The sequence below is a fragment of the Haemorhous mexicanus genome, chromosome Z, assembly GCF_027477595.1.
Source record: "Haemorhous mexicanus isolate bHaeMex1 chromosome Z, bHaeMex1.pri, whole genome shotgun sequence".
In the NCBI taxonomy this organism is placed as follows: domain Eukaryota; kingdom Metazoa; phylum Chordata; class Aves; order Passeriformes; family Fringillidae; genus Haemorhous; species Haemorhous mexicanus.
Window position 1 is genome coordinate 35,834,395 of NC_082381.1, and position 69,640 is coordinate 35,904,034.

The following is a 69,640-nucleotide window of genomic DNA, read 5'->3' on the forward strand; positions in this document are numbered from 1 at the left end:
GGAAAGTCCCCCCAAAGGGCATCCTTGTGTGGCTTGGAATTGGGCACAATCTCCATCCCTTATCAGCTCCAACATATACTGCCTTTGGAATGCTGCTCATTGGCCAGTTTTTGCCCAGTCATGGACTTCTGGATGAGGAAGAAAGTGCAATTGCATTTCCATTGAAAACCCAGTGAAGAGCAGGGCAGCCTGAGGAGACAGTCTGAAAGTTCCCCTCATTTGTCTCACGACCATCTCAAGGACAGGCATCGGGACCCTGAGGAGCCTGATGGGAATTCTGGTCTGCTGGTGGTGGATGAATGCCAAACATCCTGAGGCCCCCGAGCAGAGCTCTGGCCTGCCAAGAGATTGTTCGCAGCTGTGTCTACTGTGACTGCTCCTAGCAGGGCCTGCCAGGGGGAGAGGCGCCCCATATGCTTGAACCTGCTTGGTGACAATAGCCCAGGAATCTTCCCACCTCTTGGCATGGTTGGACTTTTCTGGGGTCACCTTTGGTGGTCCAAAGAAGACCCTCATCTGCTTTTCAGCCACCGTGGCGGACCGACTGAGATGGAAGAAGCCTCTCTCTCAAGGACTGAGACATGAGAGCCCTATACGGAGAAGCTCCCCCCTCCCAAGGACTGAGACTGAAACCCCTAACACGGGGCAGGTGTGTGGGGGAGCCGACCAGACCAAAGGGACATATTTGCCTGCAAGTGTGGCCATTGGAGCAAGAAGACGATGGTCCTTGCCTACTGCTTAGAACATGGACTACCTTTTAAATCTATTCTTAATTGTTTCTTTTTCCCCCTCAACGATTTCAATAGACTTACTTCAAGATCTGTTTGCCTCCCTCAGCAATATATATATCATAGAACCTTGAGTTAACCTTTGAGATCTCCCCTGGGGAAGGGGCTATAAGCAAGCCTGTTAGCTAAAGGTGTGAGAAGAAAGCTGAGCAGCAAGAAGAAACGGGCAAGGAGCTCTCTCCAAGGCTGTAAGCAAGGAGACCAGGAGAAGTGAGGAATGGAAGAAAGATAAGAAGAGAACTCTGCAGCTGGACAAAGTATTTTTAGAAAGTTAGTTGAAGTCATTGTAACTTTTTAAAGAATAGTGTTATGTTGATTTATTGTGGCCAATAGTTAGGGTAAAAGAAGTCTTAAGAGTTAGAAAGTGTATAAAAGGTCAGCCATGTTCGATAATAAAGAGTTGTCATCTGAGACTGCTTGTGGTCTCTTCTTTGCGTGGGGACTGCCTCGACAGAGACACTCCCCAAAGTGACTAGGCAAACTCCTTTGGCTGGACTACGAGGACTTTGTCTTTCTATGTTTGCTAGCTATAACCCCTCTCTGTTTCTCTCTCCCCATTTCTCTTTCCTCTCCCTAAATCCGTCTATCGCATTTGCTGTGCTCATTCAATAAAGGTGCATTTCTTTTGAATAATACTGAAATCCTCAGTGTGTTGTGTTTTGCACTCCAAGATCTTTAAAACGAACCATCATGACTCCCCTCTCATATGAATGGATCTTGCCACAGCCAAAACATCCTGTGCAGATGCAGGCTTTCAGCTGTGCACATCGATGCTTTTGGTTCCTGCTCTATGTAGCTGGAACATCTCCACCGTGACACCTCCTGCCTCCCACGTGGCCATGGCTAATAGGTACGAGGCTCTGCAAGTGCAACGAAGAAGGTGGGCATGTCTGCTGGCAGTACAGGAGAGCAAAGAGGAAAGCACCTGGCAGGATCCCGGCCAGCAAGGCAAAGCACCTGATGTACCTGCTCTTTGTCATCAGATAAGGACTGGTGGGTGATGCAATGCTTGGGGTTGTCTGGGGCCCATCAGTCATGAAAAGTCTCTGTGCTTGAGTGGCTTTGTCCCTCTTCCTGTGTCTTGTGTTGCCCCTGTGCTCCGCCGTATTTGCCCAGGGCTGTGTAGCTGTGTGGCACAGCTAAAGTGCAGGAGAGCTTCATTCGTCTGCCCTTTGAGGTAGCTGCTCACAGCAGCCTTTTCAATCTGCAAGCTCCATCTGGAGAGTAAATTCCCTCCGTGTTTGGTCCCGGAGGCCAGGGCCTGTCATCTGCAGTCCCAGGTGGCACTGAGGGCTGCCCAGTGCCTCAGGCTGGTGTGACCCCAGCACAAACAAGAGGAGACCGTGGCAGGTGCTTGTTTCCAAAGTCACATTCTTCAGGGGCAATGTGCCGTGTGTGTCCTTTGTCCTGGCCAGCCCCAGACCTGGGGATCCGATGCAGGCACTGCTGCTGCCGCTGAAGTCAGCAAGGATTTGGTGGTTGGTTTCCATCCCAGCAGCAGAACTGGTCACTTATGAAGCCGGGTGCTGATGGTGCCCTGAAGATCTCTGGGCTGCACAGCTGTGAGGGAACTGCCCCTTGTTGTAATTCATCATCAGGGAAAGTTGTGCCGGCCAGGTTTGAGTCAACAGAGCAAGCAGGGACTGAGTGAGTCTCTTCTATCTGTGTCTGCTGAGAGCGGTGACCTTTGAGATTAAGTGCACAAAGTCAGTTGCTTGTGGTCCCTCTGTGAATCTCCATGTTTGGTAATGCTGCTTCTTTGGTAAATCTGCCTGTAGCACAGCAGCAGGGGAAAAAAGCCTCTGCACTCTGCAGATGTGATAGGCTGCCATTGATCCACAGAAAATCTGCATTTTGTCTTTATGAGAAACAGAAGAACTGGTTTAGCAGTGAGAGAAGGTGGAATGATTCTTCTGATCTTTCGTACAGTCTCGTATAGCAGATCTCTGTGGGTCAAAGCTGTGCAAACGGGGCAACGCCCGGCACCATAGCCAGGTGGGGCCATGAGATGCAGGGACTGACCGGGAGCCTGGCCCTGGGTGGGCTCACCGGCAAAGTTTGGGCAGGCTGTGTCTTGGAGGTAGGTGCCACAGGCAAATCCATCAGTTTTCCTGTCCAGCGGCCAGGTCATGGAGGATGTTCTCTGGTTTGATGTTCCAGTGCAGGACCCAACAGCTGCTGCAGTGATGCACGGCCTCAGCACCTGGAGGAACAGCCCCTGCACCACCTCCACTGACATGGAGCCCCCATGGCAGATTGAAATCAAAGAGGTCCTGCGACGGCTCAGGGCACTCCATCACTAACAAGAAGTTGTTAGGGAGCTCACACCAATCCGAGAGCTGAACAACACCATGGAACGCAGTGGACACCTTGTCCAGAACCACCATCTCCCTGGATACGTGGGTTCCGTCGGGACACAAGAAAATCACAATGCCATCAGTGTGGCTGATGCTGTGCCATTGGTCTGGAACCCCACACCCAGCCCAGGATGCTCTGAGCCCTCCACTCTGCTCACGCCCGCTCTCCCTCCAGGCGTCCTGGCGGCTTCCACTCTGCCGGGCCTCAGCTTACCCGGCCCATCATGTGCCAGTTTCTGCCGCTAGTCCCTGTCACTCACCAGCTCGCCGTAATGACGGATGCGATCCCGCGGAACACCTTTGATGGCCAGCTGCGAGCCAAGGGGAGCAGAGGGCTGAGCTAAGATACCACCCTGCCGAGCCCCATCCTCTCCCTCCTCCGCCCTCCACTTACACCGTCCTCCGCCAGCCCCTCCGTGGTGTTACATTTTAGTTCAATGTTACACTCTGTCTCACCCCTCGAAAATGTCCGGTATATTCTAAGCCTGCAATCCCTCCCTTGAAGTATCATGCATCTGTAATCCCATTGGCCGAAGTTTTATTCCGCTCCCCCTTTGAATCTCCCTGTTAAGACATGCGAGGCAGGGGAGACACGGCCTTGGCCCTTTTTCTCCTTAGGCTCTCCCTCTCTCGCCCTCGCTTCCCCTTCCCTCCTTCTCTCTCAGAAACCATGCTGCTTCCGGGGGTGGCACCCCCAATAAACGCTCATCTCATAAGCACCCTCAGAAGCCGTGTGGAGTCTCTATGCCTGCCTGCGGCTACCAGCGAACATACAGCTTAGGGGGCACCCCGGGGACTCCGCAGGGATCCTCAAACCAACCGCAACACCCCTCCTCCCACCGGGGCCACGTCCGCCGCCACGTCCCCGAGTAGACACTGCCATTCGAAGGCACAGCGCACCAGCAGCGAACCCGGAGGAATCGCTCTTGCAGGGACTCCTGCGCTTTCCCTGCGGGCAAGACGCGGCTGTCAGCCTTCGGGCCAGGGCCGGGAACAGTCCCCGACCTCCCCACTACAGCCCCCCAAGGGCCCCGGGCAGGGCATCCCCTTTGGAACGGGGCACCTGCGGCTCGGGCGTGCGGCTGCTCTGTGGAGTGGCAGAGCTCGGGCCGGGGAAAGCACTGCCGACTCTGCTATGGACTCACTTCATCATTTGAGCAATACTGCGGCAGCCCGCAGATCATGAAACAAAAAGGGAAAAATCACCCACTTGCAAGAATGCCCAGAGCATGCAGTGAAAAGAGGAAAAAAATGGACCCTTGCACAAATCCCAGACTTAGATGCAACTCAAATGGAAAAATAAGGACGCTTGCATGACTGTGCAGACTATGCAAAAAATGAGAATGAAAAAACACTTGCATGAGTTCTTGGATTGTACAGCAAAACATGGGGAAAAAAAGAGATACTTGCAGCAATCTACACACTGTACAAGAGGATGGAAGTAAAAGGCACACCTGCATGTGTTTGCAGACTCTACAACTGCAGAGAACAAAGAAAGGATGCCTGCACACACCATGCTGTGCGAGAGACATCCCCTTTTTGGCTGAAGCTGGTGGCAGGAGCTTTACCAAACATTTGGCATCTCCATGCCATTTTTGCTTCAATATGCCGCCCCAACAAAAAAACTTCTACATACCCATCGGACCACCAACCACTCTGCAGGATGACAGCAACACATAAGCCCTGCCAACTGCTCAATGGATTCACTCCATCATTTGATCAGTGCTGCTCATGTCTGCAGGCCAGGAAACAAAAATGGAACAAAAACCCACTTGCACAAATCCCCCAGCTATGCAAGGAAAAGGTGAAAAAGGGCACACCCGCAGCAATTGGCCAACTGTAGAAGAAGAAGGCAAAAATAAAAGACACCTGAACATGTCTGCAAACCCTACAATTGCAGAGGCAAAAACCACAGATGCCTGCATTTGGCCACAGACTTTACAACATCAGGTGACAAAAAGGACTCCTTTGACAGGGCACACACTGCCCCAAAGCAGTGCTAAGCCCGCTTACAGTGCATAACCCATAGCTCAGAGGATCCAAGAGTAACACAGAACAGGCACCAAGCCCACACACCCTCTACTTTGGCCACCAAGGCTTCTGACTAAAACTAGTTCCCTACATTGCAATGCCTGTCATTCCTGCCCATTCCCTACATGGCTAACGTCAACCAGCACATCGTAGGATTCACCCAAAGAAGAACTATTTTTTAGTGAGGAAAAAATGACAACTAACAAACCACCCATATGTGTTTGCATGACACTGGAGCGGCGTTTGTGTTGTCAATATGGCAGGGACACGTCCTGTGCACGGGGCAGTGCCCATGTCCTGTGCATGGCAGGGGGTGCCCTTGGAGCAGCCCTCACGGTGTGGGTGCCGCCATGGGCGCGTTTACCCGTTCTCTCCACTTCCACCAGCTCCCAAGTCAGCCCTTCTCCTGAAAAATTCTCTATCCAACATTCAGCTCCTGGTGCCTTTGCAAAATCCCACTCCCAGGTGGGAAACCTGCAATTCAGATTCCTCCTTGGATGTGGGTTCGAAATCTCTGTCATGCCCAGTTTGGGTATGTGCTGCACAGTACTGCATTTTTCAGTCATTTGCTGCACTCCCACTTCTGGCCTGCAGGAGCTGAGAAAATTGATCCTGGTTTTCCTCAGCTAACTCAGGCTTTTCTTTCCTGGGCCACATAGCCCACTGAAACGAAAATCCCACGTCCTCTGCGGACAATTGCAAGCACCAAAAGGGGCAAAGAAGACAAAGGGCAGGTTCCCTGGAATTTCCTCTGTCGTTTTGTTCTAGACCTCCTCAGAACATGCCTCAGGTGCCAGCCTGACGGGCAACAGGAGAAGGCCGCAGGTCAAGAACAGGAGTTCAGCCAATGGCTACAGGAAGCAGAGGAATTTGCAAGGCAGCTGAGTGCGGCAGATGGCGGAGGCTTGCCAAGCTGCCTGCTCTTGTCTTGCTGCTGAAACCCTGAACTGCACTGCTCTTGGGAACAACCCTTGGGTCTAAATCCCACTGGAATCAGCATTTCTTACAGGGATTGGCATTTGCTGAGGAAGGCCTTACACTGCAGCTAACTTGGGCCATGTGTTAGAAAGGAGGAAGCTAAGTGAGTCTCTGGCATTTCCTAGCAGGAACAAAGCCCTAAGACAGGAAGCAGCATTCTCAGGCTGCTCAAATGGGATAATCCCAACAAGATGAAGACACCTGGGTAAAGGGGTGAATACGATGGTGAGCTACGCTGGCCTGCAATAGCAAGGTCCTGGACATGAAGGGAAAGGGCACAGAGTGTCCTCGTGTCCTGTTTCTGCACCTTTCTGGGAACCAGACGAATCCTGCCTCGGCCTGTGAGGAATTCAGCCTGAGAACTAATAGTTCCTTTCGGCTTTAGCTTTTGTCTTTCTTTTCTTTTTGGACAGCAGCGCTTTGTAACATCAGCTGAGCCTGCCCTCAGGCTGCCTGACTGGACCCCGTCAGCAAAGGAAGTGCAGGAAGCCTGGAGAGGAGGCACCTGTGCTTGAGGAGGCTTTGTGCCCTGCCAGCTCAGCACAGGACTGGCAAACAAAACACGGAAATGCTGCACTCCATGGGAAGGTTCCCTTGCCGGTCAGCCCGCGCTTAAGCTGTGCTTTGCCCTGGCGCTGTCCATGGCCCTGGCGCTGTGCCTTGCGGCCGCACAGTCCCGTCTGTGGCTTCGCGCGGCTTCGCAGCTGCCCGAGGCTCTCCCCCCTCACAGAGGGGCCCCGCCCCGCCCCGGGCGCCCCCTGGCGGCTGCCCCGCCCCGCCCTTCCCGCGCAGGGGCGCTCCCTGCCCATGGCGCCGCCCAGCGGCAGCCGCCCCTCACTGCAGGCACGGAGGAGGGCTCGGGCCCTGCTGCTCGGCCTGGCCCTTGGCTCCCTTCTTTTCCAAGAGACAAGAAGGCTTGAAAGGAAGCCTTTTCCAGCTGTGTCCCTCTGCTTTACTTTGTGGGCATCGCCAGTGTCCTCTGAAGCAGGCCGTAGTGCGCCTCCACAGTGCTGGTGCAGGAAAAGGCCCCTTCCTTCTCCCACCAGCTGTCATTACTGCCTCAAAAGCATTTTCCAGCTCTGGAAGGAGAAACAGCCTGCAGCACAGTAGTGCCATCCCTGCCCAGCCGGGGCTCTCTGGCAGAGCAGCAGCAGCAGCAGCAGCAGCAGCAGCAGCAGTAGGGCTTGCCTTGGCATCACCTGGGAAGCCGGAAGCCTCTGTAAATCAGCAGGTTCCCAGGCTGCACCAGCTCCTGATGCTGGGTGAATCCTGCTAGCTCTGACCATTTCCAAAAGGTTATAAAGGCAGCAGTGTAGACGTGCATGCAGATCAACCAGCATCCAATAAATGGGTATTACTATGAGGGTTTATGTGGCATTATTAGGGCTGTCATGCTGATAGTGCCTCCTTGAGAGCTTGTGTGCAATGCCATTGCTGGGCCAGCTTCCTCCCCAAGCTGTCATCCCCAGCCTCATTCTCTGGCTGTGCTTGCATCTGAAAGCACAGTTGCCCAAGTTCCTGAGTTCCAGCTCTCAAGCTGGAGCAGCAACCTGTGCTGTGTCACACGAATGAATGGTCTGTCTCCACTTCACTCTGCTGGCAGAAAGCACTTTCCTAAGACGTAGGCAGTAGAAAGTAGAGGAAAAACTTGGTTGGAAACTCTTGGGGTGGGGGCAGTCTGCTAGAGCTTTCTGTTGCTTTCCTTTGAGGAAACAGCAGTGTTTTGTGAATGGTGGGCAGAAAACGGTATGTGTGGTTCTGGGGACTGATTTGTAAGCAGTGACTGCTTGAATCTCCTCCCTGATGTCTAGTCTAGAGGAAATTGAGGTCACAAATCAACATTTTAAAGCGTTGGGATTATGACACCAGAAAGGCACAAATGTGCTGTCTGTAGATGCAAAGGCGTCTCTCATCCAATCACACATTTCTTGAGAATTGTCCTGACTTTCAGTTTGACACACAGAGGGAATTTGCATCAGGACAATACCCAGACTCCCACATGTCACACGTGGAGTCTGACCAGCTGCTCTCTCCACTACACTTGCTGGGCTCATGCCAGTGGTGGTCCTGGGGCTGGGAAACACCTGGACTTCTGTAGAGCCCTTCCAAAATGCTAATGTGGCTGCAAGAGCAGGCAAACAGCAAAAGCCCAGATCCTTCTGCATTCTTTTTAGTTTTTAACTGAGAAAAAAACCACAGGTGGTTTTCCAGGCACTTGCTATGAATGCTCAAGAAAGTATTTTTGGACGGGAGAAAAAAACCTGGTTTCAAGAGCAGAGGAGAGGAGGGGGAACAAAGCTTTTGAACTTTGAAAGGCTTGTGGTTGCTCTGTTATCCTGCGCCTGCCTTCCTTAGCTCTGCCCACCAGCTGAGCTCTTTTGTCTCTGCCTCATAACTCCCTTTTAGGTGGGACTTGCCCCTTTTGGTGCACTGGTTTCCTCTCCCCACCAGCTTCTATGTTGTCCCACACTGGGGTTTAACGTTCTTTTCCTTCTTTCTGTGGGTCCATTAGAGTCAGATCCCTGTGACTGCCAGATGCAGACTCCAGGGAAGCTTCCAGACGTGAGGCAGAGCCCCCAAAGGCTTCTTGGAGGTGCCGTAATTGAGCAGCAGCAGTGTGCTGTGTGTGCAGCAGGTTGGTTACTTGGCTTTTTCTCCCCACTTAGGTGTCATTCTTCCTCCAGGGAGCCCTACAGTTTGCTGGTTGATGTTAGCCATGCAGCACATGGGTGGGAATGGCAGGCATTCCAGTGGAGGGAACTCTCTGGGATATTAGTAAAGCACGATTTCATCCACAGAATTTAAGCAAGTGTTCTTGGTTTTAGTCAGAGGCGCTGCTGGCCAAAAGGGCGCGTTGCCTTTGCTTTCCTCACATCCTGGCTCTTTGTCAGTGTTCAGCTTGGCGTACAGGGTGTATGGGCTTGGTGCCTGCTTTGTGTTACTCTTGGATCCTTTCAGCTGTGAGCTATGGACTGCAAGGGGCTTTTGTGCTGCTTTGGGTCAGAGGAGAACTTTCTGGGCTTTTCTTTTGTGTTGACTGTGGAGAAGGTTTGGTTGCTATGCATGAATTCACAGACCAACCCAGAGCAGCTGCTATTGTGATGTCAGCAGAGGGCTGCCACGTCACAGCCTTGTCAGCAGGAGGTTTTCCTGGTGCCCACAAGGCCTCAGCATCCAGAGCAGCTCTTGGCGTGCTCGATGCAGGAGGATCACCTCGACTGAGCTGTTCTCAGTTTACAGCGGGTGTCCTTCTGTTTCTGTCTTTTCTTGCACAGTCCGTGGACTCGTGCGAGTGTGCTCTTTTTCCCCTTTTTCCTTGCACGGTCTCTGGACTTGTGCAAGTGGGGTTTTTTTCCATTTTTTTTCCCAGCCTACGGACTCGAGCAGCACTGCTCAAACGATGGAGCGAGTCCGTAGAGCATTCAGCAGCGCCTTTTCATTGGCGGCTTCTCGGAAAGCTTTTCGTCGTTTGACTGGTAAATAGAAGGTTTTTCCTTGGGGCAGCAAGTGGGAACAAAAATGGCATAAAGTTGCCATATGTTTGGTAAAGTTCCTGTCAACAGCTTCAACTTAAATGGGGGGTGTCTCTCGCCCAGCATGGTGTAGGAACTTCCAAAGTGCAGCTGGGAGAGCTTTGCAGGTGTCCTTCAAAAAACTGTGCGCTCCTCTGCAGAACTGAGGAAAAGCATCTTTTTTCTGCATTTCATCCTTAAAGGATGTGCCTGTCTAACAGGACCCCTTCTGTGTGCTACAAGAGCCATTGGCTTTGCGCTGAGGGGCAAACTGCCGAGCAGTTTGTGTGTGCTCCTGAAGCCTGGAGCTGGGCCTGTGCTGTGTCCCAACAAATCTGCAGGTGCCATAAGGAGTTTGCTGGAAGCTTTTGTTGGGAATTGTGTACAGCAACCCTACAGGACATGCTGCGTGCAATTTACAAAAAGCAAAAGCAAGTCCAGAGAGTCAGGAAAGAGAGGAGAAAAAAGCTGCTTTAGCTGTAGGCTGGACAATGCGCTCCCATGTATGCACTGACCTCTAAGAAACAATTGGCATAGCCACAACCTAGTTTCTAGTTCCTTAGTGGCAAAGCCAAGAAAAGGTAGACACAGCCTCTGTTGCTGCCTGCAGTCCTGCTTGTTGTGCTAAAGAAGTGTTGCTCCTGGAGGGATGTTGTGAAAGGAAAATGCTCTCTGCTTGCTTGGGCTTGTTCTGTGAGATTCCTCAGCACCAACAGTTTTCTAATAGTACCTGTTCATTTTCCCTTGCCCCCGGCAGATCGCCTTAGACGTGGAAGGAATCAAGGGCACGGTTCGGTGAGTGGGACGGGCACCCTTGACATTGCTGGTGTCTGAGGATTGTGCAGCAAACTGTGGGCTTGGCCTGTTGCACTAGAGTGCCAGCCTGGCAGGCCGAACCAAGTCCACGGCAACGTCTGCATGAACACCACCAAAAGGATTCCATCAGTTTCCTCCTTTTCTGCTGAAGAGCTTTACACTAATGAAGGTCAAGCTTTGCAGGCAGGAGGCTGCATGCTGATTGTAGCCAGGCTGAAATATCTCCTTCAGAAGCATGTGCAATCCTGTCTAAACATTAGTCTTATTAGCCCACTTGAATTGAGCTTTAATAACTGAGTATCTCAATTTTATCTAAATTCATGACTTCTGCTCAGGACAGCTGGGGATAGAGCTCAGGAGAAATCAGGTTCCAAATGACAGGTTACTCCCTGTCCCTCACACTGCTACCTGCCTGCAGGGCATAACAGCAGCAGCAGAACCTGCTCTGGCTCCCTCTCTTTCTCCAGAGGCTAAAGGGGAGGCAAAGGACAACAAACCTCCAGGTGTTGTCAGTCCAGGGCCTGAGCATCCTGCACCAATCAGTGGCAGCTTTGGTTGGTTCAGTGCAAAGCTCTGGTGCAGTGCAGGGCTGCAAGTTTCAGAGCAGGCAGCACTTGACCTTTGTGGCCGACGATGCTGTGGGCTGGAGTCCTGCCATGACCTAGCTCTTCAGCCCAGGCACTGAACACCCGTGGGGACTGGCATCTGAACTTTCACATGCAGGCATCATTGTCCTGGCATTCTCACAGGGACTGCGAACTTCCCTTGGTGTCAGATAAGCGGTAGCATGGTGTCCTTTAGTGGTACTGGTATGAAAGTCAGCTCCTCTGTGCACAGAGTCTGTGCAGGCTCCCTGCTGTCAGCAGAGAGAGAAGTCCCATGGCGCAGTTCAGAGCCTTGTGGGGTGTGGAGGAGCCACTGTTGCCTGCAGGGACCTGCCCCTCTCCACACCCTACCTAGGTAGCTACAGTCACTGCTTGGACTGCACCCTTCACTTTGACCTGAGCCAAGTTTGTTGAGAAGACTCCTGAGCAGCTCTGCATGGCAGAGACAAGGTCTGTCTGTGAAGGGCTGGAATGCAGTTCCTGTTGGCTGCTCTCTAAGGCCTGAAATCCTGAGGGGAAGCCACTTGACCAGAGCTGAGCAGGGAAATGTTCCCTGCTTCTCCTCAGACACTTGCAGAACAACTGCAGGCTTAGTTAGGACATAAACACCACATACATACCACATGAACAGCCCCGCACAACAGCTTTTGCCTTCAGGTCAGCTGTGGCTCTGCTTGCTGCTTCTGCCTGCTCTCAGGAGGCAACTTCCCAACTCCTTATTGCTTGTTTGTGCTTTTTCCCTGCCCATTCCTTGCAGGTCTCGCAAGGAGAGGTTCTTGCCACTCAGGACTCATTGGCCCAGGCAGGAACGGCTGAGCGGCAGGAGAGCACGGATAGAGTGCACGGCGCCCAGGAGTTCAGGTGTGTGTTAAGCTTTCTCGCTTTCTCTGAGCAGGGGTGGGCCTTGCTGGGCTCTAGGAGGCCCAGTGTCAAAGAACAGATTTGGCTTTCTAATCCTTTGTCTTGCTCAGCACTGACGGGGGAAGGCAGCCCAGGGCAGGTCTGGCTGCCCAGCCACCTAGAGCATAGCTGCCTCCTGGGACTCTCTTCTTCAACCTTGACAAAAAGAATTCCAAACTAGACCAGAGTAAAAGCAAGGGAGGTTCAGGTTGGGCTTAAGGACAGCAAAGCATTGAACTGCAAAGGCAATCAGGCAGAAAGAGATATCCTGCAGTTTCCACCTCTGGAAATTCAGAAGCCCCAGGTGGATAGAGCCTTGAGCAGCCTGTCCAGATGCTGACTCCAAGTGCTTGGAACTGAAGACTGGGCTAGAGGCTTCTTGGAGTCTCTGCCAGCCTAAACCATGCTTTGATAATTGGATTGGAAAGTTTTACTCACTTCCTCCCCAAGCTCTAGCTTGCAGACTCTTTCCTTGTTTCACTAGTGATTGCAAGAGGAAGGGGGAGAGTACTCCTCTGGACCTCCCAAGCTCGTCTTACCCAAAGAAAAACTTTTGCAAGTCCGGTATACTGTGTAATCAGAAAGGAGCAGGCAGGAAGCTCTGATGCTGAGAGTACCTGAGCTTTCTGGAAATGTCCTGTGGCTTCTGGAGGCTTGTTTGACTTCCTCAGTGGTGAATCTTTCACCCGCACGAACGACAAAGAGAGATACTGGTCTAGGGAGGGAATTGCAGCATTCTCTTGAGGTGGAAGTAGAGAGCTGTTGGAAGCCCCTGAGACTGCCTTATGTGGGACATGGTATGTAGTCCTGGTTTAGCAAGAAGACCGTGTTGCCATTAAAGGCTTGTTTGTGTGTCTGCTTGTCGTAGATGGAAGGAGTTGGCTGCATTTGAGAGAAAGCACCACTCCTCCCTAGAGAGGGCGTCTGCAGTGGCGGCACAGACAGAGGAGGTATGGCAGCCTCAGAAGGATCTGCTGAAGGAAGAGCTTCCTCTAGCAGTGCCAAAGGTATGCTCACCTTGTTCCTAGGCAGCACTTGTGGGGAGAGGGATTTGTCCTAGCAAGACCCCTCCCAAATGCTGCTTCTGGCAGCAAGCTAAGACCCAGACTCTGCTGCTGTTGTTGTTGTGATTCCTCTTGGAAAATGGTGCCTCCCCCCTTCCAGGTGTGCCGCCGACAGCGGCCTGCCCGCAGGGGTCTGGAGAAGCTGCTCCAGGAATTCTCTCGCCAAGGGCACACACTGTCCCAGGTGTGCAGAGAGAAGGCGGTGCTGGCGCAACAGAACGCTATCCTGGAAGGCCGACTGGCAGCCACGGAGCGGGACCTACGAGGCCTTTCAGAGCAGCTGGCAGAGGCCAGGTAAAGGCAGGGAGGAGATCCTGGGCGTGACATTATTGAAGGTCTGGAATTACAAAGGTGCTGCGTATCTTGTCAGGATTTACTTCCTGCTCTGTGCTCCCAAGATGTTTCTCAGACTGAGAAGCAAAGAGACATGAGTCAAAAGAAAAGGATCCTCTAGCCTGAATATTATTTTTCTGCCAGCTCAAGCCCGAAAAGCCCTTTTTAGGCACATGCTGGGGACCCTTTGCACATTCCTTTGATAAGCGCAAAGCAAGCCAACTTAGCACTGAATTGAGTACCAGGGAAAGCGTACAGATGTTTGCTGAAACCAGAAGTTTCCCTCTGGTTTTGCTTTCTCCTTGGGTGCATCTGACCATCAATCTTTCCTTGCCAAGTAGCTGGACATGGGATTTTCAAAATTCAAGGCTCTTCCATGTGAACTTTGTGAGTAGCTCGCTGATGCTTCAGATGAAGCTGGAGGGTCATGCTGAAAATCTTGAGACCCTTTAGAGCTCACTCTTGTGAAGTATGGTGCAGGACCTAGATCTGCTTAGAAACAGCAGCAGCAGCAGAAGGGAAAAGTCTTGTGACTTCTTGACAGTGTCTGGGGATTCTTGCTCCGCACTGATTCTTGCCCACTGTCCACCCACCTCTGTAACCAGTCAAGGTCCCTTTGGCTGTTGCTTCTTTCTTTTTCAAGAGTGCCAAGATATTTGGGCACTGCTTGTTTAGTTAGTCAAAAATAAAGGAAGTGAGTGGTCTTGGTTATCAAATTCCAGTCATTGGAATGGCAGGAAATGGTCCATCACCCTGAGACAGTTCTTCAGATAAAAACCTACTTCTGCTCTCCTACTCATGGTGTTGGAAGCTGGAGGTTTCACTGTATCGTTTGGTGAATGCTTTTAGTCCCTTTTACTCAGAGAGTGCCTGGCGAACAAAGAAACGATACGTACACTAGGAATGGCATGAAACATGGACGAGTCAGCCAGGAGAGCCCTGTTCTGTCCCCTGCAGAGTGACTTGGGAGTGCTGATGAGCTCAGGGCAGTGAGCAGAGGCTGGGCTTTTGCTCCTTTGCAGATACTTGGTGGGCGCACGCGTGTGTGATAGGTCGGGCAACAGCAATTTGAGCTCTGGCTGCTGAGATCAAACTCAGCTGGGCTAGGCCATGAGGAAAGGCTGCCCAGTCACCTGGAGGACCTTGCTTTGCTATGTAAAGTGGTAAAATAGTCCTGCTCTATCTGAGTTTCCATGCAAGCCGTTATCCATACTAAGGTTTTGGGATCTTAAAGTACTTCTTACTGGAGAATCTGCCCCTGTGTGCCAGGAACAATTGCTCTTCATGTTCACAACTTGTAGGTCAGAGAAGGAGAGCCTGCAAAGCAGCCTGCTGGAGGCTCAGCAGCACATATCGGAGCTGGAGATCGCCAGGAGCCGTGTGCAAGCCCAAGTGCACGCAGCCACGCAGGCCAAGGAGGCGATACTCGGTGAGAGCCTCGTGCGCTTGGTTTCTGCTGGTGGCCCTGCCCTGTGCAGTTGCTCCCAAGCCAGCTCGGTCCGCAGGGCTTCTGAGGAATGAAGCAGCTGAGGGCCAGTCCCTCCTTCCTTGAAACTGAAAGGGCTTAAAGTCAGCAGATCCCTTGGCTTGGATAGTCTCTGATTCTGGCCGTGTGTCATGTTTGCAGAGGATGTGAGGGGCCTTCGTCGTGAGCTGCTAGCTGTAAGATCTCTCAGCCAGCAGCAATGCGAAGACATGGCTCAACAGCTCCGCTGGGCAGAGGAGCAGTGCAGGAAGGCTCTGAGACTCTGGCAATCTGCTCAGGAAGCAGAAAAAAGGCAGCTTGTGCAAAACCTGGTAAGAAGCAATACACAACTAAAGATTTCAGGCAAGTTTGTAAGGCTGGCTTAGCAGCAGAGCGGCCTGAGTATGTGACATGGCCTCAAGCATCAGCTGTGGGCTACGCTTTGCTGAGCCAGGCAGCAGGGGGCTTCAAGGGCACATACTCGACGGACTGGGAAGACCCAGAAGCCAATGCTGGGACAGTATATGCAGCCACAGGTTCAGGATGGGCATAAGCCGAGTTCCCCAGGAGGCTGGGTGGTCGCCACCCAACGCATGGCAGCAAAGGGGCAGGATCTTCCCCACAGCCTCGTGCCATGCCGCAGACGGCTGCTGACCTTGCTTCCAGCTGCAGTCCCAGCAAGTGGATTCCTTGCTTTCTGTCCTTCCATGGTGGAAAGAGGCCTTCCCTTTGAGCTTGAAGCAGATGCAACAGGCCCCATGGTTCTGGTATTTCAGCTGGTGGCCTGTCTTGTGACTGGGTCATCGAGGTGCTGGCCATGTCCTAGTCCTGCAGTCCATCTGCAGCTCTTCCATGATCAAATGGCAGGGGCACTTGGAGAACAGAGCCTCTGAGAAGAGGCAGAAATCCTGAGCAGAGAGGGGCCAGAGAACAGGGAGCCATCAGAGCAGGGGAGGGAGGTGGCATTTCCTTCCTGCCACCTGCTGACACTCCCGCTAACTTTTGGGTTAGAACAGCTATGCAGGAAGGCAAGAGGATGTAAGGACTACTTGCAGGCACTGGAAGCACAGAGCCTGGCAGGCTCCAGCACTGAGCCCCAGGAAGAACAGCTAGCATGGAAGGGTTAGAGCTGGCTGGAGAAGCAGAAGGAAGTGGTGGAATAGAAGTGCTTTTGAGCCTGGGAAAGAGGGAATCTGAGCGTGATGGCAGGTGCCAGTAAGATTTCGCTTGACCAAATATCAAGGACAAGCTGCAGGCAGAACTGCAGGAAGCTCAGAGGAAGATGAAGGCAATGGAGAAGAGCCACCAAGAAAACATGGAGAGGATGCGCAAGGTCCTGCTGCAGTACAAGCTGGCTGAACTAAAGCAGGTGAGTGAAAGAGCAGGAGCCACTGCAGTCACACAACGAGTGGTCTCTGCCCTTGTTGCCTTTGCCCTGCAGAGCAGCAGGTGGATGGGGGCAATGTGTCTGAGTGCTACGCTCTGAGGTCTCCATGGCAGCTGGTCAGAAGGACACTTACTGGGCCACTGAATCTCAGCTGCTGCCCTGGGCAGCAGGGCTTGTGCTTTGGCCGCTGGGCCAGCAATCCTGTGAATGTATTTCTGCTGGCCTCTTAGAGCTCACTTTGTTTTTTGAGGGGTTTGTTCAGGTCAGCATGGAGACCCACACAGATTCTGAAGCACTTGTCCCTGTCCATGGTGAATGCAGTCCTCAGAAAGGGGTGAAATGTGCAGTTGTTCTTTCCCTTTCCCAGTCTCTACTACGGCTGGCTGTGACAAGCTCTAGTCTCTGACTGCTGTTTGCGTTGGACTTGAGGAGGAAGACTTGACAGCTCAGCTTGCAGCCTAACACCAGTGTTGTTCCTCAGGGCTTGACTTTGAAATGCTGTGTCTGGGGCATCTCTGCCAGGCACCTCTCTGACACAACCAAATTTCTTGTCCCAGATGGAAGCAGGATCTGCTATCAAAGCTGCCGCCGCAGCCGCATCCTCGGAAGCAGCCTCCTCTCCGCAGCCTGAAAACCGGAGCATGAGCAGTTCGCCCTGCTGGAGCCAGGAGAGAGAGAAGCAGTTCCTGAAGCTGCTGAGTACGTCCTGGGGATTTCTTGTGCGATCGAGCAGTGTATTATAGTGTGTGTGCCTCAGCATGAGCTGTAGCACATGTTCCTCTTCTCTTTGGTGTCAAACAGACTTTTTGGACTCCCTACAGAAGCCAGGGTTGTGCTTGGGGGCAGCAAGGGAGCACTTGGGGCGTTTCTGTTGCCTTTGAGGCAAAAGCTGGGAGTGGGTGGGCTTTGCCTGAGCTTCCCTGTGCAGTAAAGACAAAAGCAGGGATTGTGTCCAGAACAGCAGTAGGCTCTGATCTAGCCAATGACTCAGGGAAGGTGTATGTGCTAGTCTGGCCAAAGTGATCGGAAGAAATGGTTTCCTAGATTCCCTTTAGACTCCTGGCTTTAGGCTCTTGACTCATTGGAGTAAAATTAATTCAGAGACATTGATTGGCTCTGTGGCTGGTTTCATAACGGTGTTGTTTTTATGACTGTCAGTATTTCTACTATTCTTTCTACACTGTGGTTTGATAAGAATTCGACATTTTGGTTAGCCTGAACTCCTTGAAGAGAACATCAGGCGATAGAACTAAGAAGAGAGGAAGAGATCTTTTTCAGTAGCCCCTACAAGTTAAAAAGTTACATTCTTAGAACAATCCCAATTTATCAGAGAGAAAGAGTTGTTTTCAAAGTGCCCCAAAAGAGGAAAAGCACATTTGTTACAATCCCTGTTGGATATTTTAATTGGGTGCTTAGGAAGATGCATCAGAGAGACACATCTGTGTGGCATGGTCAGATAAAAGCGCTCTGCAGGCAATTCTCAGAAGGAAGCCTGCAGCCTCTCTGCTGCATGTTCCTCCAGTACCAGGCACTTTGTCACTGCTTGTGCCCAGCTGGTAAATATTCTTGGAATACTGAGCATTGGCCTCAATCCCTGCACAGATTCCTGCACTCAAGGACAGCGTACCAACCAAGGCCTTAATGACTCTGCAGTAGAACTGAGTTGCTTCTTACAACTAGGAAGAGCTGGCAGTGCAGTGCTGTCAGAGAATATGGGGTCAGGTTTTTCAGAACAGGGCCCAGTTGACTCAGGGTCTGCCATCAGCTGTTGGGACAAAAGGTGGATTGATCAACTCCTCCGTGGGTCTGAATTCAAAGACAATCATGTTCTGTCTTGAGTGGGGTCTACTGTAGCAGCTAGGGGGTTTAGATGGTAATTGCTGCTACCTATTTCCCTAAAGGCATTTCCTGTGGAAAAGCCACTTGGGTAAGCATTCAGGAAGGCAGTCAAGTCAACACACACCACACTCACCACGGCAAGCTCAGTGCACCATGGCCGAGAGGCCTTTTAGAAGGTCAGTTCCAGCAAGGTTTATTTGAGCACGCCAAAGGGGAACTAGAGACAAAAGATGAGCCATGTCCTCTGCACAATGTTTAAGTAAGGGCTGGTGCAGTGGCGGTACCAAAGGGCAGGGCAAAGTGAGTTGGCTCTCAGGGAGGAAAGGGGCCACACAACCCATGAGGAAACAGGGAAAGGAGAAAGCTGGGAAAGTTGGGACATTCCCCTCAAGGCAGCCCTTCAAAGGAGTATGGGAGAATCAGACTCTGTGCAGGCCAGAGCTGCCTGTCTTGCTGGGGCTGCTGTTGCTGCTGTTCTCGTTGATGGTATTGTTGGCCAAGCGACCATAAATTGCTCAGAGCCCCAAAGAGTGGAGCTGAGTTTCAGATCTCCTGGAAGTCAGGATGTCTGTTTTGAAGTTTGCTTCTTGCGTTTTGTTTCTTTCAGGGCATGTGGTGAGTGTGGGAGATCCGGAGAAGAAGTACGCCAGGTGGAAACGTATTGGCAGTGGGTGAGTGCAGGCACGCTGACTTCTGCAGAACCACAGGCCAGGAATTTTGGTGATGCAACATCACATGTAAAGTTAGGCAAGCTGCAAGCATCTTCAGAGCCTGGCTCCAGATTGTCCCTGTCTCTGTACTGTGGCAGTACAAGGCATCATCTAAGATAATTGAATGCTGACAATGTCTTGGCTGCCTGAAGAAGATGGATGTGGATGCTCTCCTATCCCTCTAAGATGTGGCACCAGGTTCCCTGAAGACTTGGGTTTGTATGATTCAAAGTAATATGACCAGACTCATGAAGGAAGAAAAACCTGAGAGAGCAGCTTCCCACCTGAGAGCTGTCAGATAACAGCTCTCAGTAGAATTTCTTAGCTGTATTGTGCTGGAAACCATATTCGGTGGCCAGGAAAATAAGAAAGGCTGTGTGGCATTGCCTGAGTTTGGCAGGTAGGATCAAAAGAGAGCGGTGAGAAGGCCCAGCAGGACTGTGTGTCTCATTGCCTGGAAAGGCATGCCACAGGCACAGACACAAGAAGGAAAAGGCAAAGAACAGCCCCGCATGCATCATCTAGTGTGTACATTTGAGATTTCTAGCAGCCCTTTTTCTTCCTGTTGGACCCAGCTTTTCTCTTGGACACTCTGCAGGGCAGAGGGCTGCTGGGCTGCTGGGCCATTGGCTGAAGAGCAGACAAACCCCGGTGTTTTAGAGGCACTGCAGGCAGCAGAGAGCTCCTGCCTGGGCTGCCTTTTGCTTCTCAGCACTGAACAACTTCTCTGTTCTTGCCACTGCTCTGTTTCTAGGGGTTTTGGCACTGTTTATAAGGCCGTCAACGCTGCCACAGGACAAGCGGTAAGTGCCCATGCAGATTTTGCAGCTCTTGAGTGCTTTCCCTTGGCATGTGATCTGTGGCCAGAGCTTTGGGCCGCCTGTCTTTGCTGCAAAGGCTGTCCCGCAGGAGCAGCCTGTCTAGAGGCTGGCTGCAAAATGCATTTTGGACAGACTTTGTCCTTCTTGCCTACCTGAATGGATGCCAGGATAGCAGTGGTGTCCTTCAGAGAAGGACGCCCTTGAATGGATGCCAGGATAGCAGCGGTGTCCTTCTGAGAAGGACACCCTTGGACTTACTGCATAAATATGCATAGATTAGATGATGGCAAGAGCTGTCATTCCAGCCAATTCCTTTTAAGCCCAGGTTCAGACACAGATAGTATTTCCCATTGTTTTCCATCACGTGGTTCAGTTTGAAAATATAATGCAAGACCTAAAGAAGGAGAGATCTTGTGTGGAACACTGTTTTACCTTTTTCCTCCTAGGGAACCTAGTTCACGTACACAGACACCCAAACAAACACAAACACGCACAGATAAATGAGAAGAAGTGGATGAAGAGCCTGAAGTGATACAACCTTGTGTTGATCCTGTGTTGGTGACATTTCACTATGGAAATGCTGTTTGTACTGAAAGGACATGGAAGTGTTTTAGAGAATCACGCTGTTCTTTGAGGCTAAAAGTTCAGAGTTCAGAATTCTGGATTTTGGCTCTCAGCAAATACATTCCATCTTCCTTACTAGTAAGGCATTAGATAAGGTAGTTCCTTCTCCACCAGTGGTGCTGAGATCAGGTACTTCCCTTGGAGGGAGGTCCACGAGGTGTACAAAAGCCCTAAGCCCTATACTTAAAAGCTGGGGCGCATCCATAGTGTACCATAGAGAGGGTTATTCATTGCTAAACACATGAAATAATTTCAAGTCTAAACCATGGTCACGAGTGTCCTTCACAGTTACAAAACCCAAAAGGCAGAAGTAAGGATGTGCTAAGATTGTACCTTTACTTTGAGTCGCTTTGGAGTTCTGTTTTAGACAGCATTTTCCCCGTCATGTTTGTGCGTGTTTATTTGGCACACAATCGAAAGGGCAGCTGTCGCTGAAACGCTGCTCAAAGCCCCTAGAAATGCTACCATATCTTCAGTGGTTTCAATTTGTCTTCACAGGACCAAAATTACTTTTGGCTTGCAAGACGTGTGCAAATGATAACAGTGGTGCGAAACAAAAACTATTTGAGAAGTCTGGGGGTGCAGAGAGTGCTGTTAGCGCTTTGTGGTTGGTGGTTTAGAGTCCCTTTTCACCAAGGTGACAAGGCATCCAGGCCTGTGAGTGCACAGAGAAAGAGGCTCTGGTGATGTCTGTCCCTAACAGCTTTCAATGTCATTATAGGTGGCCGTGAAGCAACTTAATCTCCAGCACCAGGGCTGTGAGGAAGTGTTAAAGGAAATCCTGGTCATGCGTGAAAATAAGAACCCCAATATTGTCACCTACTTTGAAAGGTAAGTAGTTCTGGCAGAAAACGGATCTTTCAATGAACATCAATCCACACCTGTACGAGGCATAGGAGGAGATTGCATTTTGTTGCCAGGAATGGTTCCTGGCATAAACAGCTTGAAGATTGATCTCAGAAACCTGGCTCTCTTAGTAAGGCAGCAGCCTGTATGTTCACTGGCTGCATGTTGTTTTGCTCTTTTGGGACGTGATTATTTTTCCAAGTGTCGGAGGAGAAGTGCTGAGAAAGCATCCCAGAGATGAATTCCCTTGTGCTGTTCCCACTATTTTCCATTGCCTTGCATGCCAAAAGGCTTGGCTAGGAGGCACATCATTTGCCAGGTTGCCAATTGTTTTTCCTGTCTGTGACTATTCTTTCTGCAAGGTTTTCCAAAGGGTGATGGCACTGCTGCACACCTTCCTGCCCTGAGTAAAAGGTGTGAAATCTGTGTCTCCTTGCTGCTGGAGTTCTTGGTGCAATTTGTGTATGAAGATGATGAAGCAGCTGCTGGGATCTGTCCGCTTCCAGATTTATCTTTGCCCTCACAAAACTGCCTTTTTCCCCTGCCTGCCACCTAAGCCGTCTCCTTTTCCGTGGATGTGCCTTCCTCATTTAGGCGGCAGAGTCGGCAGACACTGGGTAGCCTGGCTGGAGTGTGTCTTCCTTTGATTCTGTCTTCATTTAGCAGTGACCTGGAAACAAAACTCAGCTGTAGTCTTTCTTCCATACGGCAATTTAGCTGTGCCCATTCAGCTCCACGCTGTTGCTTTCATCTTGCAGCTACCTTGTCAATGAGGCTGTCCTGCTGGTGTTGGAATATATGGATGGAGGCTCCTTAGCTGATGTGGTCAGCATGAGAAGGATGGCTGCAGGACACATAGCAACAGTGTGTCGGGAGGTAAGGGGTCCCCTTTGTGCTTGGGATGGCTTGGATGGGCTCGTCCTTGGAAAGCGCGGCTAAAGCAGAGATTCCATGTTCAGAGCTTTCTTTCTGGGTTGCTCTTATGCTTCAGAGAAGACGGAGCATCTGCACAGAACTGCCTACCAGTGTCCCTGCCCTTACTGTAGGCTGTTCTTTACTCTTATCTACCGTTGTTGAACTCCCTGTCTCTTTTTCATTATTATTTTCTGTTCTGCCCTGTGCCTCTCCAAGCCTTTACCCAGAACCTTTCTGTATTGCCTCCTTGGCCTGTAAGCACAAAGGCGCTGGTGTGCGAGTTTAAAACAAGTGGCAAAGCCAAAGAGAGACTCATCTGTCACAGGTCTCCAGTTCAAAGGATGGCATGGCAGCCACCTTGGTGCTTTCTGCTGAACTCTGACAAATGAGCTACTTCCAAGTCTTCTCTTAAGGCAGCCATGTAACCCCTGTCCTTCAGTCTCTCGCCCAACAGTGATCCCCTTGGTACCCAAGGCAGGGACTTTTTCCCTTATGGCAAACCCATGATTGTCCTCCGGAGGGGGAGAGTGCATCCGCTGCAGCAGCGGTCATCTTACTGGCTTTGCAGGGGACTGTCTTGGACAACGACTGACGTTTCCCCCTCAAAAGCTAACATGCCTCCTTTGGAAAGATCCTGCTCTCCTAGTGTTGCAGCTACAAGCTCTTCCCCTTGCCAGCACTCACTGCTCCTTTGAGATCTGGGAATCTTCAGGAGCAGCCTCCTTTTGCGAGTGATGTGATCAGACCAGGGTAACTTTTGGCCTCCCATTTCTTTTTTCTCTCGTAGTGCCTGCAAGGCCTGGCTTTCCTTCATGCCAACCAGGTGATCCACAGAGACATCAAAAGTGACAACATCCTTCTGGGCCGGGATGGCTCCATCAAGTTGGGTGGGTATTCCCAGTCAGGCACAGCGCTCCGGGGAGGCGGTGTGGGGCTGCTTGGGAGTGGCTGCCGGGTGCCAGCAGTTGGCGCTGGTGAGAGGGCAGGGAGCACTCTGCAAGGCCAGGGTGCAGCTGTAAGGTGCTGAGTGGTCTAGAGAGAAACAAGGTGTCAAGAGTAACTTTGGTTTGTGTGTGTTCCTTCCAAAGGGAGGGAGTTACAGTGTAAAAATTCAGTGCAATGAGGATAAGCCACTGTGGAAATCATGGACGGGTTCTTAAGTGGACAATTGCCCATGTCCTTGGCCGCAGCCCTGAGGAAGGAGAGCCCAGCTGCTTTTCCAGCTTCATTCAGCACTGCATTCTGAGACTGAGAGTGAGGAACTCTTTTCCCTGATTTCCTACTTGAAGCAGTATTTGTTTTTCTCCTCAGCTGATTTTGGCCTCTGTGCTCTGCTCAGCCCTGAGCAGAGGAAACGGAGGTCGATGGTCGGGACCCCCTGCTGGATGGCACCCGAGGTGGTGAGAGGAGAGCCATACGGCCCCAAAGTGGACACCTGGTCCCTTGGCATCGTGGGAATAGAAATGGCCAAAGGAGAGGCTCCTTATATTCGGGAAACCAGTGACAGGGTAAGGTGCAAAGAGGCTCAGATAGCTGTGCCCGTCTGGTCCCTGTCCATTAGACAAAATCCCATTCGCACAGCTTGAAGTGGCTTCCACCAGGGCCCAATTCTAAAACTGCCCCTGGGGCTTACATCAGCTGTGGAGGCAAGATGTGGTGCAGCATGGAATAGCTGGGGCTGCACTGGGACCTTTCTTCCTCAGAGATGAGAGAAGGCTCATCTCTAACCATCTGCTAAGGCAAGAACTTGCCACTGCTGACTGGAGCTGAAAAGGTGGGGTCTAGGTGAGCCCTGAAGGATATGGAAGAATCACGTAGAGTCTCATGTTTCCTTTTGCTTCAGGCTAACTACCTGATAGCCAAGCGAGGGGTGCCAAATCTGCACAATCTCAGGCTACCCCCTGGCTTGTGTGAATTTCTGGGCTGCTGCCTGCAGATGGATGTGGACAGGCGAGGCTCTGCCAAGGAACTTCTGCAGGTACAAGGCAAAGGGGCTGCAGGACAAACAGCTGTTCCTCTTTGCTCCTTGGCCACACTCCAGGGAATCAGATGGGCCCCCCATGTACTAACCTCCACTCTGGGTGCTTTTCAAATGGAAACCAAGTAGGATCCAAGAGTGCTTGAGGTTAGAAGGGACCAGGGAAGGTCACCTACTCCAAAACTCCAGCCACCAGCAAGGACATCTCCAAGTAAATCAGGTTGCTCAGTGTCCCATCCAAGCGGATCTTGAATGTTGCCGGGCTTGGGGCTTCTCCCAGCTCTCTGGGCAGCCTGTGCCAGTATTCTAGCACTCTCCTGCTATACAGTTTCTTCCTTGGAGCCAATCACAAATGAGGGGTTTTTAGGTTAAAAGCATTGCCTCTTATCCTCTTGCAATTGGCCCTGCTACAAGATATGTCCCCATCTTTCTTAGAAGCCTCTACCACTATTGAAAGGTCTCCTTGGAGCTTGCTCTTCTCCAGGCTAAACAAGCCCAACTCTCACAGCTGTTCCTCAGAGGAGAACTCCCACCTTCTGGTCATTTCTGTGGCCCTCTTTTGCTCTCGGCTGCTGCATTCAGGTTTACCTGGTAGCAAAGGAACTGAAGTATTGCAATGCCTGGGACAGGGGGCTTGAGGAACACAATGAAAGCAATCCCTGCCAAGTGGTTTTAGACTGATCTGTAAAAAGGCAGGGGCTTTGCAGGGGCTCACTGGGGGCATCCGAGGGCACCCAGCTTGTCCCTCCCAGCCCACTCTTAGAGGTTTCTGCCAGCCAAACGGGGACAGCTGTGCAGGATTTGTGCCAGCCCCATGTGCTGCCTGGCCCAGTCAAGACGATGAGAACGGCTGTGGCTTTGCTGCCAGGTTTTGTGGCAGACAAGGAGCTGGTGACCGGGCCGCTTCCTTGCCTGTGCCTGCTGTGAAGGAAGATGCCAGCCGGCACAGGAGGGAGGGGCATGCCGAGGCAGACACCGCTCTTCCTGCAAGCCAGAGCTGAGCACATCTGCGCCCTGCTGCTTGTGTCCTTGCTCCTGGCTTGCTCCTGAAAACCTGCATGTCCAGCATCCTGAGAACAACATGTGGGATCAATACTTTCCAGAGCTCTTGGGAGTCTCTTGAGGAATGCTGTATGCCCCACATCTCCCTTGGACACCCATATAGCCCATATCTCAAATAGCAAAGAGGAGGATAAGAATAAGTCTGTTGACTTTCCTGAAAGGAACAAAACCTTTGGAAAGCAAGCAGCAATCCCACAGTGATATCAGGACTAAAATCCCAGCAAGTGATGACACCTTGGGAAATGGACTAGTGCACTTCAGGGCCATGTTTCCTGCTATAGCAGCATCCTGGACATGAAGGCAGATAAGCTGATGGTGCCCTCAGTCTGATGTCTGTGTATTTCTGGGCACTAGAAAAGGAACCCAGCTTGACCCTGTTAGGAGCTCAGATTTGAAAAGAATGGTTCCTTTTTTCTTTGTCTCTTTTAATTTGGGTTGTTTTGTTTCTTTTTCCCTTTGGGCAGCATCCATTTCTCCAATCAGCGGAGCCTCTCTTAAGCCTCTTCTGACAGGCTGATTGCTGTCATCCCTGCAGCAAGGTAATGCAGGAAGCAAAGGTGATGACAAGGCCACTTCAGCACTTGGAGAACAGAGCCTCTGAGAGCAGGTAGAAATCCTGAGGAGAGAGAGGCCAGGAAACAGGCAGCCATCAGAGCAGGAAAGCAAGGTGGCATCTCCTTTTCCCCCACCTGCTGATCCTCCATCTGAATTTCTGCTTAGGACAGCATTGCTGGAGGGCACAAAGTCACTCATGATGTGCACTTTTCAGGTGGGTGGTGTGAGGCATGAAGCTTCCACTGATTTTTTGGGGCAGCCTGGCTGGAACTTCATGTGGAAGTGTCTTCCTCCCCTCACTAGGAGCCGGAAGGGCAGCGTTTGGAGGCACAGCAGCTGCTGGCACAAGGGACAAACTTCCTTGCAGAGGTACAGAAGGAGCAGGAGAAAAGGCTGCTTGAGATGAAGCAGGAAGTTGCCAGCATGCAAGCTGAACAAGAAGAGGTACGAAGCAGAGCCAGTCAAAAGGCAAAGGGTGAGAAAAGAGAGCTTGTGTGTTGTTTTGGACTCCTCTGCCCTCCTTATGGGCACTGTTTCTCTGGACACTGTCTGTCAGGGTGGCACTGTCTCTTAACTGGCCCTTGGGAAACAGTTCTGGAGAGACCTTGGTGCCAGGAGGGAAAGCACCGGTCACAGGTGAGAGGCTACCAGACCACAGGTTTAAGGAAAGTAGGGATGGTGTTTCAGGCCCAAATGGAATGGGAAAGCCAGAGCTATGTCTCAGAAGGGGGGAGGTCCCACAGGAAGCCCCCTGCAGAGGTAGGCTAGAGCTGTGGGAGCGGGCTGGCTGTCAGGCTGCTGAGGAGGTGCCTGAAGCTGCTGAGTACGTCCTGTGCATTCTTTGTCTGATTGAGAAGTGCATGGTGTGTGTGCCTCAGCATGAGCTGTAGCACATGTATCTCCTCTCTTTGGTGTTGGGAGAGACATTTTGGACTCCCTTTAGAAGCCATTATGGTGCTTGGATGCAGGCAGGGAGCACTTGGGGCATTCCTTTTGCCTTTGAGGAAAAAGCTGGGAATGGGTGGGCTTTGCCTGAGCTTCCCTGTGCAGTGAAGACATAAGCAGAGACTGTTGTGCGAGCAGCAGAAGGCTGCGGCCTAGCCAATGACTCAGTGATGGTGTGTGTGCTAGTCTGGGCAAACTGATGAGGACAGTTGGCTTCCTGGATTCCCTTCAGACTCCTGACTTGTCAGCAGTCATTGGAGTCAAATACTTCAGAGAAATGGATTGGCTGTGGTGCTGGTTTAATCCTGGTGCTCTTTACTAAGACTGTTTGTTCTTCTCTTATTCCTTCTCCAGACCACATGGGCCCCTCGCCATCTAAATCCCCACCCTAAGGGCTTTTCAAACAAAAACAAAGAAACGTGCAGCAAAGCAATCGAGGAAGCGGAAGCGATGACAAGGACCACTTCAGGATTGCTTTCTGCAATGGCAGCTTGGATCTGGACTCACAATATTAATCCTATACACACTCAAGCCTGTTGGAAGATTCCCTTCCGTGTCAGCCAGGGCATAAGGCTCTACATTCCCTTGAGAACTGGCCATTCTTTCTTAAAAATGGAAAGTCCCCCCAAAGGGCATCCTTGTGTGGCTTGGAATTGGGCACGATCTCCATCCCTTTTCAGCTCCAACATATACTGCCTTTGGAATGCTGCTCACTGGCCAGTTTTTGCCCAGTCATGGACTTCTGGATGAGGAAGAAAGTGCAATTGCATTTCCATTGAAAACCCAGTGAAGAGCAGGGCAGCCTGAGGAGACAGTCTGAAAGTTCCCCTCATTTGCCTCACGACCATCTCAAGGACAGGCATCGGGACCCTGAACAGCCTGATGGGAATTCTGGTCTGCTGGTGGTGGATGAATGCCAAACATCCTGAGGCCCCCGAGCAGAGCTCTGGCCTGCCAAGAGATTGTTCGCAGCTGTGTCTACTGTGACTGCTCCTAGCAGGGCCTGCCAGGGGGAGAGGCGCCCCATATGCTTGAACCTGCTTGTTGACAATAGCCCAAAAAGCTTCCCACCTCTTGGCGTGGCTGGACTTTTCTGGGGTCACCTTTGGTGGTCCAAAGAAGTCCCTCATCTGCTTTTCAGCCACCGTGGCGGACCGACTGAGATGGAAGAAGCCTCTCTCTCAAGGACTGAGACATGAGAGCCCTATACGGAGAAGCTCCCCCCTCCCAAGGACTGAGACTGAAACCCCTAACACGGGGCAGGTGTGTGGGGGAGCCGACCAGACCAAAGGGACATATTTGCCTGCAAGTGTGGCCATTGGAGCAAGAAGACGATGGTCCTTGCCTACTGCTTAGAACATGGACTACCTTTTACATCTATTCTTAATTGTTTCTTTTTCCCCTTCAACGATTTCAATAGACTTACCTCAAGATCTGTTGGCCTCCCTCAGCAATATATATATCATAGAACCTTGAGTTAACCTTTGAGATCTCCCCTGGGGAAGGGCTATAAGCAAGCCTGTTAGCTAAAGGTGTGAGAAGAAAGCTGAGAAGCAAGAAGAAACTGGCAAGGAGCTCTCTCCAAGGCTGTAAGCAAGGAGACCAGGAGAAGTGAGGAATGGAAGAAAGATAAGAAGAGAACTCTGCAGCTGGACAAAGTATTTTTAGAAAGTTAGTTGAAGTCATTGTAACTTTTCAAGAATAGTGTTATGTTGACTTATTGTGGCCAATAGTTAGGGTAAAAGAAGTCTTAAGAGTTAGAAAGTGTATAAAAGGTCAGCCATGTTCGATAAGAAAGAGTTGTCATCTGAGACTGCTTGTGGTCTCTTCTTTGCGTGGGGACTGCCTCGACAGAGACACTCCCCAAAGTGACTAGGCAAACTCCTTTGGCTGGACTACGAGGACTTTGTCTTTCTATGTTTGCTAGCTATAACCCCTCTCTGTTTCTCTCTCCCCATTTCTCTCTTTCCTCTCCCTAAATCCGTCTATCGCATTTACTGTGCTCATTCAATAAAGGTGCATTTCTTTTGAGTAATACTGAAATCCCCAGTGTGTTGTGTTTTGCACTCCAAGATCAGTAAAACGAACCATCATGACTCCCCTCTCATATGAATGGATCTTGCCACAGCCAAAACATCCTGTGCAGATGCAGGCTTTCAGCTGTGCACATCAATGCTTTTGGTTCCTGCTCTATGTAGCTGGCACATCTCCACCGTGACACCTCCTGCCTCCCACGTGGCCATGGCTAATAGGTACGAGGCTCTGCAAGTGCAACGAAGAAGGTGGGCATGTCTGCTGGCAGTACAGGAGAGCAAAGAGGAAAGCGCCTGGCAGGATCCTGGCCAGCAAGGCAAAGCACCTGATGTACCTGCTCTTTGTCATCAGATAAGGACTGGTGGATGATGCAATGCTTGGGGTTGTCTGGGGCCCATCAGTCATGAAAAGTCTCTGTGCTTGAGTGGCTTTGTCCCTCTTCCTGTGTCTTGTGTTGCCCCTGTGCTCCGCCGTATTTGCCCAGGGCTGTGTAGCTGTGTGGCACAGCTAAAGTGCAGGAGAGCTTCATTCGTCTGCCCTTTGAGGTAGCTGCTCACAGCAGCCTTTTCAATCTGCAAGCTCCATCTGGAGAGTAAATTCCCTCCGTGTTTGGTCCGGGAGGCCAGGGCCTGTCATCTGCAGTCCCAGGTGGCACTGAGGGCTGCCCAGTGCCTCAGGCTGGTGTGACCCCAGCACAAACAAGAGGAGACCGTGGCAGGTGCTTGTTTCCAAAGTCACATTCTTCAGGGGCAATGTGCCGTGTGTGTCCTTTGTCCTGGCCAGCCCCAGACCTGGGGATCCGATGCAGGCACTGCTGCTGCCGCTGAAGTCAGCGAGGATTTGGTGGTTGGTTTCCATCCCAGCAGCAGAACTGGTCACTTATGAAGCCGGGTGCTGATGGTGCCCTGAAGATCTCTGTGCTGCACAGCTGTGAGGGAACTGTCCCTTGTTTTTATTCTCCATCAGGGAAAGTTGTGCCGGCCAGGTTTGAGTCAACAGAGCAAGCAGGGACTGAGTGAGTCTCTTCTATCTGTGTCTGCTGAGAGCGGTGACCTTTGAGATTAAGTGCACAAAGTCAGTTGCTTGTGGTCCCTCTGTGAATCTCCATGTTTGGTAATGCTGCTTCTTTGGTAAATCTGCCTGTAGCACAGCAGCAGGGGAAAAAAGCCTCTGCACTCTGCAGATGTGATAGGCTGCCATTGATCCACAAAAAATCTGCATTTTGTCTTTATGAGAAACAGAAGAACTGGTTTAGCAGCGAGAGAAGGTGGAATGATTCTTCTGATCTTTCGTACAGTCTCGTATAGCAGATCTCTGTGGGTCAAAGCTGTGCCCCTGACTGGCAGCAACGGGGGCAACCCCCGGCACCATAGCCAGGTGGGGCCATGAGATGCAGGGACTGACCGGGAGCCTGGCCCTGGGTGGGCTCACCTGCAAAGTTTGGGCAGGCTGTGTCTTGGAGGTAGGTGCCACAGGCAAATCCATCAGTTTTCCTGTCCAGCGGCCAGGTCATGGAGGATGTTCTCTGGTTTGATGTTCCAGTGCAGGACCCAACAGCTGCTGCAGTGATGCACGGCCTCAGCACCTGAGGAACAGCCCCTGCACCACCTCCACTGACACAGAGCCCCCATGGCAGAATGAAATCAAAGAGGTCCTGCGACGGCTCAGGGCACTCCATCACTAACAAGAAGTTGTTAGGGAGCTCACACCAATCCGAGAGCTGAACAACACCATGGAACGCAGTGGACACCTTGTCCAGAACCACCATCTCCCTGGATACGTGGGTTCCGTCGGGCCACAAGAAAATCACAATGCCGTCAGTGGGGCTGATGCTGTGCCATTGGTCTGGACTCCCACACCCAGCCCAGGATGCTCTGAGCCCTCCATTCAGCTCACGCCCGCTCTCCCTCCAGGCGTCCTGGCGGCTTCAACTCTTCCGGGCCTCGGTTTACCCGGCCCATCATGTGCCAGTTTCTGCCGCTAGTCCCGGTCACTCACCAGCTCGCCCTAATGACGGATGCGATCCCGCGGAACACCTTTGATGGCCAGCTGCGAGCCAAGGGGAGCAGAGGGCTGAGCTAAGATACCACCCTGCCGAGCCCCATCCTCTCCCTCCTCCGCCCTCCACCTACACCGTCCTCCGCCAGCCCCTCCGTGGTGTTACATTTTAGTTCAATGTTACACTCTGTCTCACCCCTCGAAAATGTCCGGTATATTCCAAGCCTGCGATCCCTCCCTTGAAGGAACATGCATCTGTAATCCCATTGGCCGAAGTTTTATTCCGCTCCCCCTTTGAATCTCCCTGTTAAGACATGCGAGGCAGGGGAGACACGGCCTTGGCCCTATTTCTCCTTAGGCTCTCCCTCTCTCGCCCTCGCTTCCCCTTCTCCCCTTCTCTCTCAGAAACCATGCTGCTCCCGGGGGTTGCACCCCCAAAAAACGCTCATCTCATAAGCACCCTCAGAAGCCGTGTGGAGTCTCCTTGCCTGCCTGCGGCTACCAGCGAACATACAGCTTAGGGAGCGCCCCGGGGACTCCGCAGGGATCCTCAAACCAACTGCAACACCCCTCCTCCCACCGGGGTCCCGTCTGCCGCCACGTCCCCGAGTAGACACTGCCATTCGAAGGCACAGCGCACCAGCAGCAGCGAACCCAGAAGAATAGCTCTTGCAGGGCCTCCTGCGCATCCCACGGCTGTCAGCCTTCGGGCCAGGGCCGGGAATGGTCCCCGACCTCCCCACTACAGCCCCCCAAGCGCTCCGGGCAGGGCATCCACATTGGAACGCGCCACCTGAGGCTCGGGCGGGCGGCTGCTCTGTGGAGCTGCGGAGCTCGGGCCGGGGAAAGCACTGCCGACTCCTCTATGGACTCACTTCATCATTTGAGCTATACTGCGGCAGCCCGCAGATCATGAAACAAAAAGGGAAAAATCACCCACTTGCAAGAATGCCCAGAGCGTGCAGTGAAAAGAGGAAAAAAATGGACCCTTGCACAAATCCCAGACTTAGATGCAACTCAAATGGAAAAATAAGGACGCTTGCATGACTGTGCAGACTATGCAAAGAATGAGAATGAAAAAACACTTGCATGAGTTCTTGGATTGTACAGCAAAACATGGGGAAAAAAAGAGATACTTGCAGCAATCTACACACTGTACAAGAGGATGGAAGTAAAAGGCACACCTGCATGTGTTTGCAGACTCTACAACTGCAGAGAACAAAGAAAGGATGCCTGCACACACCATGCTGTGCAAGAGACATCCCCTTTTTAGCTGAAGCTGTTGGCAGGAGCTTTACCAAACATTTGGCATCTCCATGCCATTTTTGCTTCAATATGCCGCCCCAACAAAAAAACTTCTACATACCCATCGGACCATCAACAACTCTGCAGGATGACAGCAACAAATAAGCCCTGCCAACTGCTCAATGGATTCACTCCATCATTTGATCAGTGCTGCTCATGTCTGCAGGCCAGGAAACAAAAATGGAACAAAAACCCACTTGCACAAATCCCCCAGCTATGCAAGGAAAAGGTGAAAAAGGGCACACCCGCAGCAATTGGCCAACTGTAGAAGAAGAAGGCAAAAATAAAAGACACCTGAACATGTCTGCAAACCCTACAATTGCAGAGGCAAAAACCACAGATGCCTGCATTTGGCCACAGACTTTACAACATCAGGTGACAAAAAGGACTCCTTTGACAGGGCACACACTGCCCCAAAGCAGTGCTAAGCCCGCTTACAGTGCATAACCCATAGCTCAGAGGATCCAAGAGTAACACAGAACAGGCACCAAGCCCACACACCCTCTACTTTGGCCACCAAGGCTTCTGACTAAAACTAGTTCCCTACATTGCAATGCCTGTCATTCCTGCCCATTCCCTACATGGCTAACATCAACCAGCACATCGTAGGATTCACCCAAAGAAGAACTATTTTTTAGTTAGGAAAAAATGACAACTAACAAACCACCCATATGTGTTTGCATGACACTGGAGCGGCGTTTGTGTTGTCAATATGGCAGGGACACGTCCTGTGCACGGGGCAGTGCCCATGTCCTGTGCATGGCAGGGGGTGCCCTTGGAGCAGCCCTCACGGTGTGGGTGCAGCCATGGGCGCCTTTACCCGTTCTCTCCACTTCCACCAGCTCCCAAGTTAGCTCTTCTCCTGAAAAATTCTCTACCCAACATTCAGCTCCTGGTGCCTTTGCAAAATCCCACTCCCAGGTGGGAAACCTGCAATTCAGATTCCTCCTTGGATGTGGGTTCAAAATCTCTGTCATGCCCATTTTGGATATGTGCTGCACAGTACTGCATTTTTCAGTCATTTGCTGCACTCCCACTTCTGGCCTGCAGGAGCTGAGAAAATTGATCCTGGTTTTCCTCAGCTAACTCAGGCTTTTCTTTCCTGGGCCACAGAGCCCACTGAAAAGAAAATCCCACGTCCTCTGCGGACGGTTGCAAGCACCAAAAGGGGCAAAGGAGACAAAGGGCAGGTTCCCTGGAATTTCCTCTGTCGTTTTGTTCTAGACCTCTTCAGAACATGCCTCAGGTGCCAGCCTGACGGGTAACAGGAGAAGGCCGCAGGTCAAGAACAGGAGTTCAGCCCATGGCTACAGGAAGCAGAGGAATTTGCAAGGCAGCTGAGTGCGGCAGATGGCGGAGGCTTGCCAAGCTGCCTGCTCTTGTCTTGCTGCTGAAACCCTGAACTGCACTGCTCTTGGGAACAACCCTTGGGTCTAAATCCCACTGGAATCAGCATTTCTTACAGGGATTGGCATTTGATGAGGAAGGCCTTACACTGCAGCTAACTTGGGCCATGTGTTAGAAAGGAGGAAGCTAAGTGAGTCTCTGGCATTTCCTAGCAGGAACAAAGCCCTAAGACAGGAAGCAGCATTCTCAGGCTGCTCTCATGGGAAAATCCCAACAAGATGAAGACACCTGGGTAAAGGGGTGAATACGATGGTGAGCTACGCTGGCCTGCAATAGCAAGGTCCTGGACATGAAGGGAAAGGGCACAGAGTGTCCTCGTGTCCTGTTTCTGCACCTTTCTGGGAACCAGAGGAATCCTGCCTCGGCCTGTGAGGAATTCAGCCTGAGAACTAATAGTTCCTTTCGGCTTTAGCTTTTGTCTTTCTTTTCTTTTTGGACAGCAGCGCTTTGTAACATCAGCTGAGCCTGCCCTCAGGCTGCCTGACTGGACCCCGTCAGCAAAGGAAGTGCAGGAAGCCTGGAGAGGAGGCACCTGTGCTTGAGGAGGCTTTGTGCCCTGCCAGCTCAGCACAGGACTGGCAAACAAAACACGGAAATGCTGCACTCCATGGGAAGGTTCCCTTGCCTGTCAGCCCGCGCTTAAGCTGTGCTTTGCCCTGGCGCTGTCCATGGCCCTGGCGCTGTGCCTTGCGGCCGCACAGTCCCGTCTGTGGCTTCGCGCGGCTTCGCAGCTGCCCGAGGCTCTCCCCCCTCACAGAGGGGCCCCGCCCCGCCCCGGGCGCCCCCTGGCGGCTGCCCCGCCCCGCCCTTCCCGCGCAGGGGCGCTCCCTTCCCATGGCGCCGCCCAGCGGCAGCCGCCCCTCACTGCAGGCACGGAGGAGGACTCGGGCCCTGCTGCTCGGCCTGGCCCTTGGCTCCCTTCTTTTCCAAGAGACAAGAAGGCTTGAAAGGAAGCCTTTTCCAGCTGTGTCCCTTTGCTTTACTTTGTGTCTGCCGACATTCCCCCCTGAAGTTGGCTGTAGTGCGCCCGAAAGTGCTGGCTCCAGAAAAGGCCCCTTCCTTCTCCCACCAGCTGTCATTACTGCCTCAAAAGCACTGTCCAGCTCTGGAAGGAGAAACAGCCCGCAGCACAGTGGTGCCATCCCTGCCCAGCCGGGGCTCTCTGGCAGAGCAGCAGCAGCAGCAGCAGCAGCAGTAGGGCTTGCCTTGGCATCACCTGGGAAGCCGGAAGCCTCTGTAAATCAGCAGGTTCCCAGGCTGCACCAGCTCCTGATGCTGGGTGAATCCTGCTAGCTCTGACCATTTCCAAAAGGTTATAAAGGCAGCAGTGTAGACGTGCATGCAGATCAACCAGCATCCAATAAATGGGTATTACTATGAGGGTTTATGTGGCATTATTAGGGCTGTCATGCTGATAGTGCCTCCTTGAGAGCTTGTGTGCAATGCCATTGCTGGGCCAGCTTCCTCCCCAAGCTGTCATCCCCAGCCTCATTCTCTGGCTGTGCTTGCATCTGAAAGCACAGTTGCCCAAGTTCCTGAGTTCCAGCTCTCAAGCTGGAGCAGCAACCTGTGCTGTGTCACATGAATGAATGGTCTGTCTCCACTTCACTCTGCTGGCAGAAAGCACTTTTCCTAAGACGTAGGCAGTAGAAAGTAGAGGAAAAACTTGGTTGGAAACTCTTGGGGTGGGGGCAGTCTGCAAGAGCTTTCTGTTGCTTTCCTTTGAGGAAACAGCAGTGTTTTGTGAATGGTGGGCAGAAAACGGTATGTGTGGTTCTGGGGACTGATTTGTAAGCAGTGACTGCTTGAAACTCCTCCCTGATGTCTAGTCTAGAGGAAACTGGGGTCACAAAGCAACATTTTAAAGCTTTGGGATTATGACACCAGAAAGGCACAAATGTGCTGTCTGTAGATGCAAAGGCGTCTCTCATCCAATCAGACATTTCTTGAGAATTGTCCTGACTTTCAGTTTGACACACAGAGGGAATTTGCATCAGGACAATACCCAGACTCCCACATGTCACACGTGGAGTCTGACCAGCTGCTCTCTCCACTACACTTGCTGGGCTCATGCCAGTGGTGGTCCTGGGGCTGGGAAACACTTGGACTTCTGTAGAGCCCTTCCAAAATGCTAATGTGGCTGCAAGAGCAGGCAAACAGCAAAAGCCCAGATCCTTCTCCATTCTTTTTAGTTTTTAACTGAGAAAAAAAATCACAGGAGGTTTTCCAGGCACTTGCTATGAATGCTCAAGAAAGTATTTTTGGACGGGAGAAAAAAAACTGGTTTCAAGAGCAGAGGAGAGGAGGAGGAAGGAAGCTTTTGAACTTTGAAAGGCTTGTGGTTGCTCTGTTTTCCAGAGCCTGCCTTCCTTAGCTCTGCCCACCAGCTGAGCTCTTTTGTCTCTGCCTCATAACTCCCTTTTAGGTGGGACTTGCCCCTTTTGGTGCACTGGTTTCTTCTCCCCACCAGCTTCTACGTTGTCCCACACTGGGGTTTAACGTTCTTTTCCTTCTTTCTGTGGGTCCATTAGAGTCAGATCCCTGTGACTGCCAGATGCAGACTCCAGGGAAGCTTCCAGACGTGAGGCAGAGCCCCCAAATGCTTCTTGGAGGTGCCGTAATTGAGCAGCAGCAGTGTGCTGTTTGTGCAGCAGGTTGGTTACTTGGCTTTTTCTCCCCACTTAGGTGTCATTCTTCCTCCAGGGAGCCCTACAGTTTGCTGGTTGATGTTAGCCATGCAGCACATGGGTGGGAATGGCAGGCATTCCAATGGAGGGAATTCTCTGGGATATTAGCAAAGCACGATTTCATCCACAGAATTTAAGCAAGTGTTCTTGGTTTTAGTCAGAGGCGCTGCTGGCCAAAAGGGCGCGTTGCCTTTGCTTTCCTCACATCCTGGCTCTTTCTCAGTGTTCAGCTTGGCGTACAGGGTGTATGGGCTTGGTGCCTGTTTTGTGTTACTCTTGGATCCTTTCAGCTGTGGGCTATGGACTGCAAGGGGCATTTGTGCTGCTTTGGGTCAGAGGAGAACTTTCTGGGCTTTTCTTTTGTGTTGACTGTGGAGAAGGTTTGGTTGCTATGCATGAATTCACAGACCAACCCAGAGCAGCTGCTATTGTGATGTCAGCAGAGGGCTGCCACGTCACAGCCTTGTCAGCAGGAGGTTTTCCTGGTGCCCGCAAGGCCTCAGCATCCAGAGCAGCCCTTGGCGTGCTCAGTGCAGGAGGATCACCTCGACTGAGCTGTTCTCAGTTTACAGCGGGTGTCCTTCTGTTTCTGTCTTTTCTTGCACAGTCTGTGGACTCGTGCAAGTGTGCTGTTTTTTCCCTTTTTCCTTGCACGGTCTCTGGACTTGTGCAAGTGGGGGTTTTTTTCCATTTTTTTTCCCAGCCTACGGACTCGAGCAGCACTGCTCAAACGATGGAGCGAGTCCGTAGAGCATTCAGCAGCGCCTTTTCATTGGCGGCTTCTCGGAAAGCTTTTCGTCGTTTGACTGGTAAATAGAAGGTTTTTCCTTGGGGCAGCAAGTGGGAACAAAAATGGCATAAAGTTGCCATATGTTTGGTAAAGTTCCTGTCAACAGCTTCAACTTAAATGGGGGGTGTCTCTCGCCCAGCATGGTGTAGGAACTTCCAAAGTGCAGCTGGGAGAGCTTTGCAGGTGTCCTTCAAAAAACTGTGCGCTCCTCTGCAGAACTGAGGAAAAGCATCTTTTTTTCTGCATTTCGTCCTTAAAGGATGTGCCTATCTAACAGGACCCCTTCCGTGTCCTACAAGAGCCATTGGCTTTGCCCTGAGGGGCAAACTGCCGAGCAGTTTGTGTGTGCTCCTGAAGCCCGGAGCTGGGCCTGTGCTGTGTCCCAACAAATCTGCAGGTGCCATAAGGAGTTTGCTGGAAGCTTTTGTTGGGAATTGTGTACAGCAACCCTACAGGACATGCTGCGTGCAATTTACAAAAAGCAAAAGCAAGTCCAGAGAGTCAAGAAAGAGAGGAGAAAAAAGCTGCTTTAGCTGTAGGCTGGACAATGCGCTCCCATGTATTCACTGACCTCTAAGAAACAATTTGCATAGGCACAACCTAGTTTCTAGCTCCTTAGTGGCAAAGCCAAGAAAAGGTAGACACAGCCTCTGTTGCTGCCTGCAGTCCTGCTTGTTGTGCTAAAGAAGTGTTGCTCCTGGAGGGATGTTGTGAAAGGAAAATGCTCTCTGCTTGCTTGGGCTTGTTCTGTGAGATTCCTCAGCACCAACAGTTTTCTAATAGTACCTGTTCATTTTCCCTTGCCCCCGGCAGATCGCCTTAGACGTGGAAGGAATCAAGGGCACGGTTCGGTGAGTGGGACGGGCACCCTTGACATTGCTGGTGTCTGAGGATTGTGCAGCAAACTGTGGGCTTGGCCTGTTGCACTAGAGTGCCAGCCTGGCAGGCCGAACCAAGTCCACGGCAACGTCTGCATGAACACCACCAAAAGGATTCCATCAGTTTCCTCCTTTTCTGCTGAAGAGCTTTACACTAATGAAGGTCAAGCTTTGCAGGCAGGAGGCTGCATGCTGATTGTAGCCAGGCTGAAATATCTCCTTCAGAAGCATGTGCAATCCTGTCTTAACATTAGTCTTATTAGCCCACTTGAATTGAGTTTTAATAACTGAGTATCTCAATTTTATCTAAATTCATGACTTCTGCTCAGGACAGCTGGGGATAGAGCTCAGGAGAAATCAGGTTCCAAATGACAGGTTACTCCCTGTCCCTCACACTGCTACCTGCCTGCAGGGCATAAGATCAGCAGCAGAACCTGCTCTGGCTCCCTCTCTTTCTCCAGAGGCTAAAGGGGAGGCAAAGGACAACAAACCTCCAGGTGTTGTCAGTCCAGGGCCTGAGCATCCTGCACCAATCAGTGGCAGCTTTGGCTGGTTCAGTGCAAAGCTCTGGTGCAGTGCAGGGCTGCAAGTTTCAGCGCAGGCAGCACTTGCTCTTTGTGGCCGACGATGCTGTGGGCTGGAGTCCTGCCATGACCTAGCTCTTCAGCCCAGGCACTGAACACACGTGGGGACTGGCATCTGAACTTTCACATGCAGGCATCATTGTCCTGGCATTCTCACAGGGACTGCGAACTTCCCTTGGTGTCAGATAAGCGGTAGCATGGTGTCCTTTAGTGGTACTGGTATGAAAGTCAGCTCCTCTGTGCACAGAGTCTGTGCAGGCTCCCTGCTGTCAGCAGAGAGAGAAGTCCCATGGCGCAGTTCAGAGCCTTGTGGGGTGTGGAGGAGCCGCTGTTGCCTGCAGGGACCTGCCCCTCTCCACACCCTACCTAGGTAGCTACAGTCACTGCTTGGACTGCACCCTTCACTTTGACCTGAGCCAAGTTTGTTGAGAAGACTCCTGAGAAGCTCTGCATGGCAGAGACAAGGTCTGTCTGTGAAGGGCTGGAATGCAGTTCCTGTTGGCTGCTCTCTAAGGCCTGAAATCCTGAGGGGAAGCCACTTGACCAGAGCTGAGCAGGGAAATGTTCCCTGCTTCTACTCAGACACTTGCAGAACAACTGCAGGCTTAGTTAGGACATAAACACCACATACATACCACATGAACAGCCCCGCACAACAGCTTTTGCCTTCAGGTCAGCCGTGTCTCTGCTTGCTGCGTCTGCCAGCTCTCAGGAGGACTCTTCCCAACTCCTTATTGCTTGTTTGTGCTTTTTCCCTGCCCATTCCTTGCAGGTCTCGCTAGGAGAGGTTCTTGCCACTCAGGACTCATTGGCCCAGGCAGGAAAGGCTGAGCGGCAGGAGAGCACGGATAGAGTGCACGGCGCCCAGGAGTTCAGGTGTGTGTTAAGCTTTCTCGCTTTCTCTGAGCAGGGGTGGGCCTTGCTGGGCTTTAGGAGGCCCAGTGTCAAAGAACAGATTTGGCTTTCTCATCCTTTGTCTTGCTCAGCACTGATGGGGGAAGGCAGCCCAGGGCAGGTCTGGCTGCCCAGCCACCTAGAGCATAGCTGCCTCCTGGGACTCTCTTCTTCAACCTTGACAAAAAGAATTCCAAACTAGACCAGAGTAAAAGCAAGGGAGGTTCAGGTTGGGCTTAAGGACAGCAAAGCATTGAACTGCAAAGGCAATCAGGCAGAAAGAAGGGCCTCAGAGATATCCTGCAGTTTCCACCTCTGGAAATTCAGAAGCCCCAGGTGGATAAAGCCTTGAGCAGCAGCCTGTCCACATGCTGACCCCAAGTGCTTGGAACTGAAGACTGGGCTAGAGGCTTCCTGGAGTCTCTGCCAGCCTAAACCATGCTTTGATAATTGGATTGGAAAATTTTACTCACCTCCTCCCCAAGCTCTAGCTTGCAGACTCGTTCCTTGTTTCACTAGTGAATGCAAGAGGAAGGGGGAGAGTACTCCTCTGGACCTCCCAAGCTCGTCTTACCCAAAGAAAAACTTTTGCAAGTCCGGTATACTCTGTAATCAGAAAGGAGCAGGCAGGAAGCTCTGATGCTGAGAGTACCTGAGCTTTCTGGAAATGTCCTGTGGCTTCTGGAGGCGTGTTTGACTTCCTCAGTGGTGAATCTTTCACCCGCACGAACAAAAAAAGAGAGGTACTGGTCTAGGGAGGGAATTGCAGCATTCTCTTGAGGTGAAAGCAGAGGGCTGTGGGAAGCCCCTGAGACTGCCTTTTGTGGGACATGGTATGTAGTCCTGGTTTTGCAAGAAGACCGTGTTGCCATTAAAGGCTTGTTTGTGTGTCTGCTTGTCGTAGATGGAAGGAGTTGGCTGCATTTGAGAGAAAGCACCACTCCTCCCTAGAGAGGGCGTCTGCAGTGGCGGCACAGACAGAGGAGGTATGGCAGCCTCAGAAGGATCTGTTGAAGGAAGAGTTTCCTCTAGCAGTGCCAAAGGTATGCTCACCTTGTTCCTAGGCAGCACTTGTGGGAGAGGGATTTGTCCTAGCAAGACCCCCCCAAATGCTGCTTCTGGCAGCAAGCTAAGACCAAGACTCTGCTGCTGTTGTTGTTGTGATTCGTCTTGGAAAATGGTGCCTCCCCCCTTCCCGGTGTGCCGCCGACAGCGGCCAGCCCGCAGGGGTCTGGAGAAGCTGCTCCAGGAATTCTCTCGCCAAGGGCACACACTGTCCCAGGTGTGCAGAGAGAAGGCGGTGCTGGCGCAAGAGAACGCTGCCCTGGAAGCCCGACTTGAAGCCACGGAGCGGGACCTACGAGGCCTTTCAGAGCAGCTGGCAGAGGCCAGGTAAAGACAGGGAGGAGATCCTGGGCGTGACATTATTGAAGGTCTGGAATTACAAAGGTGCTGCGTATCTTGTCAGGATTTACTTCCTGCTCTGTGCTCCCAAGATGTTTCTCGGACTGAGAAGAAAAGAGACACGAGTCAAAAGAAAAGGATCCTCTGGCCTGAATATTTTTTTTCTGCCAGCTCAAGCTCTCAAAGCTCTTTTTAGGCACATGCTTGGGACCCTTTGCACATTCCTTTGATAAGCGCAAAGCAAGCCAACTTAGCACTGAATTGAGTACCAGGGAAAGCGGGCAGATGTTTGCTGAAACTAGAAGTTTCCCTCTGGTTTTGCTTTCTCCTTGGGTGCATCTGACCATCAATCTTTCCTTGCCAAGTAGCTGGACATGGGATTTTCAAAATTCAAGGCTCTTCCATGTGAACTTTGTGAGTAGCTCGCTGATGCTTCAGATGAAGCTGGAGGGTCATGCTGAAAACCTTGAGACCCTTCAGAGCTCACTCTTGTGAAGTATGGTGCAGGACCTAGATCTGCTTAGAAACAGCAGCAGCAGCAGAAGGGAAAAGTCTTGTGACTTCTTGACAGTGTCTGGGGATTCTTGCTCTGCACTGATTCTTGCCCACTGTCCACCCACCTCTGTAACCAGTCAAGGTCCCTTTGGCTGTTGCTTCTTCCTTTTTAAAGAGTGCCAAGATATTTGGGCACTGCTTGTTTAGTTAGTCAAAAATAAAGGGAGTGGTCTTGTTCATCAAATTCCAGTCATTGGAATGGCAGGAAATGGTCCATCACCCTGAGACAGTTCTTCAGATAAAAACCTACTTCTGCTCTCCTACTCATGGTGTTGGAAGCTGGAGGTTTCACTGTATCGTTTGGTGAATGCTTTTAGTCCCTTTTACTCAGAGAGTGCCTGGCGAACAAAGAAACGATACGTACACTAGGAATGGCATGAAACATGGACGAGTCAGCCAGGAGAGCCCTGTTCTGTCCCCTGCAGAGTGACTTGGGAGTGCTGATGAGCTCAGGGCAGTGAGCAGAGGCTGGGCTTTTGCTCCTTTGCAGATACTTGGTGGGCGCACGCGTGTGTGATAGGTCGGGCAACAGCAATTTGAGCTCTGGCTGCTGAGATCAAACTCAGCTGGGCTAGGCCATGAGGAAAGGCTGCCCAGTCACCTGGAGGACCTTGCTTTGCTATGTAAAGTGAGAAAATAGTCCTGCTCTATCTGAGTTTCCATGCAAGCCATTTTCCACACTAAGGTTTTGGGATCTTAAGGTAATTCTTACTGGAGAAACTGCCCCTGTGTGCCAGGAACAATTGCTCTTCATGTTCACAACTTGCAGGTCAGAGAAGGAGAGCCTGCAAAGCAGCCTGCTGGAGGCTCAGCAGCACATATCGGAGCTGGAGATCGCCAGGAGCCGTGTGCAAGCCCAAGTGCGCGCAGCCACGCAGGCCAAGGAGGCGATACTCGGTGAGAGCCTCGTGCGCTTGGTTTCTGCTGGTGGCCCTGCCCTGTGCAGTTGCTCCCAAGCCAGCTCGGTCCGCAGGGCTTCTGAGGAGTGAAGCAGCTGAGGGCCGGTCCCTCCTTGCCTGAAACTGAAAGGGCTTAAGGTCAGCAGATCCCTTGGCTTGGATAGTCTCTGATTCTGGCCGTGTGTCATGTTTGCAGAGGATGTGAGGGGCCTTCGTCGTGAGCTGCTAGCTGTAAGAACCCTCAGCCAGCAGCAATGTGAAGACATGGCTCAACAGCTCCGCTGGGCAGAGGAGCAGTGCAGGAAGGCTCTGAGACTCTGGCAATCTGCTCAGGAAGTGGAAAAAAGGCAGCTTGTGCAAAACCTGGTAAGAAGCAATACACAGCTAAAGATTTCAGGCAAGTTTGTAAGGCTGGCTTAGCAGCAGAGCGGCCTGAGTATGTGACATGGCCTCAAGCATCAGCTGTGGGCTACGCTTTGCTGAGCCAGGCAGCAGGGGGCTTCAAGGGCTCATACTCGACAGCCTGGGAAGATCCAGAGGCCAATGCTGGGACAGTATATGCAGACACAGGTTCAGATGGGCATAAGCCAAGTTCCCCAGGAGACTGGGTGGTCACCACCCAAAGCATGGCAGCAAAGGGGCAGGATCTTCCCACAGCTTCGTGCCATGCAGCAGACGGCTGCTGACCTTGCTTCCAACTGCAGTCCCAGCAAGTGGATTCCTTGCTTTCTGTCCTTCCATGGTGGAAAGAGGCCTTCCCTTTGAGCTTGAAGCAGATGCAACAGGCCCCATGGTTCTGGTATTTCAGCTGGTGGCCTGTCTTGTGACTGGGTCATCGAGGTGCTGGCCATGTCCTAGTCCTGCAGTCCATCTGCAGCTCTTCCTTGATCAAAGGGCAGGGGCACTTGGAGAACAGAGCCTCTGAGAAGAGGCAGAAATCCTGAGGAGAGTGGGGCCAGAGAACAGGGAGCCATCAGAGCAGGGGAGGAAGGTGGCATTTCCTTCCTGCCACCTGCTGACACTCCCGCTAACTTTTGGGTTAGAACAGCATTGCTGGAGGGCAAGGGGGGGTAAGGACTACTTGCAGGCACTGGAAGCACAGAGCCTGGCAGGCTCCAGCGCTGAGCCCCAGGAAGAACAGCTAGCATGGAAGGGTTAGAGCTGGCTGGAGAAGCAGAAGGAAGTGGCGGAATAGAAGTGCTTTTGAGCCTGGGAAAGAGGGAATCTGAGCGTGATGGCAGGTGCCAGTAAGATTTCTCTTGACCAAATATCAAGGACAAGCTGCAGGCAGAACTGCAGGAAGCTCAGAGGAAGATGAAGGCAATGGAGAAGAGCCATCAAGAAAACATGGAGAGGATGCGCAAGGTCCTGCTGCAGTACAAGCTGGCTGAACTAAAGCAGGTGAGTGAAAGAGCAGGAGCCACTGCAGTCACACAACGAGTGGTCTCTGCCCTTGTTGCCTTTGCCCTGCAGAGCAGCAGGTGGATGGGGGCGATGTGTCTGAGTGCCACGCTCTGAGGTCTCCATGGCAGCTGGTCAGAAGGACACTTACTGGGCCACTGAATCTCAGCTGCTGCCCTGGGCAGCAGGGCTTGTGCTTTGGCCTCTGGGCCAGCAATCCTGTGAATGTATTTCTGCTGGCCTCTTAGAGCTCACTTTGTTTTTGAGGGGTTTGTTCAGGTCAGCATGGAGACCCACACAGATTCTGAAGCACTTGTCCCTGTCCATGGTGAATGCAGTCCTCAGAAAGGGGTGAAATGTGCAGTTGTTCTTTCCCTTTCCCAGTCTCTACTATGGCTGGCTGTGACAAGCTCTAGTCTCTGACTGCTGTTTGGGTTGGACTTGAGGAGGAAGACTTGACAGCTCAGCTTGCAGCCTAACACCAGTGTTGTTCCTCAGGGCTTGACTTTGAAATGCTGTGTCTGAGGCATCTCTGCCAGGCACCTCTCTGACACAACCAAATTTCTTGTCCCAGATGGAAGCAGGATGTGCCATCAAAGCTGCCGCCGCAGCCGCATCCTCGGAAGCAGCCTCCTCTCCGCAGCCTGAAAACCGGAGCATGAGCAGTTCGCCCCGCTGGAGCCAGGAGAGAGAGAAGCAGTTCCTGAAGCTGCTGAGTACGTCCTGGGGATTTCTTGTGCGATCGAGCAGTGTATTATAGTGTGTGTGCCTCAGCATGAGCTGTAGCACATGTTCCTCCCCACTCTGGTGTCAGACAGACCTTTTGGACTCCCTACAGAAGCCAGGGTTGTGCTTGGGGGCAGCAAGGGAGCACTTTGGGGCATTTCTTTTGCCTTTGAGGCAAAAGCTGGGAGTGGGTGGGCTTTGCCTGAGCTTCCCTGTGCAGTAAAGACAAAAGCAGGGATTGTGTCCAGAACAGCAGTAGGCTCTGATCTAGCCAATGACTCAGGGAAGGTGTATGTGCTAGTGTGGCCAAAGTGATCGGAAGAAATGGTTTCCTAGACTCCCTTTAGACTCCTGACTTAGGACTCTTGACTCATTGGAGTAAAATTACTTCAGAGACATTGATTGGCTCTGTGGCTGGTTTCATAATGGTGTTGTTTTTATGACTGTCAGTATTTCTACTATTCTTTCTACAGTGTGGTTGGATAAGAATTCGACATTTTGGTTAGCCTGAACTCCTTGAAGAGAACATCAGGCGATAGAACTAAGAAGTGAGGAAGAGATCTTTTTCAGTAGCCCCTACATGTTAAAAAGTTACATTCTTAGAACAATCCCAATTTATCAGAGAGAAAGAGTTGTTTTCAAAGTGCCCCAAAAGAGGAAAAGCACATTTGTTACAATCCCTGTTGGATATTTTAATTGGGTGCTTAGGAAGATGCATTAGAGAGACACATCTGTGTGGCATGGTCAGATAAAAGCGCTCTGCAGGCAATCCTCAGAAGGAAGCCTGCAGCCTCTCTGCTGCATGTTCCTCCAGTACCAGGCACTTTGTCACTGCTTGTGCCCAGCTGGTAAATATTCTTGGAATACTGAGCATTGGCCTCAATCCCTGCATAGATTCCTGTACTCAAGGACAGCGTACCAACCAAGGCCTTAATGACTCTGCAGTAGAACTGAGTTGCTTCTTACAGCTAGGAAGAGCTGGCAGTGCAGTGCTGTCAGAGAATATGGGGTCAGGTTTTTCAGAACAGGGCCCAGTTGACTCAGGGTCTGCCATCAGCTGTTGGGACAAAAGGTGGATTGATCGACTCCTCCGTGGGTCTGAATTCAAAGACAATCATGTTCTGTCTTGAGTGGGGTCTACTGTAGCAGCGAGGGGGTTTAGATGGTGATTGCTGCTACCTATTTCCCTAAAGGCATTTCCTGTGGAAAAGCCACTTGGGTAAGCATTCAGGAAGGCAGTCAAGTCCACACACACCACACTCACCACGGCAAGCTCAGTGCACCGTGGCCGAGAGGCCTTTTAGAAGGTCAGTTCCAGCAAGGTTTATTTGAGCACGCCAAAGGGGAACTAGAGCCAAAAGATGAGCCATGTCCTCTGCACAATGTTTAAGTAAGGGCTGGTGCAGTGGCGGTACCAAAGGGCAGGGCAAAGTGAGCTGGCTCTCAGGGAGGAAAGGGGCCACACAACCCATGAGGAAACAGGGAAAGGAGAAAGCTGGGAAAGTTGGGACATTCCCCTCAAGGCAGCCCTTCAAAGGAGTATGGGAGAATCAGACTCTGTGCAGGCCAGAGCTGCCTGTCTTGCTGGGGCTGCTGTTGCTGCTGTTCTCGTTGATGGTATTGTTAGCCAAGCGACCATAAATTGCTCAGAGCCCCAGAGAGTGGAGCTGAGTTTCAGATCTCCTGGAAGTCAGGATGTCTGTTTTGAAGTTTGCTTCTTGCATTTTGTTTCTTTCAGGGCATGTGGTGAGTGTGGGAGATCCGGAGAAGAAGTACGCCAGGTGGAAACGTATTGGCAGTGGGTGAGTGCAGGCACGCTGACTTCTGCAGAACCGCAGGCCAGGAATTTTGGTGGTGCCACATCACATGTAAAGTTAGGCAAGCTGCAAGCATCTTCAGACCCTGGCTCCAGATTGTCCCTGTCTCTGTACTGTGGCAGTACAAGGCATCATCTAAGATAACTGAATGCTGACAATGTCTTGGCTGCCTGAAGGAGCAGGATGTGGATGCTCTCCTATCCCTCCAAGATGTGGCACCAGGTTCCCTGAAGACTTGCGTTTGTATGATTCAAAGTAATATGACCAGACTCATGAAGGAACAAAAACCTGAGAGAGCAGCTTCCCACCTGAGAGCTGTCAGATAACAGCTCTCAGTAGAATTTCTTAGCTGTATTGTGCTGGAAACCATATTCGGTGGCCAGGAAAATAAGAAAGGCTGTGTGGCATTGCCTGAGTTTGGCAGGTAGGATCAAAAGAGAGCGGTGAGAAGGCCCAGCAGGACTGTGTGTCTCATTGCCTGGAAAGGCACGCCACAGGCACAGACACAAGAAGGAAAAGGCAAAGAACAGCCCCACACGCATCATCTAGTGTGTACATTTGAGATTTGTAGCAACCCTTTTTCTTCCTGTTGGACCCAGCTTTTCTCTTGGACGCTCTGCAGGGCAGAGGGCTGCTGGGCTGCTGGGCCATTGGCTGAAGAGCAGACAAACCCCGGTGTTTTAGAGGCACTGCAGGCAGCAGAGAGCTCCTGCCTGGGCTGCCTTTTGCTTCTCAGCACTGAACAACTTCTCTGTTCTTGTCACTGCTCTGTTTCTAGGGGTTTTGGCACTGTTTATAAGGCCGTCAACGCTGCCACAGGACAAGCGGTAAGTGCCCATGCAGATTTTGCAGCTCTTGAGTGCTTTCCCTTGGCATGTGATCTGTGGCCAGAGCTTTGGGCCGCCTGTCTTTGCTGCAAAGGCTGTCCCGCAGGAGCAGCCTGTCTAGAGGCTGGCTGCAAAATGCATCTTGGACAGACTTTGTCCTTCTTGCCTACCTGAATGGATGCCAGGATAGCAGTGGTGTCCTTCAGAGAAGGACATCCTTGAATGGATGCCAGGATAGCAGTGGTGTCCTTCAGAGAAGGACACCCTTGGACTTACTGCATAAATATGCATAGATTAGATGATGGCAAGAGCTGTCATTCCAGCCAATTCCTTTTAAGCCCAGGTTCAGACACAGATAGTATTTCCCATTGTTTTCCATCACGTGGTTCAGTTTGAAAATATAACGCAAGACCTAAAGAAGGAGAGATCTTGTGTGGAACACCGTTTTGCCTTTTACTCCTAGGGAACCTAGTTCACATACACAGACACCCACACAAACACAAACACGCACAGATAAATGAGAAGAAGTAGATCAAGAGCCTTAAGTGATACAACCTTGTGTTGATCCTGTGTTGGTGACATTTCACTATGGAAATGCTGTTTGTACTGAAAGGACATGGAAGTGTTTTAGAGAATCACGCTGTTCTTTGAGGCTAAAAGTTCAGAGTTCAGAATTCTGGATTTTGGCTCTCAGCAAATACATTCCATCTTCCTTACTAGTAAGGCATTAGATAAGGTAGTTCCTTCTCCACCAGTGGTGCTGAGATCAGGTACTTCCCTTGGAGGGAGGTCCACGAGGTGTATGAAAGCCCTAAGCCCTATACTTAAAAGCTGGGACGCATCCATAGTGTACCATAGAGAGGGTTATTCATTGCTAAACACATGAAATAATTTCAAGTCTAAACCATGGTCACGATTGTCCTTCACAGTTACAAAACCCAAAAGGCAGAAGTAAGGATGTGCTAAGATTGTATCTTTACTTTGGGTCGCTTTGGAGTTCTGTTTTGGACAGCATTTCCCCGTCATGTTTGTGCGTGTTTATTTGGCACACAATCGAAAGGGCAGCTGTCGCTGAAACGCTGCTCAAAGCCCCTAGAAATGCTACCATATCTTCAGTGGTTTCAATTTGTCTTCACAGGACCAAAATTACTTTTGGCTTGCAAGACGTGTGCAAATGATAACAGTGGTGCTAAACAAAGTCTATTTGAGAAGTCTGGGGGTGCAGAGAGTGCTGTTAGCGCTTTGTGGTTTGTGGTTTAGAGTCCCTTTTGACTGAGGTGACAAGGCATCCAGGCCTGTGAGTGCACAGAGAATGAGGCTCTGGTGATGTCTGTCCCTAACAGCTTCAATGTCACTATAGGTGGCTGTAAAGCAACTTAATCTCCAGCACCAGGGCTGTGAGGAAGTGTTAAAGGAAATCCTGGTCATGCGTGAAAATAAGAACCCCAATATTGTCACCTACTTTGAAAGGTAAGTAGTTCTGGCAGAAAATGGATCTTTCAATGAACATCAATCCACACCTGTACGAGGCATAGGAGGAGATTGCATTTTGTTACCAGGAATGGTTCCTGGCATAAACAGCTTGAAGATTGCTCTCAGAAACCTGGCTCTCTTACTAAGGCAGCAGCCTGTATGTTCACTGGCTGCATGTTGTTTTGCTCTTTTGGGACGTGATTATTTTTCCAAGTGTCGGAGGAGAAGTGCTGAGAAAGCATCCCAGAGATGATTTCCCTTGTGCTGTTCCCACTATTTTCCATTGCCTTGCATGCCAAAAGGCTTGGCTAGGAGGCACATCATTTGCCAGGTTGCCAATTGTTTTTCCTGTCTGTGACTATTCTTTCTGCAAGGTTTTCCAAAGGGTGATGGCACTGCTGCACACCTTCCTGCCCTGAGTAAAAGGTGTGAAATCTGTGTCTCCTTGCTGCTGGAGTTCTTGGTGCAATTTGTGTATGAAGATGATGAAGCAGCTGCTGGGATGTGTCCGCTTCCAGATTTATCTTTGCCCTCACAAAACTGCCTTTTTCCCCTGCCTGCCACCTAAGCCGTCTCCTTTTCCGTGGATTTGCCTTCCTCATTTAGGCGGCAGAGTTGGCAGACACTGGGTAGCCTGGCTGGAGTGTGTCTTCCTTTGATTCTGTCTTCATTTAGCAGTGACCTGGAAACAAAACTCAGCTGTAGTCTTTCTTCCATACGGCAATTTAGCTGTGCCCATTCAGCTCCACGCTGTTGCTTTCATCTTGCAGCTTCCTTGTCAATGAGGCTGTCCTGCTGGTGTTGGAATATATGGATGGAGGCTCCTTAGCTGATGTGGTCTGCATGAGAAGGATGGCTGCAGGACACATAGCAACAGTGTGTCGGGAGGTAAGGGGTCCCCTTTGTGCTTGGGATGGCTTGGATGGGCTCGTCCTTGGAAAGCGCGGCTAAGGCAGAGATTCCATGTTCAGAGCTTTCTTTCTGGGTTGCTCTTATGCTTCAGAGAAGAAGGAGCATCTGCACAGAACCGCCTACCAGTGTCCCTGCCCTTACTGTAGGCTGTTCTTTACTCTTATCTACCGTTGTTGAACTCCCTGTCTCTTTTTCATTGTTATTTTCTGTTCTGCCCTGTGCCTCTCCAAGCCTTTACCCAGAACCTTTCTGTATTGCCTCCTTGGCCTGTAAGCACAAAGGCGCTGGTGTGCGAGTTTAAAACAAGTGGCAAAGCCAAAGAGAGACTCATCTGTCACAGGTCTCCAGTTCAAAGGATGGCATGGCAGCCACCTTGGTGCTTTCTGCTGAACTTTGACAAATGAGCTACTTCCAAGTCTTTTCTTAAGGCCGCCATGTAACCCCTGTCCTCCAGTCTCTCGCCCAACAGTGATCCCCTTGGTACCCAAGGCAGGGACTTTTTCTCTTTTGGCAAAGCCTTGATTGTCCTCCGGAGGGGGAGAGTGCATCCGCTGCAGCAGCGGTCATCTTACTGGCTTTGCAGGGCACAGTCTCGAGCAGAGACTGATGTTTCCCCCTCAAAATCTTACATGCCGCCTTTGGGAAGATCCTGCTCTCCTAGTGTTGCAGCAGCAAGCTCTTCCTCTTGCCAGCACTCACTGCTCCTTTGAGATCTGGGAATCTTCAGGAGCAGCCTCCTTTTGCGAGTGATGTGATCAGATCAGGGTAACTTTTGGCCTCCCGTTTCTTTTTTCTCTCGTAGTGCCTGCAAGGCCTGGCTTTCCTTCATGCCAACCAGGTGATCCACAGAGACATCAAAAGTGACAACATCCTTCTGGGCCGGGATGGCTCCGTCAAGTTGGGTGGGTATTCCCAGTCAGGCACAGCGCTCCGGGGAGGCGGTGTGGGGCTGCTTGGGAGTGGCTGCCGGGTGCCAGCAGTTGGCGCTGGTGAGAGGGCAGGGAGCACTCTGCAAGGCCAGGGTGCAGCTGTAAGGTGCTGAGTGGTCTAGAGAAAAACAAGGTGTCAAGAGTAACTTTGGTTTGTGTGTGTTCCTTCCAAAGGGAGGCAGTTAAAATGTAAAAATTCAGTGCAATGAGGATAAGCCACTGTGGAAATCATGGACGGGTTCTTAAGTGGACAATTGCCCATGTCCTTGGCCGCAGCCCTGAGGAAGGAGAGCCCAGCTGCTTTTCCAGCTTCATTCAGCACTGCATTCTGAGACTGAGAGTGAGGAACTCTTTTCCCTGATTTCCTACTTGAAGCAGTATTTGTTTTTCTCCTCAGCTGATTTTGGCCTCTGTGCTCTGCTCAGCCCTGAGCAGAGGAAACGGAGGTCGATGGTCGGGACCCCCTGCTGGATGGCACCCGAGGTAGTGAGAGGAGAGCCATACGGCCCCAAAGTGGACACCTGGTCCCTTGGCATCGTGGGAATAGAAATGGCCAAAGGAGAGGCTCCTTATATTCGGGAAACCAGTGACAGGGTAAGGTGCAAAGAGGCTCAGATAGCTGTGCCCGTCTGGTCCCTGTCCATTAGACAAAATCCCATTCGCACAGCTTGAAGTGGCTTCCACCAGGGCCCAATTCTAAAACTGCCCCTGGGGCTCACATCAGCTTTGGAGGCAAGACGTGGTGCAGCATGGAATAGCTGGGGCTGCACTGGGACCTTTCTTCCTTTGGGAGAGAAGGCTCATCTCTAACCGTCTGCTAAGGCAAGAACTTGCCACTGCCGACTGGAGCTGAAAAGATGGGGTCGAGGTGAGCCCTGAAGGATATGGAAGAATCACGTAGAGTCTCATGTTTCCTTTTGCTTCAGGCTAACTACCTGATAGCCAAGCGAGGGGTGCCAAATCTGCACAATCTCAGGCTACCCCCTGGCTTGTGTGAATTTCTGGGCTGCTGCCTGCAGATGGATGTGGACAGGCGAGGCTCTGCCAAGGAACTTCTGCAGGTACAAGGCAAAGGGGCTGCAGGACAAACAGCTGTTCCTCTTTGCTCCTTGGCCACACTCCAGGGAATCAGATGGGCCCCCCACGTAGTAACCTCCACTCTGGGTGCTTTTCAAATGGAAACCAAGTAGGATCCAAGAGTGCTTGAGGTTAGAAGGGACCAGGGAAGGTCACCTACTCCAAAACTCCAGCCACCAGCAAGGACATCTCCAAGTAAATCAGGTTGCTCAGTGTCCCATCCAAGCGGATCTTGAATGTTGCCGGGCTTGGGGCTTCTCCCGGCTCTCTGGGCAGCCTGTGCCAGTATTCTAGCACTCTCCTGCTATACAGTTTCTTCCTTGGAGCCAATCACAAATGAGGGGTTTTTAGGTTAAAAGCATTGCCTCTTATCCTCTTGCAATTGGCCCTGCTACAAGATATGTCCCCATCTTTCTTAGAAGCCTCTACCACTATTGAAAGGTCTCCTTGGAGCTTGCTCTTCTCCAGGCTAAACAAGCCCAACTCTCACAGCTGTTCCTCAGAGGAGAACTCCCACCTTCTGGTCATTTCTGTGGCCCTCTTTTGCTCTCGGCTGCTGCATTCAGGTTTACCTGGTAGCAAAGGAACCGAAGTATTGCAATGCCAGGGACAGGGGGCTTGAGGAACACAATGAAAGCAATCCCTGCCAAGTGGTTTTAGACTGATCTGTAAAAAGGCAGGGGCTTTGCAGGGGCTCACTGGGGGCATCCGAGGGCACCCAGCTTGTCCCTCCCAGCCCACTCTTAGAGGTTTCTGCCAGCCAAACGGGGACAGCTGTGCAGGATTTGTGCCAGCCCCATGTGCTGCCTGGCCCGGTCAAGACGATGAGAACGGCTGTGGCTTTGCTGCCAGGTTTTGTGGCAGACAAGGAGCTGGTGACCGGGCCGCTTCCTTGCCTGTGCCTGCTGTGAAGGAAGATGCCAGCCGGCACAGGAGGGAGGGGCATGCCGAGGCAGACACCGCTCTTCCTGCAAGCCAGAGCTGAGCACATCTGCGCCCTGCTGCTTGTGTCCTTGCTCCTGGCTTGCTCCTGAAAACCTGCATGTCCAGCATCCTGAGAACAACATGTGGGATCAATACTTTTCAGAGCTCTTGGGAGTCTCTTGAGGAATGCTGTATGCCCCACATCTCCCTTGGACACCCATATAGCCCATATCTTAAAAAGCAAAGAGGAGTATAAGAATAAGTCTGTTGACTTTCCTGAAAGGAACAAAACCTTTGGAAAGCAAGCAGCAATCCCACAGTGATATCAGGACTAAAATCCCAGCAAGTGATGACACCTTGGGGAATGGACTAGTGCACTTCAGGGCCATGTTTCCTGCTATAGCAGCATCCTGGACATGAAGGCAGATAAGCTGATGGTGCCCTCAGTCCGATGTCTGTGTATTTCTGGGCACTAGAAAAGGAACCCAGCTTGACCCTGTTAGGAGCTCAGATTTGAAAAGAATGGTTGCTTTTTTCTTTGTCTCTTTTAATTTGGGTTGTTTTGTTTCTTTTTCCCTTTGGGCAGCATCCATTTCTCCAATCAGCGGAGCCTCTCTTAAGCCTCTTCTGACAGGCTGATTGCTGTCATCCCTGCAGCAAGGTAATGCAGGAAGCAAAGGTGATGACAAGGCCACTTCAGCACTTGGAGAACAGAGCCTCTGAGAGCAGGTAGAAATCCTGAGGAGAGAGGGGCCAGGAAACAGGCAGCCATCAGAGCAGGAAAGCAAGGTGGCATCTCCTTTTCCCCCACCTGCTGATCCTCCATCTGAATTTCTGCTTAGGACAGCATTGCTGGAGGGCACAAAGTCACTCATGATGTGCACTTTTCAGGTGGGTGGTGTGAGGCATGAAGCTTCCACTGATTTTTTGGGGCAGCCTGGCTGGAACTTCATGTGGAAGTGTCTACCTCCCCTCACTAGGAGCCGGAAGGGCAGCGTTTGGAGGCACAGCAGCTGCTGGCACAAGGGGCAAACTTCCTTGCAGAGGTACAGAAGGAGCAGGAGAAAAGGCTGCTTGAGATGAAGCAGGAAGTTGCCAGCATGCAAGCTGAACAAGAAGAGGTACGAAGCAGAGCCAGTCAAAAGGCAAAGGGTGAGAAAAGAGAGCTTGTGTGTTGTTTTGGACTCCTCTACCCTCCTTATGGGCACTGTTTCTCTGGACACTGTCTGTCAGGGTGGCACTGTCTCTTAACTGGCCCTTGGGAAACAGTTCTGGAGAGACCTTGGTGCCAGGAGGGAAAGCACCGGTCACAGGTGAGAGGCTACCAGACCACAGGTTTAAGGAAAGTAGGGATGGTGTTTCAGGCCCAAATGGAATGGGAAAGCCAGAGCTATGTCTCAGAAGGGGGGAGGTCCCACAGGAAGCCCCCTGCAGAGGTAGGCTAGAGCTGTGGGAGCGGGCTGGCTGTCAGGCTGCTGAGGAGGTGCCTGAAGCTGCTGAGTACGTCCTGTGCATTCTTTGTCTGATTGAGTAGTGCATGGTGTGTGTGCCTCAGCATGAGCTGTAGCACATGTATCTCCTCTCTTTGGTGTAGGGAGAGACATTTTGGACTCCCTTTAGAAGCCATTGTGGTGCTTGGATGCAGGCAGGGAGCACTTGGGGCGTTCCTTTTGCCTTTGAGGAAAAAGCTGGGAATGGGTGGGCTTTGCCTGAGCTTCCTGTGCAGTAAAGACATAAGCAGAGACTGTTGTGCGAGCAGCAGAAGGCTGCGGCCTAGCCAATGACTCAGTGATGGTGTGTGTGCTAGTCTGGGCAAACTGATGAGAACAGTTGGCTTCCTGGATTCCCTTCAGACTCCTGACTTGTCAGCAGTCATTGGAGTCAAATACTTCAGAGAAATGGATTGGCTGTGGTGCTGGTTTAATCCTGGTGTTGTTTACTAAGACTGTTTGTTCTTCTCTTGTTCCTTCTCCAGACCACATGGGCCCCTCGCCATCTAAATCCCCACTCTAAGGGCTTTTCAAACAAAAACAAAGAAACGTGCAGCAAAGCAATCGAGGAAGCGGAAGCGATGACAAGGACCTCTTCAGGATTGCTTTCTGCAATGGCAGCTTGGATCTGGACTCACAATAATAATCCTATACACACTCAAGCCTGTTGGAAGATTCCCTTCCTTGTCAGCCAGGGCATAAGGCTCTACATTCCCTTGAGAACTGGCCATTCTTTCTTAAAAATGGAAAGTCCCCCCAAATGGCATCCTTGTGTGGCTTGGAATTGGGCACGATCTCCATCCCTTATCAGCTCCAACATATACTGCCTTTGGAATGCTGCTCATTGGCCAGTTTTTGCCCAGTCATGGACTTCTGGATGAGGAAGAAAGTGCAATTGCATTTCCGTTGAAAACCCAGTGAAGAGCAGGGCAGCCTGAGGAGACAGTCTGAAAGTTCCCCTCATTTGCCTCACGACCATCTCAAGGACAGGCATCGGGACCCTGAGGAGCCTGATGGAAATTCTGGTCTGCTGGTTGTGGATGAATGCCAAACATCCTGAGGCTCCCAAGCAGAGCTCTGACCTGCCAAGAGATTGTTCGCAGCTGTGTCTACTGTGACTGCTCCTAGCAGGGCCTGCCAGGGGGAGAGGCACCCCATATGCTTGAACCTGCTTAGCTACAATAGCCCAGGAATCTTCCCACCTCTTGGCGTGGTTGGACTTTTCTGGGGTCACCTTTGGTGGTCCAAAGAAGACCCTCATCTGCTTTTCAGCCACCGTGGCGGACCAACTGAGATGGAAGAAGCCTCTCTCTCAAGGACTGAGACATGAGAGCCCTATACGGAGAAGCTCCCCCCTCCCAAGGACTGAGACTGAAACCCCTAACACGGGGCAGGTGTGTGGGGGAGCCGACCAGACCAAAGGGACATATTTGCCTGCAAGTGTGGCCATTGGAGCAAGAAGACGATGGTCCTTGCCTACTGCTTAGAACATGGACTACCTTTTACATCTATTCTTAATTGTTTCTTTTTCCCCCTCAACGATTTCAATAGACTTACTTCAAGATCAGTTTGCCTCCCTCAGCAATATATATATCATAGAACCTTGAGTTAACCTTTGAGATCTCCCCTGGGGAAGGGGCTATAAGCAGGCCTGTTAGCTAAAGGTGTGAGAAGAAAGCTGAGAAGCAAGAAGAAACTGGCAAGGAGCTCTCTCCAAGGCTGTAAGCAAGGAGACCAGGAGAAGTGAGGAATGGAAGAAAGATAGGAAGAGAACTCTGCAGCTGGACAAAGTATTTTTAGAAAGTTAGTTGAAGTCATTGTAATTTTTAAAGAACAGTGTTATGTTGATTTATTGTGGCCAATAGTTAGGGTAAAAGAAGTCTTAAGAGTTAGAAAGTGTATAAAAGGTCAGCCATGTTCGATAAGAAAGAGTTGTCATCTGAGACTGCTTGTGGTCTCTTCTTTGCGTGGGGACTGCCTCGACAGAGACACTCACCAAAGTGACTGGGCGAACTCCTTCAGCTGGACTACGAGGACTTTGTCTTTCTATGTTTGCTAGCTATAACCCCTCTCTGTTTCTCTCTCCCCATTTCTCTCTTTCCTCTCCCTACATCCGTCTATCACATTTGCTGTGCTCATTCAATAAAGGTGCATTTCTTTTGAGTAATACTGAAATCCCCAGTGTGTTGTGTTTTGCACTCTGAGATCAGTAAAACGAACCATCATGACTCCCCTCTCGTATGAATGGATCTTGCCACAGCCAAAACATCCTGTGTAGATGCAGGCTTTCAGCTGTGCTCATCGATGCTTTTGGTTCCTGCTCTATGTAGCTGGAACATCTCCACAGTGACATCTCCTGCCTCCCACGTGGCCATGGCTAATAGGTACGAGGCTCTGCAAGTGCAACAAAGAAGGTGGGCATGTCTGCTGGCAGTACAGGAGAGCAAAGAGGAAAGCGCCTGGCAGGATCCTGGCCAGCAAGGCAAAGCACCTGATGTACCTGCTCTTTGTCATCAGATAAGGACTGGTGGGTGATGCAATGCTTGGGGTTGTCTGGGGCCCATCAGTCATGAAAAGTCTCTGTGCTTGAGTGGCTTTGTCCCTCTTCCTGTGCCTTGTGTTGCCCCTGTGCTCCGCCGTATTTGCCCAGGGCTGTGTAGCTGTGTGACACAGCTAAAGTGCAGGAGAGCTTCATTCGTCTGCCCTTTGAGGTACCTGCTCACAGCAGCCTTTTCAATCTGCAAGCTCCGTCTGGAGAGTAAATTCCCTCCGTGTTTGGTCCCGGAGGCCAGGGCCTGTCATCTGCAGTCCCAGGTGGCACTGAGGGCTGCCCAGTGCCTCAGGCTGGTGTGACCCCAGCACAAACAAGAGGAGACCGTGGCAGGTGCTTGTTTCCAAAGTCACATTCTTCAGGGGCAATGGGCCGTGTGTGTCCTTTGTCCTGGCCAGCCCCAGACCTGGGGATCCGATGCAGGCACTGCTGCTGCCGCTGAAGTCAGCAAGGATTTGGTGGTTGGTTTCCATCCCAGCAGCAGAACTGGTCACTTATGAAGCCGGGTGCTGATGGTGCCCTGAAGATCACTGGGCTGCACAGCTGTGAGGGAACTGTCCCTTGTTGTTATTCTCCATCAGGGAAAGTTGTGCCGGCCAGGTTTGAGTCAACAGAGCAAGCAGGGACTGAGCGAGTCTCTTCTATCTGTGTCTGCTGAGAGCGGTGACCTTTGAGATTAAGTGCACAAAGTCAGTTGCTTGTGGTCCCTCTGTGAATCTCCCTTTTTGGTAATGCTGCTTGTTTAGTAAATCTGCCTGTAGCACAGCAGCAGGGGAAAAAAGCCTCTGCACTCTGCAGATGTGATAGGCTGCCATTGATCCACAGAAAATCTGCATTTTGTCTTTATGAGAAACAGAAGAACTGGTTTAGCAGCGAGAGAAGGTGGAATGATTCTTCTGATCTTTCGTACAGTCTCGTATAGCAGATCTCTGTGGGTCAAAGCTGTGCCCCTGACTGGCAGCAAAGGGGGCAACCCCCGGCACCATAACCAGGTGGGGCCATGAGATGCAGGGACTGACCGGGAGCCTGGCCCTGGGTGGGCTCACCTGCAAAGTTTGGGCAGGCTGTGTCTTGGAGGTAGGTGCCACAGGCAAATCCATCAGTTTTCCTGTCCAGCGGCCAGGTCATGGAGGATGTTCTCTGGTTTGATGTTCCAGTGCAGGACCCAACAGCTGCTGCAGTGATGCACGGCCTCAACACCTGGAGGAACGGCCCCTGCACCACCTCCACTGACATGGAGCCCCTATGGCAGATTGAAAGCAAAGAGGTCCTGCGACCGCTCAGGGCACTCCATCACTAACAAGAAGTTGTTAGGGAGCTCACACCAATCCGAGAGCTGAACAACACCATGGAACGCAGTGGACACCTTGTCCAGAACCACCATCTCCCTGGATACGTGGGTTCCGTCGGGACACAAGAAAATCACAATGCCGTCAGTGGGGCTGATGCTGTGCCATTGGTCTGGACTCCCACACCCAGCCCAGGATGCTCTGAGCCCTCCACTCAGCTCACGCCCGCTCTCCCTCCAGGCGTCCTGGCAGCTTCCACTCTGCCGGGCCTCGGTTTACCCGGCCCATCATGTGCCAGTTTCTGCCGCTAGTCCCGGTCACTCACCAGCTCGCCCTAATGACGGATGCGATCCCGCGGAACACCTTTGATGGCCAGCTGCGAGCCAAGGGGAGCAGAGGGCTGAGCTAAGATACCACCCTGCCGAGCCCCATCCTCTCCCTCCTCCGCCCTCCACCTACTCCGTCCTCCGCCAGCCCCTCCGTGGTGTTACATTTTAGTTCAATGTTACACTCTGTCTCACCCCTCGAAAATGTCCGGTATATTCCAAGCCTGCGATCCCTCCCTTGAAGTATCATGCATCTGTAATCCCATTGGCCGAAGTTTTATTCCGCTCCCCCTTTGAATCTCCCTGTTAAGACATGCGAGGCAGGCGAGACACAGCCTTGGCACTTTTTCTCCCTAGGCTCTCCCTCTCTCGCCCTCGCTTCCCCTTCCGCCCTTCTCTCTCAGAAACCATGCTGCTCCTGGGGGTGGCACCCCCAATAAACGCTCATCTCATAAGCACCCGCAGAAGCCGTGTGGAGTCTCCTTGCCTGCCTGAGGCTATCAGCGAGCATACAGCTTAGGGAGTGCCCCGGGGACTCTGCAGGGATCCTCAAACCCACCGCAACACCCCTCCTCCCACCTGGGCCACGTCCGCCGCCACATCCCCGAGGAGACACTGCCATTCAAAGGCACAGTGCACCAGCAGCGAACCCGGAGGAATCGCTCTTGCATGGACTCCTGCGCTTTCCCTGCGGGCAAGACGCGGCTGTCAACATTCGGGCCAGGGCCGGGAACGGTCCCCGACCTCCCCACTACAGCCCCCCAAGGGCCCCGGGCCGGGCATCCCCATTGGAACGGGACACCTGCGGCTCGGGCGGGCAGCTGCTCTGTGGAGCGGAGGAGCTCGGGCCGGGGAAAGCGCTGCCGACTCCTCTATGGACTCACTTCATCATTTGAGCAATGCTGCGGCAGCCCGCAGATCATGAAACAAAAAGGGAAAAATCACCCACTTGCAAGAATGCCCAGAGTGTGCAGTGAAAAGAGGAAAAATATGGACCCTTGCACAAATCCCAGACTTAGATGCAACTCAAATGGAAAAATAAGGACGCTTGCATGACTGGGCAGACTATGCAAAAAATGAGAATGAAAAAACACTTGCATGAGTTCTTGGATTGTACAGCAAAACATGGGGAAAAAAAGAGATACTTGCAGCAATCTACACACTGTACAAGAAGATGGAAGTAGAAGGCACACCTGCATGTGTTTGCAGACTCTACAACTGCAGAGAACAAAGAAAGGATGCCTGCACACACCATGCTGTGCAAGAGACATCCCCTTTTTAGCTGAAGCTGTTGGCAGGAGCTTTACCAAACATTTGGCATCTCCTTGCTATTTTTGATTCAATATGCCGCCCCAACAAAAAAACTTCTACATACCCATCGGACCACCAACAACTCTGCAGGATGACAGCAACAAATAAGCCCTGCCAACTGCTCAATGGATTCACTCCATCATTTGATCAGTGCTGCTCATGTCTGCAGGCCAGGAAACAAAAATGGAACAAAAACCCACTTGCACAAATCCCCCAGCTATGCAAGGAAAAGGTCAATAAGGGCACACCCGCAGCAATTGGCCAACTGTAGAAGAAGAAGGCAAAAATAAAAGACACCTGAACATGTCTGCAAACCCTACAATTGCAGAGGCAAAAACCACAGATGCCTGCATTTGGCCACAGACTTTACAACATCAGGTGACAAAAAGGACTCCTTTGACAGGGCACACACTGCCCCAAAGCAGTGCTAAGCCCGCTTACAGTGCATAACCCATAGCTCAGAGGATCCAAGAGTAACACAGAACAGGCACCAAGCCCACACACCCTCTACTTTGGCCACCAAGGCTTCTGACTAAAACTAGTTCCCTACATTGCAATGCCTGTCATTCCTGCCCATTCCCTACATGGCTAACATCAACCAGCACATCGTAGGATTCACCCAAAGAAGAACTATTTTTTAGTTAGGAAAAAATGACAACTAACAAACCACCCATATGTGTTTGCATGACACTGGAGCGGCGTTTGTGTTGTCAATATGGCAGGGACACGTCCTGTGCACGGGGCAGTGCCCATGTCCTGTGCATGGCAGGGGGTGCCCTTGGAGCAGCCCTCACAGTGTGGGTGCAGCCATGGGCGCGTTTACCCGTTGTCTCCACTTCCACCAGCTCCCAAGTCAGCCCTTCTCCTGAAAAATTCTCTATCCAACATTCAGCTCCTGGTGCCTTTGCAAAATCCCACTCCCAGTTGGGAAACCTGCAAGTTCAGATTCCTCCTTGGATGTGGGTTCGAAATCTCTGTCATGCCCAGTTTGGATATGTGCTGCACAGTACTGCATTTTTCAGTCATTTGCTGCACTCCCACTTCTGGCCTGCAGGAGCTGAGAAAATTGATCCTGGTTTTCCTCAGCTAACTCAGGCTTTTCTTTCCTGGGCCACATAGCCCACTGAAACGAAAATCCCACATCCTCTGCGGACGGTTGCAAGCACCAAAAGGGGCAAAGAAGACAAAGGGCAGGTTCCCTGGAATTTCCTCTGTCGTTTTGTTCTAGACCTCCTCAGAACTTGCCTCAGGTGCCAGCCTGACGGGTAACAGGAGAAGGCCGCAGGTCAAGAACAGGAGTTCAGCCCATGGCTACAGGAAGCAGAGGAATTTGCAAGGCAGCTGAGTGCGGCAGATGGCGGAGGCTTGCCAGGCTGCCTGCTCTTGTCTTGCTGCTGAAACCCTGAACTGCACTGCTCTTGGGAACTACCCTTGGGTCTAAATCCCACTGGAATCAGCATTTCTTACAGGGATTGGCATTTGCTGAGGAAGGCCTTACACTGCAGCTAACTTGGGCCATGTGTTAGAAAGGAGGAAGCTAAGTGAGTCTCTGGCATTTCCTAGCAGGGACAAAACCTTAAGACAGGAAGCAGCATTCTCAGGCTGCTCTCATGGGATAATCCCAACAAGATGAAGACACCTGGGTAAAGGGGTGAATACGATGGTGAGCTACGCTGGCCTGCAATAGCAAGGTCCTGGACATGAAGGGAAAGGGCACAGAGCGTCCTCGTGTCCTGTTTCTGCACCTTCCTGGGAACCAGAGGAATCCTGCCTCCGCCTGTGAGGAATTCAGCAAGGGAACTAATAGTTCCTTTCGGCTTTAGCTTTTGTCTTTCTTTTCTTTTTGGACAGCAGCGCTTTGTAACATCAGCTGAGCCTGCCCTCAGGCTGCCTGACTGGACCCCGTCAGCAAAGGAAGTGCAGGAAGCCTGGAGAGGAGGCACCTGTGCTTGAGGAGGCTTTGTGCCCTGACAGCTCAGCGCAGGACTGGCAAACAAAACACGGAAATGCTGCACTCCATGGGAAGGTTCCCTTGCCGGTCAGCCCGCGCTTAAGCTGTGCTTTGCCCTGGCGCTGTCCATGGCCCTGGCGCTGTGCCTTGCGGCCGCACAGTCCCGTCTGTGGCTTCGCGCGGCTTCGCAGCTGCCCGAGGCTCTCCCCCCTCACAGAGGGGCCCCGCCCCGCCCCGGGCGCCCCCTGGCGGCTGCCCCGCCCCGCCCTTCCCGCGCAGGGGCGCTCCCTGCCCATGGCGCCGCCCAGCGGCAGCCGCCCCTCACTGCAGGCACGGAGGAGGGCTCGGGCCCTGCTGCTCGGCCTGGTCCTTGGCTCCCTTCTTTTCCAAGAGACAAGAAGGCTTGAAAGGAAGCCTTTTCCAGCTGTGTCCCTCTGCTTTACTTTGTGTCTGCCGACATTCTCCCCTGAAGGTGGCTGTAGTGCGCCCGAAAGTGCTGGCTCCAGAAAAGGCCCCTTCCTTCTCCCACCAGCTGTCATTACTGCCTCAAAAGCACTGTCCAGCTCTGGAAGGAGAAACAGCCCGCAGCACAGTGGTGCCATCCCTGCCCAGCCGGGGCTCTCTGGCAGAGCAGCAGCAGCAGCAGCAGCAGCAGTAGGGCTTGCCTTGGCATCACCTGGGAAGCCGGAAGCCTCTGTAAATCAGCAGGTTCCCAGGCTGCACCAGCTCCTGATGCTGGGTGAATCCTGCTAGCTCTGACCATTTCCAAAAGGTTATAAAGGCAGCAGTGTAGACGTACATGCAGATCAACCAGCATCCAATAAATGGGTATTACTATGAGGGTTTGTGTGGCATTATTAGGGCTGTCATGCTGATAGTGCCTCCTTGAGAGCTTGTGTGCAATGCCATTGCTGGGCCAGCTTCCTCCCCAAGCTGTCATCCCCAGCCTCATTCTCTGGCTGTGCTTGCATCTGAAAGCACAGTTGCCCAAGTTCCTGAGTTCCAGCTCTCAAGCTGGAGCAGCAACCTGTGCTGTGTCACACGAATGAATGGTCTGTCTCCACTTCACTCTGCTGGCAGAAAACACTTTTCCTAAGACGTAGGCTGTAGAAAGTAGAGGAAAAACTTGGTTGGAAACTCTTGGGGTGGGGGCAGTCTGCTAGAGCTTTCTGTTGCTTTCCTTTGAGGAAACAGCAGTGTTTTGTGAATGGTGGGCAGAAAACGGTATGTGTGGTTCTGGGGACTGATTTGTAAGCAGTGACTGCTTGAAACTCCTCTCTGATGTCTAGTCTAGAGGAAATTGGGGTCACCAAGCAACATTTTAAAGCGTTGGGATTATGACACCAGAAAGGCACAAATGTGCTGTCTGTAGATGCAAAGGCGTCTCTCATCCAATCAGACATTTCTTGAGAATTGTCCTGACTTTCAGTTTGACACACAGAGGGAATTTGCATCAGGACAATACCCAGCCTCCCACATGTCACATGTGGAGTCTGACCAGCTGCTCTCTCCACTACACTTGCTGGGCTCATGCCAGTGGTGGTCCTGGGGCTGGGAAACACCTGGACTTCTGTAGAGCCCTTCCAAAATGCTAATGTGGCTGCAAGAGCAGGCAAACAGCAAAAGCCCAGATCCTTCTCCATTCTTTTTAGTTTTTAACTGAGAAAAAAAATCACAGGTGGTTTTCCAGGCACTTACTATGAATGCTCAAGAAAGTATTTTTGGACGGGAGAAAAAAACCTGGTTTCAAGAGCAGAGGAGAGGAGGGGGAACAAAGCTTTTGAACTTTGAAAGGCTTGTGGTTGCTCTGTTTTCCTGAGCCTGCCTTCCTAAACTGTGCCCACCAGCTGAGCTCTTTTGTCTCTGCCTCATAACTCCCTTTTAGGTGGGACTTGCCCCTTTTGGTGCACTGGTTTCCTCTCCCCACCAGCTTCTATGTTGTCCCACACTGGGGTTTAACGTTCTTTTCCTTCTTTCTGTGGGTCCATTAGAGTCAGATACCTGTGACTGCCAGATGCAGACTCCAGGGAAGCTTCCAGACGTGAGGCAGAGCCCCAAAGGCTTCTTGGAGGTGCCGTAATTGAGCAGCAGCAGTGTGCTGTGTGTGCAGCAGGTTGGTTACTTGGCTTTTTCTCCCCACTTAGGTGTCATTCTTCCTCCAGGGAGCCCTACAGTTTGCTGGTTGATGTTAGCCATGCAGCACATGGGTGGGAATGGCAGGCATTCCAATGGAGGGAATTCTCTGGGATATTAGCAAAGCACGATTTCATCCACAGAATTTAGGCAAGTGTTCTTGGTTTTAGTCAGAGGCGCTGCTGGCCAAAAGGGCGCGTTGCCTTTGCTTTCTCACATCCTGGCTCTTTCTCAGTGTTCAGCTTGGCATACAGGGTGTATGGGCTTGGTGCCTGTTTTGTGTTACTCTTGGATCCTTTCAGCTGTGGGCTATGGACTGCAAGGGGCTTTTGTGCTGCTTTGGGTCAGAGGAGAACTTTCTGGGCTTTTCTTTTGTGTTGACTGTGGAGAAGGTTTGGTTGCTATGCATGAATTCACAGACCAACCCAGAGCAGCTGCTATTGTGATGTCAGCAGAGGGCTGCCACATCACAGCCTTGTCAGCAGGAGGTTTTCCTGGTGCCCACAAGGCCTCAGCATCCAGAGCAGCTCTTGGCATGCTCGATGCAGGAGGATCACCTCGACTGAGCTGTTCTCAGTTTACAGCGGGTGTCCTTCTGTTTCTGTCTTTTCTTGCACAGTCCGTGGACTCGTGCAAGTGTGCTGTTTTTCCCCTTTTTCCTTGCACGGTCTCTGGACTTGTGCAAGTGGGGGTTTTTTTCCATTTTTTTTCCCAGCCTACGGACTCAAGCAGCACTGCTCAAACGATGGAGCGAGTCCGTAGAGCATTCAGCAGCGCCTTTTCATTGGCGGCTTCTCGGAAAGCTTTTCGTCGTTTGACTGGTAAATAGAAGGTTTTTCCTTGGGGCAGCAAGTGGGAACAAAAATGGCATAAAGTTGCCATATGTTTGGTAAAGTTCCTGTCAACAGCTTCAACTTAAATGGGGGGTGTCTCTTGCCCAGCATGGTGTAGGAACTTCCAAAGTGCAGGTGGGAGAGCTTTGCAGGCATCCTTCAAAAAACTGTGCGCTCCTCTGCAGAACTGAGGAAAAGCATCTTTTTTCTGCATTTCATCCTTAAAGGATGTGCCTGTCTAACAGGACCCCTTCTGTGTGCTACAAGAGCCATTGGCTTTGCCCTGAGGGGCAAACTGCCGAGCAGTTTGTGTGTGCTCCTGAAGCCTGGAGCTGGGCCTGTGCTGTGTCCCAACAAATCTGCAGGTGCCATAAGGAGTTTGCTGGAAGCTTTTGTGGGGAATTGTGTACAGCAACCCCATAGGACATGCTGGGTGCAATTTACTAAAAGCAAAAGCAAGTCCAGGAAAGAGAGGAGAAAAATGATGCTTTAGCTGTAGGCTGGACAATGCGCTCCCATGTATGCACTGACCTCTAAGAAACAATTGGCATAGCCACAACCTAGTTTCTAGTTCCTTAGTGGCAAAGCCAAGAAAAGGTAGACACAGCCTCTGTTGCTGGCCTGCAGTCCTGCTTGTTGTGCTAAAGAAGTGTTGCTCCTGGAGGGATGTTGTGAAAGGAAAATGCTCTCTGCTTGGTTGGGCTTGTTCTGTGAGATTCCTCAGCACCAACAGTTTTCTAATAGTACCTGTTCATTTTCCCTTGCCCCCGGCAGATCGGCTCAGACGTGGAAGGAATCAAGGGCACGGTTCGGTGAGTGGGACGGGCACCCTTGACATTGCTGGTGTCTGAGGATTGTGCAGCAAACTGTGGGCTTGGCCTGTTGCACTAGAGTGCCAGCCTGGCAGGCCGAACCAAGTCCACGGCAACGTCTGCATGAACACCACCAAAAGGATTCCATCAGTTTCCTCCTTTTCTGCTGAAGAGCTTTACACTAATGAAGGTCAAGCTTTGCAGGCAGGAGGCTGCATGCTGATTGTAGCCAGGCTGAAATATCTCCTTCAGAAGCATGTGCAATCCTGTCTAAACATTAGTCCTATTAGCCCACTTGAATTGAGCTTTAATAACTGAGTATCTCAATTTTATCTAAATTCATGACTTCTGCTCAGGACAGCTGGGGATAGAGCTCAGGAGAAATCAGGTTCCAAATGACAGGTTACTCCCTGTCCCTCACACTGCTGCCTGCCTGCAGGGCATAAGATCAGCAGCAGAACCTGCTCTGGCTCCCTCTCTTTCTCCAGAGGCTAAAGGGGAGGCAAAGGACAACAAACCTCCAGGTGTTGTCAGTCCAGGGCCTGAGCATCCTGCACCAATCAGTGGCAGCTTTGGTTGGTTCAGTGCAAAGCTCTGGTGCAGTGCAGGGCTGCAAGTTTCAGAGCAGGCAGCACTTGCTCTTTGTGGCCGATGATGCTGTGGGCTGGAGTCCTGCCATGACCTAGCTCTTCAGCCCAGGCACTGAACACCCGTGGGGACTGGCATCTGAACTTTCACATGCAGGCATCATTGTCCTGGCATTCTCCCAGGGACTGCGAATTTCCCTTGGTGTCAGATAAGCGGTAGCATGGTGTCCTTTAGTGGTACTGGTATGAAAGTCAGCTCCTCTGTGCACTGAGTCTGTGCAGGCTCCCTGCTGTCAGCAGAGAGAGAAGTCCCACGGCGCAGTTCAGAGCCTTGTGGGGTGTGGAGGAGCCACTGTTGCCTGCAGGGACCTGCCCCTCTCCACACCCTACCTAGGTAGCTACAGTCACTGCTTGGACTGCACCCTTCACTTTGACCTGAGCCAAGTTTGTTGAGAAGACTCCTGAGCAGCTCTGCATGGCAGAGACAAGGTCTGTCTGTGAAGGGCTGGAATGCAGTTCCTGTTGGCTGCTCTCTAAGGCCTGAAATCCTGAGGGGAAGCCACTTGACCAGAGCTGAGCAGGGAAATGTTCCCTGCTTCTACTCAGACACGTGCAGAACAACTGCAGGCTTAGTTAGGACATAAACACCACACACATACCACATGAACAGCCCCGCACAACAGCTTTTGCCTTCAGGTCAGCTGTGTCTCTGCTTGCGTCTTCTGCCAGCTCTCAGGAGGCAACTTCCCAACTCCTTATTGCTTGTTTGTGCTTTTTCCCTGCCCATTCCTTGCAGGTCTCGCTAGGAGAGGTTCTTGCCACTCAGGACTCATTGGCCCAGGCAGGAAAGTCGGAGCAGCAGGAGAGCACGGATAGAGTGCACGGCGCCCAGGAGTTCAGGTGTGTGTTAAGCTTTCTCGCTTTCTCTGAGCAGGGGTGGGCCTTGCTGGGCTCTAGGAGGCCCAGTGTCAAAGAACAGATTTGGCTTTCTCATCCTTTGTCTTGCTTAGCACTGGCGGGGGAAGGCAGCCCAGGGCAGGTCTGGCTGCCCAGCCACCTAGAGCATAGCTGCCTCCTGGGACTCTCTTCTTAAACCTTGACAAAAAGAATTCCAAACTAGACCAGAGTAAAAGCAAGGGAGGTTCAGGCTGGGCTTAAGGACAGCAAAGCATTGAACTGCAAAGGCAATCAGGCAGAAAGAAACGCCTCAGAGATATCCTGCAGTTTCCACCTCTGGAAATTCAGAAGCCCCAGGTGGATAGAGCCTTGAGCAGCCTGTCCAGATGCTGACCCCAAGTGCTTGGAACTGAAGACTGGGCTAGAGGCTTCCTGGAGTCTCTGCCAGCCTAAACCATTCTTTGATAATTGGATTGGAAAATTTTACTCACCTCCTCCCCAAGCTCTAGCTTGCAGACTCGTTCCTTGTTTCACTAGTGAATGCAAGAGGAAGGGGGAGAGTACTCCTCTAGACCTCCCAAGCTCGTCTTACCCAAAGAAAAACTTTTGCAAGTCCGGTATACTCTGTAATCAGAAAGGAGCAGGCAGGAAGCTCTGATGCTGAGAGTACCTGAGCTTTCTGGAAATGTCCTGTGGCTTCTGGAGGCTTGTTTGACTTCCTCAGTGGTGAATCTTTCACCCGCACGAACGACAAAGAGAGATACTGGTCTAGGGAGGGAATTGCAGCATTCTCTTGAGGTGGAAGTAGAGGGCTGTTGGAAGCCCCTGAGACTGCCTTATGTGGGACATGGCATGTAGTCCTGGTTTTGCAAGGAGACCGTGTTGCCATTAAAGGCTTGTTTGTGTGTCTGCTTGTTGTAGATGGAAGGAGTTGGCTGCATTTGAGAGAAAGCACCACTCCTCCCTAGAGAGGGCGTCTGCAGTGGCGGCACAGACAGAGGAGGTATGGCAGCCTCAGAAGGATCTGCTGAAGGAAGAGCTTCCTCTAGCAGTGCCAAAGGTATGCTCACCTTGTTCCTAGGCAGCACTTGTGGGAGAGGGATTTGTCCTAGCAAGAACCCCCCAAATGCTGCTTCTGGCAGCAAGCTAAGACCAAGACTCTGCTGCTGTTGTTGTTGTTGTTCCTCTTGGAAAATGGTGCCTCCCTCCTTCCAGGTTTGCCGCCGACAGCGGCCAGCCCGCAGGGGTCTGGAGAAGCTGCTCCAGGAATTCTCTCGCCAAGGGCACACACTGTCCCAGGTGTGCAGAGAGAAGGCGGTGCTGGCGCAAGAGAACGCTGCCCTGGAAGCCCGACTGGCAGCCACGGAGCGGGACCTACGAGGCCTTTCAGAGCAGCTGGCAGAGGCCAGGTAAAGGCAGGGAGGAGATCCTGGGCGTGACATTATTGAAGGTCTGGAATTACAGAGGGGCTGGGCATGTTGTGGGGATTTACTGCCTGCTCTGTGCTCCCAAGATGTTTCTTGGACTGAGAAGCAAAGAAACAAAAACCAAAAAAAAAGGATTCTCTGGCCTGAATATTTTTTTTCTGCCAGCTCAAGCTCTCAAAGCTCTTTTTAGGCACATGCTTGGGACCCTTTGCACATTCCTTTGATAAGCGCAAAGCAAGCCAACTTAGCACTGAATTGAGTACCAGGGAAAGCGGGCAGATGTTTCCTCTAAACCAGAAGTTTCCCTCTGGTTTTGCTTTCTCCTTGGGTGCATCTGACCATCAATCTTTCCTTGCCAAGTAGCTGGACATGGGATTTTCAAAATTCAAGGCTCTTCCATGTGAACTTTGTGAGTAGCTCGCTGATGCTTCAGATGAAGCTGGAGGGTCATGCTGAAAACCTTGAGACCCTTCAGAGCTCACTCTTGTGAAGTATGGTGCAGGACCTAGATCTGCTTAGAAACAGCAGCAGCAGCAGAAGGGAAAGGTCTTGTGACTTCTTGACAGTGTCTGGGGATTCTTGCTCCGCACTGATTCTTGCCCACTGTCCACCCACCTCTGTAACCAGTCAAGGTCCCTTTGGCTGTTGCTTCTTCCTTTTTAAAGAGTGCCAAGATATTTGGGCACTGCTTGTTTAGTTAGTCAAAAATAAAGGAAGTGAGTGGTCTTGTTCATCAAATTCCAGTCAGTGGAATGGCAGGAAATGGTCCATCACCCTGAGACAGTTCTTCAGATAAAAACCTACTTCTGCTTTCCTACTCATGCTGTTGGAAGCTGGAGGTTTCACTGTATCGTTTGGTGAATGCTTTTAGTCCCTTTTACTCAGAGAGTGCCTGGCAAACAAAGAAACGATACGTACACTAAGAATGGCATGAAACATGGACGAGTCAGCCAGGAGTGCCCTGTTCTGTCCCCTGCAGAGTGACTTGGGAGTGCTGATGAGCTCAGGGCAGTGAGCAGAGGCTGGGCTTTTGCTCCTTTGCAGATACTTGGTGGGCGCAGGCGTGTGTGATAGGTCAGGCAACAGCAATTTGAGCTCTGGCTGCTGAGATCAAACTCAGCTGGGCTAGGCCATGAGGAAAGGCTGCCCAGTCACCTGGAGGACCTTGCTTTGCTATGTAAAGGGGTAAAATAGTCCTGCTCTGAGTTTCCATGCAAGCCGTTATCCATACTAAGGCGTAGAGATCTTAAGGCACATCTTTCTGGAGAATCTGCCCCTGTGTGCCAGGAACAATTGCTCTTCATGTTCACAACTTGTAGGTCAGAGAAGGAGAGCCTGCAAAGCAGCCTGCTGGAGGCTCAGCAGCACATATCGGAGCTGGAGATCGCCAGGAGCCGTGTGCAAGCCCAAGTGCGCGCAGCCACGCAGGCCAAGGAGGCGATACTCGGTGAGAGCCTCGTGCGCTTGGTTTCTGCTGGTGGCCCTGCCCTGTGCAGTTGCTCCCAAGCCAGCTCGGTCTGCAGGGCTTCTGAGGAGTGAAGCAGCTGAGGGCCGGTCCCTCCTTGCCTGAAACTGAAAGGGCTTAAGGTCAGCAGATCCCTTGGCTTGGATAGTCTCTGATTCTGGCCGTGTGTCATGTTTGCAGAGGATGTGAGGGGCCTTCGTCGTGAGCTGCTAGCTGTAAGATCTCTCAGCCAGCAGCAATGTGAAGACATGGCTCAACAGCTCCGCTGGGCAGAGGAGCAGTGCAGGAAGGCTCTGAGACTCTGGCAATCTGCTCAGGAAGTGGAAAAAAGGCAGCTTGTGCAAAACCTGGTAAGAAGCAATACACAACTAAAGACTTCAGGCAAGTTTGTAAGGCTGGCTTAGCAGCAGAGCGGCCTGAGTATGTGACATGGCCTCAAGCATCAGCTGTGGGCTACGCTTTGCTGAGCCAGGCAGCAGGGGGCTTCAAGGGCTCATACTCGACGGACTGGGAAGA

The 69,640-nt window shown here is 51.6% G+C and overlaps 1 protein-coding gene across 1 annotated transcript; it reads left to right on the top strand.

Annotated features, from left to right (window-relative positions):
• Positions 1-16,140: 16,140 nt before the first annotated feature.
• On the top strand, positions 16,141-42,056 carry LOC132322476 (serine/threonine-protein kinase PAK 3-like). Its single transcript, XM_059836963.1, has 14 exons — positions 16,141-16,218; positions 16,794-16,884; positions 18,683-18,746; positions 19,540-19,588; positions 20,952-21,061; positions 21,835-21,952; positions 22,779-22,882; positions 23,331-23,499; positions 23,835-23,969; positions 25,890-26,030; positions 37,566-37,603; positions 40,013-40,151; positions 40,322-40,500; positions 41,837-42,056. Exons 1-14 carry the CDS (start codon positions 16,141-16,143, stop codon positions 42,054-42,056), a joined length of 1,635 nt encoding a protein of 544 aa, XP_059692946.1.
• Positions 42,057-69,640: the final 27,584 nt, after the last annotated feature.

Excerpts from the sequence above, each read along its gene's own strand:
- LOC132322476 (XM_059836963.1), top strand. The coding sequence starts at position 16,141 with ATGGAGAAGAGCCACCAAGAAAACATGGAGAGGATGCGCAAGGTCCTG. Across the intron at positions 16,885-18,682 it reads TGAAAACCGGAGCATGAGCA|GGCATGTGGTGAGTGTGGGA; the intron begins GTTCGCCCTGCT and ends TGTTTCTTTCAG. Across the intron at positions 21,062-21,834 it reads ATTGTCACCTACTTTGAAAG|CTACCTTGTCAATGAGGCTG; the intron begins GTAAGTAGTTCT and ends TTCATCTTGCAG.